Raw genomic sequence first — 72,089 nt, forward strand, 5'->3', positions numbered from 1 at the left:
ATTCTTTGGTGATATTGCTGATGGCAGGCGTCAGGAAAATAAGACAGGCTGTGCTAAGATATAACCCAAGTTACTGTACAGAGTGTTCAGCTATTGGTCAGCATCACAAAATTGGTTAAAAATTTCTACCTTGGGCTCTGGAAACCCTAACTATTCTAGTTCTAGTATTTAATCTACAGAGTCTTACAGAAACAGCTCAATCCAGAACAGGTACCCACAGAAATCTTAAACTATACTTGCTATTCTGAAACATGTAGAAACATATGGGAAAAGAAGAAATGTTCTTGTCTCTGATCTTTAAGCACGACATAGATTAACTTCAGGGCATGTATGCCAGTGCAAAGTACTACTGCAATCAGAATCTAGATCAATGCAAACAGCTCTTCGCAACAGCACCTCACAAGATGAAAGATCAAAACACTAACAAAAGATGCCATAGCCAAAACTCAGGACAGCAGCAATGTGAACTTCAAGGGATAGTTTGGTCTACAGCAACTTGAACACAAGAGCTGGACACACCCTATGAGTGGAAAACATAACCAAGCTTTGTGTGTGATTATTTGTGCAGTACATTGATCAATCATGCCACTATGTATTAACATAAAAGACAGATATATGAAATTTACAACCAAATTGTTCTTATTGTTTTTAAACTCTTGAACAAAAAGGTTTGAGAATACTAATCAACTCTAAAGTATAGAATTTGTAAAGTCTCAGTTTGGAGAAATATTCTTATGTCTTGGTTTAATCACAATAGCCAAAAAAACCTCAATATTTTTAATATCCCTGTCATGTTATCCAACACTTCTCTGTCCAATGAGAGAAATAATTATGAATCTTCTACTTTTACGCATAGTGCAGTTTGGAAGTTTAATTTTCTAAATCAAAGTACTCGACTACTATTAAAGTTTTCACATTAGTCTTGTGCTTGTTAGCCTGGTAAAGAAAGAAACTATACAGTAGTTTCAATGTGATGCTCCGTCCCTTTTAAAAAGGATATTATATTGGGATTTTCAAAAGCTCAGAACTCCTGTCTGCCATGCAGAAGATGGGCAGACTGGGGAAAAATGTTTTATGCGTCTGTAACTATTAAGAAATTAATCATCACAGAACAAATCTTATGCAACACTGATTTAAGTCATGGTTAGGATCCCACATGAAGGAAATCCAAAACTTGGTATCCAAGATTTCTGCAAGAGCTACCTCACATGTGAAGCCCCAACAGGACCAAATCCTACTGAGTGACCCACTAGCTGTGAATTGTTGGAATATGCTCTTAGTCATTTTAAAATCATGAGGAATGTGAATGCCACAAAAGGTGCTATTTAAGGAACAAATAGAAACAAATATTTAAGAACAAATTCAGTATAACATGAAATCTTAAAATTTTGCCCCAAGCCGGAGAAAATTTTATTCATAATGGACTGAAAGAAAATGGCTGTATAACTAACACATGCCTACTCAGTCCATTGAAACAGTAACCAAATAAAAGGTATGTTATTGTACGGGGGAAGGAAAAACCAAAACCAAAACCAAAAACAAAAGCCATAGCACGAAAAAAAAAATCTTCTGTCAGGTACAGAGTGCCACCCCCAGCAGTTTTCAGAGAAGCTGTGGCTGTCAGCTCACTGACACAAACCCAAGTATGCAGCTGCCCCCCAGCACCAGCAGCTCCATAGCTGTGGTCCCTACGAGTGCCGCTGGCTGTGCAGGTCAGACAGGGTCCTACACAGCTTCTGCACTTCACACTGACCTTCAGGCTGAAAGACATACACACCTATCAAAATTCAAACCAAGGGCAGCATGAGTTGAGCTGTATGAGCTGCCCTTGTACCTACATACCATTGCAGAGAGGTCTTTGAAAGGTCTACCACATGCATTTACATTTCCAAACCTCCTCCAGTCTTTCTATTAATATCCACATCATCCTTTGTGTAAAAGCTACTCATGTTTAATCTTAAATTACAACAGGATAATTCATTCTGCACTTTGATTTCACTCTCACAGAATTAGGCCTGTTCAGTGAAATGTTATCACCTTATTAATACAAGAAACCAAGCTCAAGTGTAAGTATAAGCACTCTTCTCCTAGAACAAAGACATACCTGAAAAGTTTTTCTTCAGCAGACTCTTTTTTCCAAAAAGGACTTGGAACATCTCAGTGGGAGTAATAGACATCTGTAAATCTTGACATGTTCACTGTGCATTCACTCACTAACCAGCTTATTTGCACAGATGTCCTGTGCATTTGCAGAAATTTCAGTACTCTTCAGCATTACTTCAGATTTGCTTCAGACATGAAAACTATCAAAGCACCACATGGGCAATCAGTCCTGTCCACGTGCGGTATGGCGGCGACTACACATGTGATGGATGCTAAGGGCATACCCGCCATACTGCACAGACATACACACAAGCTCAACTCTCAAGCCTAAAGCACGCTTGGCTAATATTTTCAGCTCACTACCTGTGCTTAATAAGGAACACAGATTAGGAAACAACATATTCCTAGCTGAGAAATAAAATAGGCTCATGTACTTTGTTCACCATACTTTATTCTACATCGCATATTTTGAGATTTATAAAATTGATTAAAATTTACACTATTATTGATATTCTAGCAGAAATGTTCCACAACATTCTTCTGCTTCTATTCTAGAAGTAATGAAAGTTAAGATACAATTTAGTCTCACTCTTTGATAAATGTAAATTAGCATCAGGAGCTGAGTAAACATGTGATCAACCAATGTCTTAAACTATAAACTAACAAGATGTTTTCATTACTATCATCTGTATAATATGGCTTGAAGTCTTATATTTGTCTGGGCAATTGGTCAGTTAACTCTCTAGCTATTAGCACAATGAATGTGCATTTTTTAAAAACAATTTGGTTTAGAGGGTAAACCAAGATAAACAGTATGTATTAGATTATATCTAACAAGGTCCAAGAGCACTTTGCTTCAATTAGACATGCCTGATTTGTTATACTTATCTTGTAAAAAACACTTCACAGCTACAGCATGGAGAGTAGTAGATTTTAATAAATTCCAGTGAGTTACACCCAATGGAGGTCAGCATGATCTGTTTATCTTCTGAAACATGAATTAATAAAAACCAGTGTTTATAGTTAAATAGTACATATGTATCAAGAAGTTTATGCCTACACTACCATGTAATGCACTAGAGAAGACACAGTACGTTTTCTGATTAAATACAATTCAGGAGAGCTTTTGTGCTATCTGACAATTTTCCTTCAATTACACGTTATTAAAAATTAAAATGAGGGTGGAAAGGGGAGGAGGACAAGTATTCAGAAATTAACACACAATATTACTAATACTTATTAGTTCAGTGATGCTAGTACTACATTCAACAATTGCCCTTTTTTCCATTACTTTAACATCACTTTAACAAAGTCCATCACGTTAACAAAGTCAGCTCATGCTGAACTCTGCCACATTTTGAACTGATATGACAGCGTACAGTAAGCAAAAAAAAAACCCAAAAAACAAAAAAAACCCACAGCAATTTAAAAAGAAAAAAATACAACCAAAAAACCTGCTGCCTCTTCTCTCCTATAGTGGACTGTTGTCTAATGATAACTTTTGCTCCAGATCTTCAAAGTCAAGCAGGAGCTTTTCTGGGACAGCATGCCCTAATTAAATTCATTTGCAGTGGCCCATTTTTAAAGATTCAAATTAAACATTTTTTTGGTAGTTCAATGACAGTTTCTAAATTCATTTATTATGCAAGAATAATTCTCCATAGACAGTAACTGGAATTTCTGTAAAACTGTATTGACAAACACTAAAATATAATTTACACTTCCCAATTTCAGCTATATATGAGGTCTGCAAAATCATGTTGCTCCTGAGTGATAATAGAGTAAAATGCCCGAATTTCAAATGAGGACTCATAGGACAGGATCCTTCCTTGAAAAGTTTCCCTATCTGAATTCCACCCACAGTCAGGAGAGAGCATATACCATAGGAAACTAAGTACTCTGTTGTAGAATATCATAATCTGGAAAAGCTTAAAACACCTTTTTTTTCTCTTTGTGACCTTCAAGGAAACCGTAGTATGGTTTACTGGCTGACAGTGATAGAGCAGGGTTTAGTAAAATCTCTCTTTGGAAGCCTTTGAAATAAATTAGTCTGGATGAGGTCATGTATAAAAAAATATTTTTTTTAAAAAAAGTCCCATTTGGAAAGAGTTAAGGTATTGAAAACAGGCTACAGTGTAAATTCTTCCTTTCAGCTTTTTGGCAATCACGGGAAACTTAAAACTCAGTGATATTAATTATGAAAATTCCTGTAAGATTTCATATCAATCCAGATTTTTAGACCTTTTATTAAAGCAACAAAAGGGGAGAAATCAAACATATTAAAAAAATTAATAATAAAATCTAAACTAAACTAAAATTGAAAGGCTTTCAGTCACTAAAAAAGTATCATTTTATATTGTTAATTACTTAGGAGACAACCTGAGAGTCAAGGCAAGCAGAATTTGGGTCTAAGAACAGAGTATTATAGTCTTAAAAGTGATACCAGTAAGATGGTAAAATGAATTTTATACTCCAATTTGTATTTCAGGAAGAAACACGCACATCTTAAATTGCTTATGGTTTATGAATTATTTATACTGCATTAAACTTGGTGCTGGAGATAATGAAAACAACTGTGAAAGTGAGACTAAAAAAATACCTTTGAATGACAAGGATTTATCATAACACACTCTCTCTTGCATATTGTCACTCAAACATAATATCTACAACTGCTCATGATTTCTGATACAACTTTCAACTTACTACTTTTATGATAAAATTATAATACTTGTCTTAAAACTCTCTGTGGTAGCAAACTCTCCAAATCAAGCCCACGTTTCCTGGCACTCATTTGTTGTAACAGAGTGCTAAAAGACTCTTACATACCTTCATTTTCAGGTTCCTTCCCGATAAACAGATAAAATTTCTTTTTGTAACTTGCAGAACCATATTGAAGTCAACTCAACATACAACTGAGTGTTAAAAGGGCTCCCCAAGACTTTCAAAGGTGTTTATCAAACACCACCTAAGGGCTTTGACCTCTTTTGTTGCCATTTGTTAAGGGAAGAAGCTTCACACATTCTGACAGCTGATCAACAAAACAGCTTCTGAAGGCTCTGTCTCAACACCAGCTTGTCACTTATACCTAGGAGAGAAAGGGTTTTTCTTTTTGAAGTACAAAGCCACCAGGGATTTGGAGTCATCTCAACAGGAAATAACCTGAAAACCAACTTGTGCAAGAGACTTCACTTCTGGAGCAACTGCTTCCTGCATAGCTCCCATCAGTGGTACCACACAGGCACAGAGGACCACACACCCCAGCCCACACTGACCCCAACACCTCCTCTTGCTGGCACCTCCCAGGGTCTGCTCTGGAAGAACTTACCATAAGACACAGAGTGCCACATCTCAGACTTGTTAAGTTCTGGGTGAAAAAATCTGATAGGCACTGCTGTGCGAAGAGCTCACTGTTCTCATGATTTCACGAGAAAACACATTTTCCCTCCATCTAAGCACCTAGTAGCAACCTTGAAGAAAAAACCCACAGAAATTAGTCACAGCAGGGATGCAAGGTAACAATATATTTATTGCTAAACTGATGTTAACTACAAGTTAGCTACTACAAAGACAACAGATTTTCCAGTATGCAGCTGGGAGGTTGTCCACACCTCAGTGCAAAATGGCCCACAGATACATTTTAACATCTCTGCTCCCAATACCCACACGAAAGTTCTGAAGATCAACAGTGTTGGATACTCCTTAACCAAATTCTGGCTACTGGCACTTAGCTTTTATTTTGTCTCATCAGATTTCCTTTATTTACAAAGCTTCTTACTTCTTTACCACTTGCTACCATTAATTACTTTGCAACGAACCAACCAACCAAGAATGAGCTGTTTGCTCATTCTCCCAACTCTGCCAGGGAACAAAGCCGCAGACTGTCCAATTTTACTGTGGTACACACAATTGCTTTATAAAATGTAAATTGTCCTCTAGCTGTGCTGGAGAACATGATGATTATTAATGATTCTTAGTAAAGGTTACACAGCAGTTTCATATCAATCCAGAGATACAAATATTATCCCCGTGGTAAGAGCTCCCACAGTGGCATGAATGAACCCTTGCCAGCTGGTTGTCTTCCGGGTGCTTCCAGAGCACTCCATGTGTGACAACTGGCATCTTTACCCTGGGACATCAACACACGGATGAAAAACTAGGTTCAACGATATCCTGGAAGCACAGGCTAATGCGGAGCTGAAGAGTTTAGGCTAGATAAAGCTGCCCAGGTGCAAACAGATCCTTTAATAACAGAGAGTTATGAGCAGGGTACAATTTACAACAGATAAATGACAAAAGCATGCCAAAAAACAGAGGACAAGTGACTGACATCCAGAAGGGGACAGCATCTTCTGATGAGTCCAGAGACAAAAGAATATACAACACATTGGCTTCCTTGTAAATTAAAACCTGTTATGGACCAATATGACCAACTCAAATCTGTTTTACTTATACCAATGTCTTCATACCACTCCATAATCCAACAGGTAATCTCCAACTGATGCAATGCCTACATATTTAAATATTTAGCAACTTCTTACATTAAAGTTTTGAAAGTTGTTGATATTACTTGCTGTAAATAAGAAACTTCATAAGATTTCCTCTTGATAAGATATGTTGGTTTTCACCAAGTGATTGGATTTATTTCACAGCTGTTTTTTCTTACTATGATTTGGTTCAGGAAAGAAAACCCTAAAAAATATGCTTTCTCTAAAATTAGACTGGGCTTGCACTAATTGTATCAATGTTCAGTTGTAGTATCCAAGTTCAGTTTTCCTAATAAACAGATACTACCATCCTACCTGAGAAAGACAGATGGAGATTAAGAATATCTAATATAATAGTGAAACACAAGCAGTAAAACTTCCTTACAAGTTCATAATAGAGTACTTCAAATCATGAAACATGTAATTTAATCAAGAAGTTAAAATATTGTAATGTTTATTTATAAGCATTTTAAAAAAGTAAGAAATTAAAGCGAGACATAAAAAGAAAGCAATAAAATAATCCTAAATAGTCTCATTAATCTTAAGTATTCCCAAGTGTCTCAATAACATAATGAAAATATCCACAGAATTTTAACTAGAGTATATAGAAGCTACAACAGATCACCCCTTTTCAAATAAAAAGTATGTTTTAAAGAAATTCACCTCTTAACTAAGATGAGCAAATCTATTTTCTAAATGAAACATTTGTATTACAGTGACATTTCTTAGCAACCAAATTCGTGTTGATTCCAGGGCCAGGAGCTGTCTGCTCTAATCAACTCAAAGGGAATTTGCAGAGCCGATCCTAAAACACTTCAATGTTACAGTCTTTCCATATTCCACTTTCTACCAGAACCCAATTTACTAACACAGTTATACTTGAGAAAAGGATAAATTAAATCATAGCTCAATTTACACTTAATATAATAAACAAACAAAAAAATCGATTAGGAACAAGTTTCATTAGACAAAAAAAACCAAACCAACCAAACAAAAAAACCCACCACAGGAATTTTTAAGCCTTTCATTGAAACTATCCTGGCTAGTAGTCTGGTCATGAAAGCACCTTTCAGAAATCCACATGCTCCATTAATGCTCTTGTAGTTATACAGAAAGGAATGCCTAAGTTACCAAGCAATGAGTTCAGAGTTAAAAACCTTTTGATGTTCTTTTCAAGACAGAAGGCAGAAGTGTTCAAAAACTATTTCTCCTGTATATTAAGGAAGCACAATGATGTATAGTGTTTTACAATGATAATGATGTTCTATTTATTAAAAAAATAGGTTATTAAAGATCTACTATTTGAAATAATATTTTTAAGTCTTCAGAAGCAGCAGACTGCATTCCAAAGTATTAAAAATGCCAGCAGATCTCCCTGAGCCTTGTATGTTGCCTTAACAAAGGAAAGGTCCAAACGGTTACAAAGTAACACAACGCAGAAGGAGAAAGCTAATTGTGCTCTTAAAACCAAACCAACCAACCAACAACCATGACCCATAGATTTATACTGTGTGACACTGATTCTGTGAATCTTACAGAAAGGTCAACAATACATGCAATTATATAAAAAAAGACAATATCCCTAACACCAATAACTGTTTTTAAGACTGTCTGATTATTTTAATAAGATCTGAGATTGCTTAATGAAAAAAATGTGTTAACAAATACATTTGTTTTTCTTTGAAGAAAGTCATGCATAACATTTACTAAAATAGATTAAGAACTGATTGAACGATAAATCAAAGAGAACTTCAGACATGGAATTGCTAAACAATACTGCTGGACTGTTTTTTTGGTGGTGGTGATTGTTTTCTTTAGCTTTAAGAGGGAGCAACACACCCTTTTGGTCCTGGCCTTTTAATATTCTTAACCTTCCAGAATGCAGAAGCAAACAAAGTAATTGTTACTAATCATTTATAATATTTACCAATGATGAAGAAGTTGCTTAACTGCAAACAGTGATAGGGATTGATAAGGTGGCAGCTTAACCTGCTCTGCCTAAGCTGTGTGGCATCAATTTTATCATTACTCTGAAAAGGAAAACAAAAAATAAATCCCAAACCTTACAAATCCACTCTTTCCTAGTTCCTCCTATTAAACACAAATAACTGGTTATTTATGCTAATCTTTTGGTGTGAAGATCTGTTCAAACAAAATAATTTTTGTTATTAAATCTTCATTGAGTATTAAATATTAGAGGAAAAATCCTCAAGAAGAGACATGTTCAAACCTACGTATCTAACCTTTAGAACTAATACACAATCTCTTTGTTATGAATATGAGGTAGTGTTCTTCCCCCAGATACACAAAGAACTGATTCAAGAACAACTACCTTCAGAGATTCCAGAGGAAACCTAAGGATTGCTTGGCTGTTGTCACCACTTAGGATATTTTGAGACCACGAAGAAAATAAGTGTCTCTAGAGAGTTCAAGTATGCAAACTTTTTCGCATGACAGATCTAGCCAAAAGCATTAGATACAGTAGATCTAGATCTTGCAAACATGCTTTTTTTTAATCCTTACATTTGCATAACCACCACCAAGTATTAAGACTGATTGTATCATTAAAGATGACTTCAAGGGCTCGGCAGCATCTGTATCTCTATTAGGGTCAGTGAGTTCATCCTGGTGTATTAAATCCATCTACTTTGTGGTTTCCCACTTTGTGGGAAAGGCTCTCCAAATGCTAAAAGTTCATTTGCTCCTTCTCTCCATCAAAATTCATAATTTCATGCAACATCAAAACTATCTACAGCAGAGGCAAAAGTGTCAGACACCCAAGATGTCGGGATTTAAAGCACTGACCAGAGCAGCCCGGTTCCTAAAAGATCCTGTCTTCTTAAATAGCACACGTAGCATACAGAATAAGGGAGTGAAATTTTAAGAGAGATAAACTGTTTTCAAGCTATTTTAGTTTCACTTGCTCTTTTTCTTAGCAGCACAGCGTGACAGTGTGCAGCTAATGCTCTGTGACAGATTTTGCCTGGTGGAAATTCCTTCCAGGAAGAGAGACCTCATGGCCTATTTCTTCTTAAGGCAAATTTTAAGCAAATTAAACTGATAACCATATCCTAAAAAACAATCCTGTGGACAGCATTGCTGACAGGACCCCCAGAGGGACCCAGTCCATGCTAGCAGACCAACATGACAAGTCACAGGCACGGTGGTATTGCGGAGGGATGTGCTGCGGATTGCAGGAACCGAGGGATGAGGCGATGAGGGAGCTGGCCACAGCCCCTGGGGGATACGGGATGCCAATTAAATGGCAGAGAGATCTCTGCCAGCTGGAGGGGTGCAAGCAGCCCTGAAGGGTCCTCCCCCCCCACCCCAACCCTCAGGCAGCTGAAGGGAGGACAGCATGGCCAGACCATGCTCCACTGCTTTTCACCTTTGGGTGCACAACCAGTGGATTTCTCTCCTGGGTTTCCTCAAGTGCCTGTGAATGTCAACTGGTGCAAAAGCTGTCAGAGATGTGTCTGCACTGCTCAGGTGACCCCAAGCTCTAACAGACCTGCAGCTTTGGTCACTGCTTGGCCTCTTGAAGCCGTGGCAAGGGTCTCTGTCCCAGCTCCCAGCTCTGCCCTGAAGCAACAGGGGAACCAATGCTGGAGCACATCAGGCTTTCTGACACGCAGTAATGTGCTGCCCCCAGAACCTTCCAGTAGTGTCACAAGCAACAGGGCGGGGGGCAGAAATGCTAAAATCAAGAGGTTACCATCATGAGCACAAAGTGAAACATTCTTCCTAGCAAGAGGCTGAAGAGGGAACAGTGGTGCAATGCTGGCCTCTGTGAGATACTGGGCATGGACCAATTTGGAAAATTTACCACAAAACATTTCACCTGAAGTCAGCTATTCATAGGAGATAACAAAACTCTAGAACAGGATTAAAATTCAGCAGTTTTTAATCCTATTTTGTATTAAAGAAAGAGGGAAACCTGTAGCAAGAACAATCTACTAATGGAAAGTAGTTCAGGTCTCATCTAGAATTTAACAAGTGCTCAGCACTTTCTGGACAACTTCTGGTTGGCTTAAAGTGAAGGCAGATGTTAATCTTATCTGCAAAGGGCCTCAAGGGACCTGTAAGGTCCTGAGGATATGCCACATTATATCTTCAAGTAACATGTTCATATTTGTAAGTATAAAAGAAGCAGGAGTACACAGAAAAGCAAGCCTGTTTCAGTGGATATAGCATATAATGCAGGAAAACAATCACCTCTTGCAGAAAAGTGCCCATCCATAAAACTCTTCCTTTTTTATCTTGGAAACTAAAATGCTAGATCCTTCCTTTTCTCACAGACCCAGTTTAATGTAATTTAATAAATACTAAATTACTAATCATGACTTTAGTTTTTAATTATCTCTTACATGATAAACACTCAAAGACTCTTTCATTTCTCCATGTTAATTATTTTAATTATTTCTAACCCCAACAAGCAAAAAATATCCTCACATAAACCAGATTCCAGGACAAGCAGAGCAACAAAAGCTCACATGAATTTCTCTACTTTTCCTAGCAGTTTTGCACTCAGATAAAGAACTATGGAGAAAATGGCATCCATGAGGAAGACAGTCAACATTTCTGCCTTAGCCCTGGCTCCCTCTGAGTCCAGTGGTAAGAAATGGCACTAGCATCAGCCCCCTCAGGCTTTTGACTTTGCCTGCAGGAGAAGTTTTTCATCTTTTTCACCAAGAAGCACAAGTCTTCGCAGCTGACAGGTGAGATTAAATCAAGATAACACTGACTTTTATTCCTACTGTTATTAAAAATCTCCAGACTAAGTCTTGCCAAGACTGTTTGAACTGGAACTCACATAAAAGCACTCACATCCAGTAAACAGGACTATTTCAGGAAATATGCAAACATTTGGTTCTTCTCCTAACAAGAAGCAACTTTTCTCAGTATGAAAACAAAGCACAATTACTTAACAAGCCTAAGCATTTCCAGCTCATTCTTTTAAAAATTAAATGCAGATGTACCCTAGTTCAACATTAATTATAATCAATATCACACAGGAGGTCACAGCAAATAAATACTGGGTATTTAAGAAGCATTTCTTAAGAAAAAACCAAACAAAACCACAACAAAAACACAAAACAAAACACAACAATAAAAGACCACAAGAAAAACCCAGCCAAACCCTGCTTCTCATCTACAACAGCTTCCTTGCTGGAAGCGCTACAGTGCAGAGCTGACTGGGTGACATTGGCTCAGTCTCACGTGCATCTCTTCAGCTATAATTACATTATAAAAGTGACATCCAGATTTCAAACACATTTTTAAAACTCTTCTAGCTTACTTAAATAAGGAGGTCATTGTTCTCCGATTTTATTTATTCTGTTAACATAGCCTCTCAGGTGGAAAAAAATGGTTCAATCCTTTCCGGTTTGTTTGGAGTCCAATATTCCTTAATACTGTTGTTCAGATGCAGCTGAACTCTTTACTGAAGTATACTCAGCAAACAGAGGCCCTTTGTTGTACTCAACTGTGAGGAAAACACCAAACAAGAATCTCCTTACCCACCACAGACTAAGAGCCATATTTTAAATGTGCTTATGAATTCATAATGTGGAAGGACATCCAAACACATAACTACAAGGAGTAACTACACAAAACACCAGTACACCACTCTATCTAAAAGGCTCTATGTGGGACATAAAGCAGTATTAGTACAGACAATAAGCCAGCTCTCTCAAGCAAAATACTTAAAATCATAACACTCCATAGCACATGAACAATTCTGACCTGGGTCTAATCTTCACCTTCACTGCAAGCCCATGAACAGCACTCTTGTCAGCAAGTCCCTGCTGCCTTGCTATGTAAAAACAGGGCACAGAGGGCAGACAAACCTCCCTCTACCTCCAGGTGAGGCTTCAGGAAGGGCACGTACAGCATCCTGCAGAACACACCCATGACTTCACCGAACCCCCACGCTTATGAACACCCTTCGATGGCAGCGCTTGCACCTGTGATGAATGCACACATACAGGTACTGCTTCTCCATATCCAATTCCTGCACCACAGGGAACTGCTTCAAAAAGGTATGAACACATTTGGTATTTCTTTGAATAAATCTTCTCAAGATGTAATAGCAATTGCAGAGAAAGCAATTACAGCCAGATGCAATGGAGAAGGCATGAACTTTACTGAGTTGTGCAGACTGGGTTTCAATTACATTTTACAGTTGTGGAACTTCTCTAGCACACAAGTATTTCCAAAAACTTGCAAAATTACAGCGAACTGTTCATAAACAACAATTGCTCCACCCACTGAAGCAGAGGTTAAAACCACAGAGCCAGAGCCTTACAAAGTTTAAACTTTATAAAAATAAATATATTCTAGGGTCCCCAAAAAATCCCTGTCTCCAGGTGAAGTTGCACTGCAGATTTTGTTCAGGTGTATATGGGACTACTAAAAACTACTTTTGATGCCAGCTGCTATTTTTAAACATCTCTGTATAAATCTCAGATTTGGTGACCCCAGAATGAACTCTCATACAATGCTGCTATAATTTTAACAGGAGGAAGAATGGCTACGAAATTAGATCAGAAAGTCTCTGACAGTTTTACAAAACTGGCAGTATAAGGATTAAACAGAATATATGAAAATTAGTAATAAGACTAATATTAAATTATGTGTGTGTTTTTATATTGATACTAAAATCAAAAATGGGAGTATGTGAATTCATATATGCGTGTGTACGTGTGTATAAACTTGTGAGTAAAATGGTATTTTATTCATGTAACATAAATAGACTATTAATAGATATCTATTGCATATAAGTAACACTAGTAGAAGATAATAGAAGGTACAAATGATATAGGAATGAGAGGACAGGTTACATCTATAAAGGAATTCTATTCATTCACTAAAACATATATAAGTATAAATATATCTGTAAATATATAATATGGACATGTAATAAACAAAATATGTAATTTGTCTGTAAATCAATATATGTATATATATGCTTTTACTCATAAGTGAAGAAAAGTAACTGTTTAAAAAGTGATAGTGAAGGGGAAACACCTGCTAATAATTCAGAATGGTCAAAGTTGCATAACGATCTCACAACCACAAGTGTGGAAAGTTGAATTACAGGTGAAACTCACTGCCTATAAATGTAAAGTAACATTTTAAAAAAATACACATACACAATCCCAATCACATATAAACAGAGATGGGCTCTATACCAGTTTATAAGGATGACATTTTAGAGTCATTGAGGACAGCTGTCTGAAAATGACACCTTGATGTTCAGCAGCAGATAAAAATCTATTAGGTTTGGCAAGTGGGAGGAGGCTTAATTGGAAAGATTTCGATAGCAAACCAAGAATCATCATAATGTGACTTTATTCCTGGTAGCTCAAATTCTGGTTGCTGTTCTCTTTACTCCATCACAAAGAGATACAGAAGAACTAGAAAAGATGTAGGGCTTAGCAACACAGATGCTCAGAGACTAGACAGTGACTTTTACAAGAAAAGTATTTTTCGTCATTGAAGAGAGATGCATACAGAGTGGCTAGAACAGAGGTCCATAAATCAAAGGGCATGAAAGAGAAATTGAGGCTCACAAACTAGAGGCCATTTAATAAAATTATTGGCGATTTTCAAATGCAAGGAAGAGTTATTTTACAAATGTGGAATTCATTGTCACAACATACTCTGAAGGTCAAATGCTAAAAAGGAGGATTATAAAGGTAGCAAAGCATAAATCATTAAACATGATGATCACATAGAGATCTAGACTGGAATACACCAAACTGCTTTGAAATACACCAAAGTGCTGACCAGCAGAAGCTGACTGTCTCTTCCAAGCAAAAGATCACTTTATGCTACCTCTGTTTCTTACACTCTTTCTTAAGAATCAATTATTTTCTAGTGTTGAAAATTTTCAATTTTACTCTGATCCAGTAGAGATACTATTATAATTTCCTTTCTATTCCCCAACATTTCTAGGTGCAAAAAATTTTTAGATTTTACATTTTAGTAACTTTAGTATAGCATTTATTTTTCAGTTAACATCTTTACATATATTTATTGTTAATAATCTAACAAATGAACATCAGTAAACAGCAAACATATTAAAATCTCCTCTATATTGACCAAAAAAAAATTTAATTATTTTTATCAAGGTATCAAGAACTGAAGGAATTTTCTTTGTAACATACCAAGAACTGAAAGAAACAAAAAAGAAAGTGTGTCCAAGAAGCTATTTAGAAGTTACTAAAATAGTTCTTGAATGTATCAAAGTTTAAAAAAATAGTGTCCCCATGTTATGACTGGTGCTATATTATTTTTTCATGTTTAAATATATACAGTATACTGAATTCACCAATGCAATTAACTGCATTTGTACATAATTGAGGACGTAGCTGAGCCTAAGATGACACTACTAAAGATTTTGTTTCCATTGACTCAGAATTGCATTTCTGGTGAATAAGAAATTGCAAACAGAAAAATAAGACCATAATAGGCCATATAGGTTTCTACAGCAGATATGGAAATATATATCTAGAGCTAGGCCTAGGTCACGCCACAGAAAAATACAAAATGTCTGCATACACCAAAGAAACTCTGAAGTCTCCAAATGTCATCACATGAATCCTTGCAGAAGCATCAGCACTAACCAAAGTTCACAGCTCAGCTCCTTTTAAAGTATGTGATGAACTTCTTTATTTTCTAAATGACTTTAAGGAGGAAAGTTTTCTAATTGTAATGAAGATATCAAACAAAAAACTTACCTTAAATTGTTACCCAGATGATTACTTATTAGGAACTTGTCACACTGGACATTGTGTAACTTAAACTGCAGCCTAGTCCCTTCTACTATTTACATCCTTCAGTGTCCAAGCTTGTGACCACGCACAATCTTAAAATGCAAGTAGAAGAATGTGTTTCACATATTGAAGACTGTCAACTTATTCTCTTATTGTACTCTTGCCACACATTATTTTCTATTGAAGAACTGTTCTTCAGAAATATTACATAGGTAACTAATAACTATTAGCTTAAAAATGGTTATTTCAGTTATTTACTAACAGATGTCTTTTTTAATTACTCATTTATTTTGGAAGTCTTTAAAGTTTTATAACAAGACTAGTTAAATAAATGTTTTAGCTGTGACCTCAGGCAGAATTTGTTCCAAAGAGCATTCTTTGGCTGATGAAGCCTGACATCAGAACCTCAATTCTTCTTGGTACTGTAACACTCTTTTAGAGTATGTGAAGGAATTTTCTACTCATTAGCATACTTTTCCATTTATATTTCTGAGAGAAAAAGTCTCCTTTGTTCATGAGAAACAAGCAAAGAAAAGTTATGAAAGTTAATTTTTAAAATGCTTCACAAAGTGATTTAACCCAAAGCCATTCTTCCTGCACTGCATGCACTGAATGGCAATTGCCTGCCAGGCTTAAGCTGTGGTTCAGTCCATATAATGACATTGCATTAGGAAACTGCTTATAGGGCTAACCACAAGAGTATACAGAACAAACTTTAAAAAAATTAAAAAAAAAAGAAATCACAGAAGTCAAGCAACAAAAAGATTCTAATTACTTCAGTTGAATAGCTTGATTTTACTTTTACATGATTACAGTAAGTGTTGTTAGTCCACATTGTCTGTGCTTTTTATTTAGTAAGTAGGACAAAAAGTAATAGAAAAGGGCCTTTGTTTTATCGGTAGCACTTTTATGACAAGTTATGCCTTGAGCATACACAGAGAGCCACGGCACTCAAATGGGAAGCATATAATGCCACTACTTCCCCGGAGTAAAATTTCTCTGGTACAACAAATTCATAGTAGAAAGTTGATTGTAGCAGAACTCTGTAAAATACTTGCTCTTTTCCCCAAATAAGTTTGCTTTTAACGACTTTGAAAGTTGACTAAGCAGCTAGGCCACCAAAACTGCTACCATCATGACAAAGAGCTAAGAAGCTCTCTTCACGTCTTGACAGGTTTCTTTCTGAAATCAGAAGAAAAAAAACGATAACGCCAAGTGTTCCTAAAAACTTTCATGGAACAGGCAAAATTGTATCTGAAAACCACTAAACTTTTGTAACACAAAACAAAGTTACTTGGAAGATGTCTGCCTAGAAAGCACCGCGATCTAATGCATTAGAATCAATCAAAGAATATCAGGTGGGAAGAGACCTCAAGGATCATCTGGTCCACCCTTTCTTGGCAAAGAAATGGTCTAAAGACTAAGGTCCAAGAGGACCCCATCTAAGGAAAATCTTTTCATTGTCTTTGGTATCAGTTGATCAGCTCATGTCATCATTTTCTGTGTCCTGAGTAATTCCTACATCTACTTTCCTCATTTTTAAAGTGGACCTTGTACATGCTCACAGGAAACTTGTTAAGCCTGACTAAATCAGCGTGTAAAATACCGAATTACAACAAAATACTAGTGTCAGTCAGTGCCAAAATTCACAAGTATGAGTCTCCTTTTTGATCACTACAGGTTCTCATATACAGTAAAAACAGAGGATAGTCCATCCTTTTATGCAGAGAGCTTAGCAAAATAAGAGCTGTTGGGACTTATTAGAAGACTGTGAAAGGGCTGGAGAAATTCAAAGAGGAGAGACCAATCTAGACCAGCAAAACAAAAACTGCAGTAACTAAGGGCAAATAGCTCTTATGTCACAAACTTTTTCTGTATTCTTGTAGCTGCCTTTCCGTTTTAGAAAAGTAGGTTATGATAGCAGTTAAAAAAGCAACACACCAAACTACACTACTAACAGGCATCCCCAATGTCATGCTTTTACTAATGCTATTCACATTTTTTTTCTAAGTAAGAACAGACTGAAATATCTGTAAAATTTTCAGACTCAAAGTCAGACAATTTGAACATTCTGTGATGAATAGTTAATACCATCAGAAGCAGAAGATCTGGATTGTGATCTGTTTTCTGAGAAACTGTAGCATATTAACATAGTTCGAGGCAGAGTTCAAGCAAACACTACTGGAGAATTGTGATACCAAACAAAGCAGCACCTCTTTGCAACACAGTACCAGTGCTACAATAATCCAGTTTTTTAAAAACAAAATAGTGTTTTACCTCAAAAGTACTCAATCTGATTCCTGAAAAGCAACAAAGTATTAAAAATTATAAGGAACTGCTTTTCAGACATACAATACAATCTTTTTAGACATATGCCTGACTATGCAATTTGAGCCTCCTCTGCTCTTACACAGATACAAATTATAATTAACTTCACTTAGTGACTAAGACTCCCTGATGAAGAAATAAAACAGTTCCTAACTCAGATGCACATTTAATAGATGAATTGTTAGAATGGAATTAAATCAGGGTTCAAACATCAACATTTCTATGCATAGAAAAAAAGCTTATAAAGCTTGATTTTTTTCTCCAGCCCAGTTTCTGAAGTCCCAGTTCAAAAATATAGGCCAAGTTTCATACCGTCTTCAAACTTTCTCAAAGTCAGCTTGCACAGTGCAAGTCTGACCCATTTTGAGTGGGCTCTTCAAAAATAACTAAATAAACGAATCAGGTGGCTGCATCACTTCTCATAATACATTTTTTCTGCATTAAAGGTTTCGCACATGAAATATATTAGCATTTGAATTCCATACTCTGAAGAAGAGATTGCTGTAAAGAACTCACAGGCATCTTGAGGCTGATTAGTTAGCTCAAGGTAGATTAGTTCTTTCTGTGCAATATTATTACTATACTGCTTCCTTCTTTTGGGATGCTAAAGAATGACAACTCTTTAACTCAATTCTAGTATCTTCTTTTGTGAGCATCTGAAATAGAGGAATGGGAAGCATTAGGACATGGTTGTGGACAAACTTCTTCTAATTAGCAAAACTGACCTAAATACTATCCCATGTGGGCCTGTCAATTGGAAAATAATCTTGAAATTTCATCCAAAACATTTCAGTAAGAAGAAAAATATTTCTACCCTAAAAATCATATTTTCTGAGGCATTTTTAAAAATAGGTTCATTCTGATTATTAAACAATTTTATTCTGAAAAACAGTTATCAGATTTTTTTATAGTTTTTTTTTGGCTGAGCCTACCTTAAATCCACAGCAACTGTATTACTTTCAGTGCAGCAAAAGGTGGTATATATTAGTTCTCTCTAAAAATTCCTGCTAATATATTTCAAAGTGTTATTTCAGATACGAATAAGATGGATTTCTTAATATACACACAGCAGATTTTCTCTGAGGATAACTATTATGAGAAATTCAGGAGAAGTCCATTGATAAGGTAAAAGGACCTTCATAGCCTGAGAACTGCTATCTATAATCTTGGCACTTTGATCTCTCAGAATATGAACTAACGCTATATCTGGGATGTAGCTCATTATTAACAGTTAAGTATCTTAAGATGGAGCAGCTTTGAAGATCACTTCCAATATCAATAGCTTGCATTTATATAAGGCTTTCATTTCAAGGACAATGCTACAGGGTGCCTGAATCTGATATACATGTGCATGTATATATAAACTTCTATTTGCATTCAAACACCTCATTAAGGTTATAAATATTGTAAATATAAATGCACAATCTATCATCTTAACTATAGTTTTTGAGACTTTAATATATAAGGCTAGATGATAGGCCAAAGTATAATCACAGACATCAATGGAATTATACTAATTAATTGTGGAGAACATCATCCAGTGCTCTCTGCAGAAAAAGTTATATCAGAAGACTTTTGCATGGAAGATAAGTAGAATAACCTTCATTTATTTTAATAGGTTCTGACAATATGAGGGGAAAGCAAGACATCTTTTACAGAGTAATCTTGGATAAAATACCGTTTGCGCTATTTCGCTTTATAAAGAATAGGCATTTCAGTCAAAGTCAGATTTTCAGAAAAATTTACTTCTGGTGAAAATTCTCAGCCAAGATCTTCAAAATTTCCACCAGGCTATTTTTAAATGAGGTACCCAGGCCAGAGACTTTTCATCGGGGGAAAAAAAAAAAAAAAAACCAACCCCAAACTATTAAAAAAAGTGTTCTGTTCAAGTATTTCTTATTTAGCAAGCAGCACTAGTTCACCTTCACTGAAACCGATCATGCTTGCTATGCAATATTTGAAGGGTACATTGTATTATAATTTACCTCTTTCACTTCTCTACGCATGTCCTCCTCCAACTGTGCAGATTGAATTTGACCAAAACATCTAAGGAAGGGAGTCAACACAGAAAACAATTTACCATTTAAAAAAATATATTTCTAAACAAACATAGGTTAACCTTTTCCTCAACACCAGCTCATGACTTCAAACAGGGAGGACAAATTCCCTCCACCACTGAAGCAAAAGAGAACTTTAATACCGACTTCAGAAAGGTTGGATGTCATCTGTCAAAACTAAGGAAAGATGTAAGGAGTTTAACTTATTACTTATTTAAATAACTAATCTTTTACCAGGCTGTCCATTTTTTTAGATACTACAACTAAGTAAAAGATTAGTTTTCCATAACTACTGTAAAAGCCTTCCACAATGAAACATTTGCAGTATCTTCTGTATTGCATCCTATTTCCAAGTGTAATGACCCTCAAAATCCAAGATTGATTTTGGCTTTACTCTGATCAATACTAATCTCCAAGATATATTAGACTTTACATTGACCTAAACAAAAAGGTCATTATATGTATATTAGTCAATCTCCAAAACATTTATTAAATTAATTTGAGGGACCACAAAGGGTGTTTTGTTATAACCGTTTCTATCTGGGACTTCTATCCATCATCCTTAGTGAGATTTAAATGCAACTGATAATTCACATAATCACCTAGTCACTGTAGTGGAATTCTCAAAATGTCTTGACCTGTCCTCTATTATTTTAAAATTAATCTTTTTGTATGTATCTAATTGGAGGAACACCACGATATTACACAGTTACTAGACTATTAGAATCCAATCTTACACATATTAAAGTCAATGGGAGAACACATCTCCAGATGTCCAGAACTGAACTCTTAAAGACTTGGGGGAATCTAAAATCCTACATTTTGACTGTAAGTCCCCCAGAAAGCAAAGCAGGAGAAGCTTTCTCAATCAAAGGACTTTGACCAGTACATTCTTAAAAGAAGCAGAGCGCCCAGAAGCTTATTTATATAAAGCTCATTCTTGAAAAATACAGATTTCTGATTAGCTTTTTTAGGATATTGGCTGATTTCAAATTAGGACTATAAAACCTACACATGCATTAAGTGAGTGATAATTTTATGGCAAAATTGTTACTGACTGATCTGGGGTAGGCTCCTCATCACTTTTGCTCTTTTTCCTCAAACAAACAAAACCAAGACTCAAGCTTAGTAAAAACACAAAAAAAAAGAGAAAGATCAATAAATACATGATATTATTCATAATTTTTAATATTAAAATTAGTAAATTCATTTAATGCCTTTTTTGTTCTTGTTACACAATGTAATTTTGCCTCCCTATGACATTATAGATTTCAATAGAACTATTTGCATTTTGGACAGATAACACAATTTACTCTTTGCATAGTAAAGACCCCATATTGTAAATTATTTGAGGCAATAATCATGTGTTTATTGTCTCCCTCAGGCAATTTATCCTAAATTAAATAATTTTACAACCTAGCTGAAATTTTGTTAAGCGAAAGTAATACTAAATATTCCATGACATTTCTGTCCGGAAGTCTGAACATAATAAAAAAAATTATATAATACCATTCATAATATACTTTTTTTGTAAGTTATTCACAGGCACTTAAATACAATACTAATAGACCTTATATACTTACAAGTTTGACACGTCAGCAGCATTTGCTTAAAAATTCAACTTTAAACTTTCTATTGCTTTAGCTCTGGGGATGCAAATACTAAAAGACACAGGACTAGGCAGACTAATGTGATTAGTAACCAGGAGGAGAAATTGCTTAAAAAAAAATAAAAAGTTAACAAAAAAAGTGGATAGTAATCAAGAGCGAGGACATAAAAAGCTAAAAAGGAAGCAAATAATTTCATGAACATAGTGAAATATTTCCAAACAATCATCCAAGTTTCCTAACAATGGCTTAAACATCTTTCCAAGCTGGCCAGAGCGAAGATGTCCACACTTCAAACTCAACTATCCGATGCCTTTTGGATTTCCACTTCCATAACACTACCGCCACTGTTGCTCTTCTAATGCACCAGGGGAGAGAGAGGGGCTACTATCACTTATCCTGCTCCATTTGGAATCCATGACATTTTAAATCACCCATGTAAAGTATCTTTCTACTAAATAAAATTGTATTAGAAGTAAACTAATTTCTACCCAAATGGACAAACAAGTAGTCCCAAAGTATATGGGTTACCTAAGTATCCACCAAGCAACAGAGGAGCATTTCCCAAACTTCGTCATCTTGATTTTAACCAGAAAGAGCATAGCACATCTTCTACAATAGTTGCTAATGAATTGATCCAAAAGACATCTCTAAGGAACAACTGAGAGCCAAACAGAAGCCTGTGCTGTTATCTGAAATGTCAGTAGTTCTGCTGAAGATGATGGCATGCCACAGAAAAGTAAAATGACATTTTCTTATGCACTGCACAAAAAGAGAGGGAAAAAGAACAAGATTCCCCAGACTAAAGCTCTTCTAAACTTGCCTTTCATTTTCTTTTAAAATTTTCTGTCATAGTTAGCAGAGTTTCAGCTCCACAAACTACTGAGGACACTTTCCGTGCTGGCTTTGGTATTTTAGGGTGAAAGAAGAATGTCTGAAAACATCTCCATTGCCTAATTTTTCATATCACTTTTACAAAAGGGCTAGGATTGGAAACCATTTTGAATATTATGAGTTTTCAGGTGGAATTTCTGGGAGTGTGGTCATATAGCAGGGGAGCCAGTCCTAAGCACAGACTGAGGAATGAGAGAGCAGGAAAGATTAATCTCTGTCTTCAGGCAGCCTAGAAGGCTGCTAAAGGAAAGGCAAAAGAAACACGCATAGAGAGACAGGATGCACACAATGCAGTTTTAGCCTGCTAAGGCACAGACAAGCAGCTTAAACTTGACATAGAAGAGAAGTCACTCGAGAGGAATTAAACATTGGCAAGTGCCAAAAAAAGAATAAAGGGTTTCTGAAGCTGTGTTTTAAACAGACTGGAGAACTGGATTGGCATGTTGCGTGGCATGACATTTAAAGCTTTGACAGAAGCTAAATGCAACCATTTCCCTGGGCCCATACCACTGCTAAGCATATAATCCCTTCTGGAAAACAGACAAGCTCCATCTTAAAACTTCTGCAGTATTTCCCCACCTCTCTCTACTGCCACTGGGCATTTCAGAATCCACATGCTCTAACAAGGGGATGTTCTCCGAATTTCTGCAAGAAAATTTTATCAGGGGTAGTAGATACTAAGTTGCTTTTGTACAGTGTCCTTTATCACAAGGTTCTGCTTCCCTTCCGTTAATCCCCTCCTGACTTTGCAGATGGAGTCCATGTCCTACATAGCTTTCATTTCACTTGGTCAAACAAACCAGGATCTCCCTTACCTCTTTACGACAAGGCAGACTCACTACATATTCAGACTATCCTTTTAGCTCTTCTCAGCACCTGGTCCAATTTCAGTTATTTCTTCTTGAAGATGAGTGATCAGAACATTTCATCTCATTGTAAGTGTGCTGGGTCTGTGTGTACGGTGGGGTTTTTTGGTAGTAACAGAAGGGGGCTACAGCGGTGGCCCCCTGTGAGAAGCTTCTCAAAAGCTTCCCTGGCCCTAAGTTGGACACACCTCTGGCCAAGGCCAAGCCAATTAACGACAGTGGCCGTGCATCTGTGATAACATATTTAAGAAGAGGAATCTGGGAAGAGGAGTTGGAGTTGTGAGGAGAACATCTGTGCAAACACTGAGGCCAGTGAAAGAACGGAGGAGGAAGGGGGATAGGTGTACCAGAGCAGATGCTGACCTGCAGCCCATGGGGGACCCCAGGCCATAGCATGTGGCTGTGCCCGAAGAAGGCCGGGACTCTGTGGAAAGCCCATGCTGTTGTAGTTCGGCACTGAGAGGACTACAACACCTGGGAGGGACCCATGTTGGAGCAGCTTGGGAAGAGTTTTCAGCCTGTGCAAAGGACTCATGCCAGAGTAAGTTTGTGGATGACTGTCTCCTGTGAGAGGGACCCCACGCTGAAGCAGGGAAGGAGCGCAAGGAGTCCTCCCCCTGAGGAGGAAAGAGCAGTGGAACTGACTGTACCCCCCCATTCCCTGCCCTGCTACACTGCTGGGGGAAAAGAGGTAGAGATATTGGGAGCAAAGCTGAGCCCAGGAAGAAGGGAGGGGTGGGCGAAGGTGTTTTCAAGATACGGTAATGCTTCTCACTGTCCTACTCTTTGTAAGTGTTGTTGTTGTTAGTGTCTGAATTAAATTTATGTTCTTTTTTTTCTTCCCTAACAAGCCTGTCTTTTGCCCATGACCATAACTGTGAGTCATCCTTCCCCATCCTTGTTTCAACTCCCGAACCTTTTGTTGTATTTTCTCCTTCCTATTCCTGAGGGCAAAGGAGTGAGCAAGAGGCTGCGTGGTGCTCAGTTGCCCTCTAGGCTCAAACCACGACAGTAAGTTATTGTGAGATGACACTAATATTTGTATTAGATCTTTCAGAAGCCTCTCTACTCAGGCATCATAAGGTTAGATTTTGCTTTTTCCATTGCTACATTACATTGGCAGTCCAGGTGAATATTTACTTTATCTCTCCCATAAGTTTCTATCACAGAACAAATCTTATATACCCATATATGAGGACTAATTAATTAATTACAACATCATTCCAAGGCCTCAATTTCATCAACTTGTAATATCAACATTTTTGCCAAATATGCAACAGAGGAGAAAAAGACAAGTGTAGAAAGAGACTTGGTTTTCATTCATAAATTTCAAGAAAGCTGCTATGCATCCACACACCACCAGTTAACCATCTGAAAGTTTAAGTGGATTCTCAAATTTTACAAGTCATTTTCAACCTGTAGTACGCAAATGACTTCCAAGAGGTCTAATATATGAAATTAAGAAAAATGGGCCTACTGACAGCAAGTTTTAAATGGAAAATTGATTCCACTGGAAAATTACTAGTGGTCTGCAAATTGCAATAAATCTGAGAACCACTTCTTGTATTATCTGGGTATCTTCCTTGCATGTGGTAGTTTGAGGACAGGTCACAGTTCTGACAGGCATTCCATGCTTATGATAAGTAAAACTAACAGCTCAAAGATATTGAACATATTTAGCTCATTAATAGTTCTGCTTCTGGAAGAAAAAGTAACTTTTACATCAGAAAAATCCAGAATAGCAGACTGAAACCTGTCATGTATGTGCACATCAGCATTCTAGCTCATCTTTTCCTGCATCTCCTTCACCACCCATTTATTTAATCCTGGTTTCAAACCCTGTCAGGTAAAAGTCACAAGCACATAAGAAAATAAATGAATAAGCAAGATTTCTTTTCATATTATTAAAGAAGCAAAACCCAGGATATCCCTTATATTATCGACACATTGTCTTTTCACTCTAATGAAATAGAGCTGGAGAAGGTAGACTATGCTATGGATAAGAATTAATTTAATACAGTTTTGCAGCTGTTAAGACAAAAATTAAAATGCTTTGTCTTCCTGATTACATTCTGAATACATTTTGGATACATTGATCAACTATTGATCAAGTGCGACAAAGCGGTGACTTGCACCTTTAGAATTTAGAGAGGTCAGGGAGAGATCAGTGACAAGGCATTTCACCCCACTCACATTGACCGAGTAGTTACCATAGAAAACAGTAGTTACTAAGAATGGAAACCTTGGGATTTGGCTACTTCAGCTGAATTCATTAATTCAATAAGATTTTTAGTATCCAGTACAAACTAACCATTAAAATTATCCCTTTCTCCTCTGACCACATTAATGTTTCAATAGGATCCAAATAAAAACTTTGTTGTTCTCATGTGGATTCGAAGGAGGGCCTAACTGAGGCAATCCTAGTTTCCTTCCCCCTCTCTAATGGCCAGCTGTAACAAATACACTATGTACGACTGCTGTAATATATGGTACACTGACATGTTATATAGCCTACAGAATTACCATGTCAGAATATTATCACTTTGTCAGCTTCCCACTACTCCCTCTTGTCATAAAATGCACAATGTGGGAAGATAAATGTGGATCCAAGTGCCTAATCACGTCTGGAATTTCTGGTATGTTGTACTGCCCAGTGAAACAAATTATAAAACACCAGGAATAAAGTGGTAGTTGCTAAAGATTCCCTAAGTTTACAAAGACAAGTCATCAACAATATTAAGCCTCAATCCCTTCCAAGGACAAAAAATCCCCGCGAAGCAGAGCAAGTGCCATCTCACCAGAAAACTGGCATTACTCTACCGTAGTGTCATAAAACCAATGAAACTTCTGGTAACTTCAGGTAAGAAGAAGAAACATCTCCACAGTTCTGCTGAATCTCAAGTCAGTACAATCTAACAAAATTAACCAGTCACATAAATCTCGATTTTAAAAAAGTCCTCAATTATTATCTAATATTATTCTGATGGCCTTAACAGAAACCAAGCCATTCCAAAATAAATCCAATAGTATGGCCAAAACAGCAACACATCACAGATGTGTATGTAAAAAAACCACCTCTTCCCAAAGCACAGCATGCTGTTCTCCAGCAACTTTGGTAACATGCATCCCCCACTGCCTTCCAGATGCCCTCTAAGAGACCTCTCAGAAGAAAAAGCTTACTCAGCAGGATCTTTGGAAAGGGGGACTAAAGTTAGGAAAGGGCAGGATAGGTCCTGTGACCTATACGTAAGTAGCAAAGAATTTTAGTATGTTATCCTGCAAACATTAAAACTAAAGGATGACCTGATCAGCATTTGAAAAGTGAACATTTTTAATGAAGTACAAGAGTCTGTTAAAACAACTTTCCTCAGAGCAGCTCCTTAGTGCTGATTTATAAATTAGTGCTGATTTATAAATTAGTGCTGATTTATAAATTGCTAAATGTAATCATGCCAGAATTTTAACTCAGAATTAAGCATCCCAACCTCAGTGCTACACTTTAAATAGCGCATACTACACACAAAACCGCATCCATAACCCAGATCTAATTTTTTTCAGTTTCCATAATACAACAGATTTATATTTCACTTAAGACGGGTTATTAAAAGAAAACACCATTAACTTGAACTTAACTTTATGCCAACAGCATTTACTATAAGAGTGATTTTTCTTAATTAGACGTTTTTCTCTGCTTTCCTTTTGGCTGTTTAAGAGTGCCCCAGAAGAACTGTCAATGTATGGGATACAAACCTGTCCCCATCCCCTCTGCTCTCCTTTCACATGCCTCTTGCAGCATCAGCTTCACCAGTCCTGTTACAAAACACCCTGTAACCACGTAAGTAACAGCACTGAACGCTTCCCGGCACAGAGTTGCACTTCTGCCAGGATATAAAGGGAGCAACTACAACTCAACTCCTGTAACATGCAGAAATTAACCTGACAAATGAGATTTTTTTCTCCCTAATGTCTTTCAGAGACAGCGATTATTTCCTTTCACAAAGCCACTTGACAATTTCACTCCTGAACCGAAGCCCTGGTCACGGAAAGCCTGGCAAACCCTCTCCTGACGGCTTCTTTGCGCCCAGCGTATTCTTTGCTTTTTCTAGCCACGGCTTCACGTCATGCTTTTTTGCTTTGCCCCCCGCCCCCCTTAGAGTAACCACAGCCAAACAGCCGCTTCCGAGATGAATGCTAAACCCTGCGTAACTGCTACAAACCCCCCGAGCAGTTTGCCCGGGACGCCCGGCCGCCTTTGCAACTCCGCGGCGGCAGCGCCGCGCCCCGACTCGCTCACAGCCGGCCCGGGGACCCGCGCTCCTGCCTGGCAACCGCCCGCCACCTCCCGCTAGTCCCGGACCGCGCGCCGGGGCGCGGACGAAGCGCGGGGCGCAGGTGAGCGCCCGCCCCAGCCCAGCGGGGCCGCTGCGCGGCTTCCCCGCACCCTCCTGCGGTGGCTCCGCGCCCCTCGCCGCTGCCCGGGCAGGGCGCACCCGCGGCAGAGGCTCCCCCAGAGCCAGCGGGCGGGCGGGCGCCCGGGGGGGGGCAGCGCCGCGCAGCGCCGCGCATCCCGCCCGCACTCACCGCGCCGCTCCGCGCCGCTCCGCTCCGCTCCCCGCGCCGGGACGCGGCGGCAGCGCCTCCCTCCTGCGGCGGGGTGGAGGCTCCGCGCCCCCTCCGCGGTGCCCCGCGCCGCCCAAGCTCCCTTCCGCGGGCGTTCACCCGCCCCCCCCCGGCATCACGTGGCCGCCCCTCCCCGGGAGCCAGCGGCTCCATCCGCAATGCAGCTGCGGCCGCCGCCGCCGCCCGGCCCGGCCCGAGCGGGCACCTGCCCGCCCCCCCCCATCCCCCCCCCGATCCGAGCTCACCCGCTGCGCAGCGCGGCCCCGGCCCCGCGGGCGGACGGGCTGCGCGGAGACAGCGCGCCTGAGCGCACGGCCGGAGCGGGCACAGGGAGCTCCTGGGGCTGGTGCGCCGTCAGGGGTGTGAAACAAGGAGGAGAGACGGGAGAGGGGGAAAAATGATAAAAAGAAAAAAAAAAAAAAAAAAGAGAAAAAAAACCAACAACAACAACAAAAAAAAGACGAAAAGGGTGTTATTTCCAAAAGGACTTTTGCGGGCTGCTTCTCCCCCCAAACCTATTACTGCGACGGACCCCTGGGACAGGGCGAGATTAATTGCTCTGTGTTATGAAGAAAATGATAGATGCCATTAATCAGCGAAGTTGTAAATCATCCACGTTTGTAGATGGAATTCAGAGATCAGCCGGGACAGATGGCAGGCAAACAGCACTCTCCAGGTCTGGTGTAAATCACCCAACTTCTGGAATTATTAAACAGCCAATGGCAGAATCTCATACATTTTCTTAAAGAGAAGTGTTCCTTAGGAAGATGAATATTCACTTCATGTTATGAGAGTGTTTCCAATCGCTGTTACACTTCCCTTTCTAAATAATGAAAGTATTGGGCTTTCCTTCCTGGATGTCAGAAACATGAAACTGAAAAAATAAACAAGACTTTTCACACAGATATCTTTCAAACATGGATAAGAAGCAAAGCCAGGCAAACTACACGAGTGCCCAAGTCATTGCTTTAATGCGCTTTCTGAAATAAACAGGCAAAGCTGTAAGTTAATAGGTTTGTCCTGATATCTCCAGTAGATTTGTCTTTCCTTGCAGTAACTACTGCAGCAAAACAATTTTTTTTTCTAGTTTTGTGTTCATACACTTTGAGGAAAGCAGTGAATCAATGCCACTTTTATTCACTACTTCTAAAACATTAGACATTCTGAGGAATCTAAATATTCCAAGTGGAGAGAATAGCTTTTTTTCATTAGCCTCCCCTAATTTTTCTTTTCACATAGCAAAAATGAGTTACGGTATGATCAACTTAAATCAATCTTTCATGGTATCACATTGATTGATATGTCAAATGCTTGTCCAAATATAAGCTTAGCACCAATATCTATGACTGAGTAATTGTGAGCTTGATTGCATGTCCTGTAATAATGTGATCAATCTACAGCAACATTCAGACTTTTGCAAAAACCTGCTCTATAAGTTCAATAATAGCATCTATTCTACCACATAAAAGGGACCACAGTCCAAAACACATATTTTATAATAGTTATTAAAAAAATATTCAAATGTTAACCTCATGATATGTAAAGTAAATATTTACCATGCTAACCAGTTTAATCTTCATTATTAAAAACTACTTTTAGGAAAATTAATGTTACTTTCATTAGATTTAAGAAAACCAATGTACAAAATATCAGAAGTGTGGTTTTATGTTTGTTTTGGGGGATTTTTTTTAGCTTACTCTCAGCATTTGGATTTACTGAGTACTGTACCCTGAGTCATCTTTAAATTGCTTCAGTACCTGATGCAGAAACAGTGTCACACACAGGTATCATCCTTCCTAATGTTGGTGCAAAATCCAGGGAAAAATGAGTTTAAATCATTTATTTTTTAAATCAAAAGGGCAAAACTAACACTTCAGGTGAAGAAACAGGTCACTTAGAAATATCACTATATACAATCAAAGTAATTTAGGTTGGGGAGGACCTTTAGAGATGAGGTAGTTCAACCCTCTGCTCAAGGCAGCGCAGCTTCAAAGCTAGAGCAGCTTCCTCAGCACCTTGTCCAGCCAAGTTTCAAAAATCCCCAAGAACAGAGATTCTGGCTTTTCTGGGGAAACTGTTCAATTTTGACTACTGCTTATTGTAGAGAATGCTTTGTTTTTTCCTAATAAGTATTTCCCTTGCTGCAACTTGTGTCTGTTGCCGCTCATCCTTTCTCTGGGCGCCTGAGAAGCGTGTCGTTCTGCCTTCCCTGTAAGCGCTCTCTCAGTAGTTGAAGATATCAATTAGATCCTCCACCTTAGCCTACTTTTCTCTAGACCTCTCAGAAATATCACTAGCTGTTCACAGATTCACTACTCTATTCCTTTTTAATAAATCTCACTGAATTTAATATTATAAAGTAAAACTGTTATGGGGGGTGGGAGGCATCCCATTTCTCATAGTATTAAAAATGGATGACTAAAAATGACTCATCCGTCTTCTAAGAGAGATATTTATGATGAAACCTACACAAAACAGCATGGTCAAAGTAAACTACCTCCTAAGTTCCTATTTGTATCAGAGGGAGCAAAGACTCAGGTCAAAGTCATGTATATCCCCTTTAGCCATACAAGTTGGTCATACAGTAACTTTAAGGGTATCAGCAGCACCTATAAAGCAGACAGTTTTCTCAGGCCTTATGTAAAAAAACATTTAATACTGAATGATAAGTTTTTCCACCAACAGCAATGACATTTGCCTGAGATGCAGTTTCTTGGGCATATTTGAGAGCTAGTACACATCTTTATGCGTGGCTAGTGCTGAGATAGGTCATGAAGTGAAGTTGTTAGGCACAGTAGCTCAGAGGGAGGTTGGGAAAGGGAAGAAATGCCAAAAAGGGTAGTCTAGGTTAAGACTGTTTTCCCTTTTATTCACACAAGCTCTGGATTGTCTGCCATCTCAGCAAAAGAGAAAACTAATTTCTAGCCATTGTATTAATCTTAAACTCTTTGAATTGTTTACCAGTATTCTCATTAATACTATTTGTATTTTAACTTATTTCTCCATTACATAAATCATGCACTCTTTCTCTCTGCATACATATATATATAACATCAAAAAAAAACCATATACTGATAAGGTATATAATCTTAAGCATCTCATGGATGCAGACGTCGTTTTAAAGAATCCCCATTTCACACCAGGAACAAGCAGGCAGGTATATCTAAAATGTAATATTCTGCTATAATGCAGAATCACCATCACATTCTAAACAACTCTAGCAGCCTTGCAAGGTGTGTTTGCAATTTTTGTGTGTTTTTTTCAGGCCCTTTAGAGCAAATCAAAGATGAGAACTGAAAAGAAATTGTCTCAAGTCTTCTGGGAGACAGTCTTTAAAGAAACAACCAAAAAATATCTTCTTAAATCTGTTAAGAACTTTTGAAACCTTTCAGAGGTTTTGTAATGATGCAAAAAATACAAGGGAAAAAAAATCTTCCCTAAGGGACTTGACAAGAGAAAATACATGTTCGTAGTCAAGGAGCTAAACAATTCAACAAATTGGAGTAGGATAAGGAAGCTTTCACCTCAGTTCAGCAAAGCTGCGATAAATTGACTGAGTTGATACTGTTTTACATATTCTATCCCTTACGTGACATTAATTAGTTATTTCAGTGAGTAGAAGACTACCCAAGAAATCACCAGCACAGCAGACCCTAACTGGCATTCCTGTTCACAGGCTATGTAGAAAGCATTCATTTTCTAGCACCATGTGGACACAGACCGCGCACACAACCATACCACAGATTGCATTGAAATGTTTAAGGCAAAAATGATGATGAAGTGCAGACAGACTTACATTGCCCATGCCTATGATGCAACTCAGCATATACCTGCTCTTTTCTGAACCATTGTCTTCTAGTCTTGTTTTAAAATGAGAAAGAACTTATCATTGAATAAATGTATTTTTCCTTCCTCCATTTGAAATGTTACTCAACACAAAGTCAAAAATCTGTTGCTTTTATTCGAGGACTATTCCTTACATGAATAAGCAATACAGCAGTTTGAAGACACTTCCTTGGTATTTCGGCCACACATCCTAAAGCAGAAAAAAACAAAAAAATACTTAATTTTCCATCTATTTAGGAATACCTCTGTTTTTGCCTCAGAAACATGCCAGTCTTGGACCAGTCAGGATCAGGGCGACACGCTGAATCATGACAAACTCAAGTTTGTTGAAGGGGGAGCATTGCCAAGAGCAAATGCCACTGCACTGTATGCAAGCTCCCAATTTATTACCACTTGTTTACATAGGTTCGTTTTTACTTTTACATCCTACTGACCTTCAGGTTTTGCCTGTTTACTGCTCACATGCTCACCACACTCTGCAGGTGGTGTTCTTTACTGCTGTTTTTCACACAACACGGTGTTCTGTTATGTTGCCTCAGTTACCCATAATCAGTCTTCTAACTTCAAGGTCAGTTTACATTTTGCTAACCACCAATTCGTAATTCCCACAGAAACAAAACTGCCTTGTGTCATATCCGAAACATCCAAACTGGAAGACCTGACAACTGTTAGTTTTCCTAACAGATTTACATCTTTGGAAAGGCTTCTGCTGAAGAATTTTCTTTTTCTAGAACATCAATTGAATTGTTAACAGTGCATTTGTTCTACTAGAAATAGATTATAAAAAATATATTTGAATGGAAGCAGATTTTGGACATTCTTGCTCAAATCCATTTTTCTGTGTATCCCCTAAAAACTGAACACTTGAAAGTACTGGAATATAAATTGCTCATTGAGGAAAGTTCTGCCATGCCATAAAGGCTTACCTTTGACGAACTGATATTTGAAACAGGTTTTAAGAGATATATCATGATATTTTATATCTACCACTAACTCCAGCAATACTATGAAGATCAGAGCAATAAATATTTCCAGCTGTCAAGAATAAGAAATCTGGAAAGCTTTGTAGGGACAGGAGGAAAGCCTGGAGAGCACCTGGAGGGGAAGGGGGAAAGAAGAGCCTGAAATCGTATTGCCCAGAACAAGGACGGGCACAAGGGCAGAACAGCGATGGGGTGCGCAAAGTGGCTGCTGGAAGCTGAGAATGACATTTATGTAACTAAAACAGGAAAATGTTTTCAGGGCAGAACCAGCTAATTTTTTATTTTTTTAATCCACATGGGGATTTAGCTTTTCAGGTAAATTTATTTTGCCTAAGGCCTGCAAGCTTTGCTGTTAAAAGCTCTGTGCAACAAGCAGTGAAAATTTTATTCAGATCAATGAGGTTAATGGGACCATTCCAACACTTCACACCTGAGAGCTCTTGTGTATATACATATTTTTAGGTGATGTACCTAGTTCTTTATGAAATATATCTGTCAGATTTTTAAAAACATTAGAGAAATTTTATTAATTTCATGAAATATTCAATGTATTTCTACAAAGGAATATCTAACCCTGATCATCTATATTCCATAGCGGGGAGAAAATAGACTGTGTCAACCCAAATTAATGTCAGTATTTTAATCCCTTGCTTTAAGCTGAAGGTACAAGGAGTGCAAGGAGAACATTCCAGTCCTGGATTCATGCTCCTGGAACATGGTCTGCACTGCACTTACTGCTTTTCTTTCACAAGTACTTACCTGGAAATTTGAAATTCTATCATTCACTGCATATCCAATATACACCAAAGCATGTCAGCTTTAACATTATAAAGGCTGATCTACAAAAACCTTTGTTGCACACCATTATTACACTTGTAATGTCTATATGAAACCCCAGTTGGATAGCACCTTTATTAATGATAATGAACCTTCTTAACATTAGTTAACTCTTAAACAGAGGAGTACTTTCTTGCCAGTTATGAAGTTAACAGTAGAATTAAACTGACAAAGGATAATTTACTGAAACATTCTTTGTTTTAAAATAGTTTGGAGACTAGAGAAACTCCAGGGAGTTGGCAATTCAAAATATAAAGGTCAGTTTCTGTTAACAAAAACAGAATATACATAGAGGGACAGAATTTTAATGAAAAGCTGTCCCACTGTGGAATAATTGCTTATTACTTTCATCATCCCTTAGGAAACATGTAGATAATCCTATTTCAAGACATATAGCATAACTGAAATTTAGGGAGAACGAACAAGGCTTGAATCTGTTACAAAGGACTATGTATCAAAGGTACAAAGGACCCAGTTCACAGCTACATCAGAAACTGTAAAAATCCAGTCTGGTTGAAGAAGATCGGGGAGACTTTCCTGGATGTGCCTGTAGAGAGCTAAAAATGTACCCCCAACAGCATCCTTAAGTGTGCTGCAAGAAATCACTAATTTACCAGTAAGAACAACTATAACATCCCTCATTTCAGCCTGCTAGTGTACAATTTTTCTCTCAAGGGAGCCCCCTTCCGTAGCTATATGGAATAAGATCATGCTCTTTGGTCCTGGAAGTAGAAGCAGTGTGATGAGAAAAGATCTCCTAGGCTTTCATTTGTTTCAATTTTTAGCCATAAAATTGTACAGAATTTTTTTCAAGTGGAACAAATGCATGTTTTCTATGTAGACACTATATAAGTAGTATATGTTTTAGAGAAAAGGTTTATAGGATCTGGTCTGACAACACAGAGGTTTACAGGGTCTTTTCATTTGCTAAAAGCAGATACCAGGTCACCCTATCACTAACACACACGAACTGAACATGACCACTAAAAGTGGTCATTTTTTAACACACTGCAATCTAAACAACATAATTTTCAATTTTAAACTTCATATGTCCTTTTCTGTGTTGGATTGCTCAGGTATGGCCAAATGCAGGCTGCACCTCACTGTGATTTTTGGCTCAGAAAAATGGAAACATCACCATTCCAAGGGACAGGATCAAGAGATGGTGTGCCTGTCAAAGATAGAAATTATTTTCCACAGTGAGTTTTACGTTTGCTCGTTATCATCAATTTTACTGTGATGATACCTTTTTCTTACAGACGATGACAATTTTCTACTAGACTGAAACACTGAATCACGTACGCAAATACTAATTTCATAATTTTTCAACAGAGCATTATTCAAATGCTTCAGGAAATATATTGTCTAAACTGACTTGATCAGTCATACAGCATGAACTCTGCATGGTATAGAATGGTCTATATAGGATTGTTTTGGAAATGTGAATATAGAATATTTAGCACATTTTTAGAGTATGTAGAATATGAAAATATTTTGTTGCGGTAGTCTTCACAGACATTTTACTGTCACACAGAGTACTGACACTCTTTAAACTGATATCACATAAGCATTACCAGAAGAAGATAGATCATAATAAAAACTGCCCAGCAGAAATGGTTGCAGAGCTGTTTGTATCTTCTAAAACCCCTTAGGGGGAAGTAACTGTTCATGTCTATTCATATGACTGGGTCTTCTGACACCTTAGGGAATTTTCCTTTCCTGGCTATAGAAACATTTGGTGGGGCTTTTTTTTGCAGATCAGAGTTGAATTTTTTTGTTTGTTTGTTTTTAAATGAAGCAATAAGGTCTCAGCATTTAATGAAAGGATAGGTGTAGCTAAGAGGAAAGACAAGAATAACTGATCTGGCTTGCTTACACAAAATTCTGCCCACAAGGGCTACAGCTGAAATCAGTAGCATTATCTAAACTTCAGTAAGTGTCATAATTGGGATTTATAAAACCAGATGAAGAATAGGCAGCCCAATGTTCATCCTTGAGGTTGAAAGCAAAGTTTCCTGTAGCTTTGAAGAGGATGTTATACTTTGCTGCCGTGTCTGATATTTCCATATTTAAAAGCCAGAAAAATACGCCAGACATGTTTATAACATAAATACAATTATATATATATAAGCTAAACTCTGCATTGAGAAACCTAAATATTTTTTCAGGAGAAGTCTCTAGACTTTAAGAGCTAGTGTTTGAGGTTTTTCTAGCTGATTTAAAAAAACAAACAAACCAACCCAAATTAAAAACAGAGTTAAGGCTTAAAGAGTTGGATACTCAGCTGCTTTTTAAACACTAAAGACCGAATTTTCTGGACTCAAAAGGCTGCCAGACCCCCAGGTTAGAGGGGGCCTGGGACAAATATTGCTTTTTCCATGGCTTCTAACCTTCCATGAACTGAACAGTAATCACCCACCCCCCAAAAAATGAGACCTGTTCGAAGGCTATATTGAATCAAAGCAGAAGATTGTTTCAGTAGCTGAGCTGCTGGGATTTTGGATTTCAATTACAGCCTTTTATTTTTCATCCACTGGACACACACCACCTACTGACAAGATTGACAAACATGATCAGAAGCATGTCTATAGGCTCTGAGGTACACAGAGAATTATGCAATGATTTTTTTTAAATATAAAATGAAAGCACTATTGGCAGTTACATATCCTAAATAAAATAGGTTAAAACTTTTATGCAACTTTGACATGGTGAATAAAGGAACTAGAGTTATGGCTTAAAAGTTATGAATATGATATTGGCTAGAAAGTAACAACAATTTTCAACTTTATATGTTGCTTTTTCTTAATTTTTTCCCCTTTTATAATTGCCTCAGAGATTAGGAAGTTCTGGATAAAACATGGATAGAGCAGACATCATCCCAACAAAGCAGACAAAATCCTTGTGCAAAAGGCAGAAATGAGAGATACCTGGAATCCTATCTTCTACTCCACAAAGGATAGTTCATTGTATTTTAGGTTTGACTGTATTTTAAAAAGCCTTCAGGGCTATGAGTTTGTCATTCTAGAGTAACTGTCCTAACACATTATGGAGACAAGGTAAAAGAAAGGCTCTGGAATCAAACTTAAGACCTATTTTTGAAAAGCACTTACAATGACTAACTGAAATCCGTTTGAAAAGCCATACTTAGACCCTTCTGAAGTTTAGAAAATTATTGTAATCTGTCTAGGCAATGGTTTGAATTTCCAGAGAACTATCTGGCCTAATCAAAAGCTGTTGTTCCCCACCCCCTTCCCTTTTCTATAGCTGTACAGTGAAGAGTATGCTTCACAAAGCCCCTAGTGGCACTAATGATGCTATCACTCCTTTTTGCTGAGCTGTCATTTCTCCTAATTATCATTTATATTGGGTTCTGCTACTTTCTGATATTAATATTGCCACATATATACTTTAATTGTTAGGCAACACTATGCAGTGCTTATTCAGAAGAGAATTTCAGCCCCCTCATCTTCCCTGAAGCTTGAAATGTTGATGGATGTCTTTAAGATGGTCCCTGCTTAATGCTCATTACCAGGGGAAGAGTTAGCTGCTCATAAAACCTTTAATTCTATACATGCAAATGTCCATTGTTTGAGCAAAATGGATAATTGAGCACCTAATTAGTGAACACCTACTTGCACAGACAATTAGCCAATTTGCAAGAACAGATGCTGGCTTATGAATGCATAGAAACTAGTTGCAATGGCATGCAGGTGCCTTTCACAGGTGACTCCCTTTGACCTCTTAAGTTTCAAGCTAGTTTCCTTTTCCAGAGAAGATGTGGAGAGGGAAGGAAATGACACTATGTCAAGTATTCCCTTTAGGATTTTATACTTGAAGATGATATACAAATAGTGTAAGAGGTCTTAACAAATCTCTGGAAATTCCCCCACCCTTAGATCAGACCCAAGCACTGGCTCCATTACCTTCATGGTTGCACTGTAACTGGACCAAGTGCAGTTGCTCACCTTTTCTCCTTCACACCAATCTTAGTTAAATGGAAGGCCAGTTGATTTAGCTACTAAGTAGTAAGTGCCAAGATCTACTCACACTAATTCTAGGCTCTGTAATATTACTTCAGTAAATTTGACTGTTAACTCTTGCGATATATTTTTTACAACTGCTCATTTAAATCAATAGGTGACCCTGTTATCATAGGTATAATTTAAGCGTTTCTTCCTCTGGAAGTGGGTTTAGTTTGCTTTGCTTTGACCAATTATTCTACCAAGGAAGTTTGCTGACTATGCTTTCACAGCTTAATCTGATCCATTTCATTATTTGCCTTCAAAAGAGATATCTCAGTTACTTCACAGAAGATCTCTCTATATATTCCGATATTAGAATATCTCTATGCAACAGATAAAAAGCTAATGTAAACAATGGAAGTTATCCAAAACATGAAAGCTAGGCCATCTGTTTGGGGAGCAGTCTCTATCTCACAGACAAGGGCCTGCCAATGGATAATTCTGGCACTTCAACCACCAGAGCCTGGTCCTAGAGCTTTCTACTGCTCTTTACATTACAGTCAGACTAATAGTTTACCAAAACACACAGACAAAGGTGCCTGTTCAGGTTGCTGCCTCCCCATCACCAGGAGTGTTGCACAGCCAGACTTACCCAGAAGGGTCACTGCTGCGGGGCAACCACCGATGTAGGCATCAGCAAAATCTTACGCTTAAAAAAAAAGATAAAAATGAAATCTGGTGCAATACAGGTGTTTTCCCTTTGTAATAGGAGGCAGAACTGTAATTAGAAAACATCCTAATCTTTGAAGAATTTCTGTGAGATCCTAGATCTCTCAAAAAATCTTTCCACTTCAGCTTATCTTAAGCCTTTCCAATAACTGGATTTCTTACCTCATTGTATTGGATTTATTACTTTCTCTCCCAGAAGAAGTGGGAAACATCTGTTGTATTTTGTCATTTTAAAAGTATAATAAACACAATATGCACATCTTTGGTACAAGTTGTCGTTGCTTAAAGTAAATTTTGTTTGTGAAGAGAGGTAAGGGGACAGATGCTCTGTTAATTAGTGTGAAACAGAAGTAGAGCTTCCCATAAATTTAGGCAGTACTATGACTCACTCATTTTGCTAATACAAACCTGATCAATTCTAATTCTGTTTTCTACAGAGATGAATTTGCTGATTACATTTGATTCACTTGAAGAAGACTTAAGAAAAATAAGTCAGTTCATAACATTACACATTGAGGAACCTTCCGAGTTTCTAGAACTAATTATTTTACAAAGCTTAATTCTAGCTTTACTTTCTGACTAAAAGTTAAAGCAGTTTCCCAAATAGCTAGCTTTCAATAATGCTGCTCAAAAGACCAGCTTGTAAAATAGAGATATTTGAAGACACATTTTGATTTTGTGCTATGTGGCATGTTTGCTTAAAAAAAAAAAAAAAAAAAACACCACCACCTACAAACAAAGGACTATGTTGCAAAAAGTAAAAAGGGGAAAATTAAGGGTTGGAGGCAGGAAATATGATGACATTTTCCAGTTCACTCAGAATAAAACAGGTAGAGAACACAGGCAAAGTGGGTGCCTTACAGCCAGAGTGACTTGGTGAATACTAGCCTCCCAGAATGTCATAAAGCAGCAATACAGATACTTGCAACTGGAGAAAGCTATTGACCAGTTAGGGGGGAGGAAGAGCACTTAGCAGCACCAGTTAGCAACTCTTAAAAAGTACTCTCAGCAGCCAGCACAACACTGAAGAAAACCTGTAAATTAGTCACCAAATGGAGCTGCTATCTCAGGAGGGATGAAATGGAGGTCTTCTAATGTTATCAATTGTCTTTCCCTTCTGAAGCAAAGGGACATACCTGTTTTGTGCTCAGGCACAGCAAGACCCTTCCCTCTCTATGGACCAACCAGGTAACCTGCATTAGAAGCAATTCATAAGGAGAGATGTCATCTGAAATGGCCATTTTTCCACTTTTATCCTTTATCTAATCTAGACAGTGTGTGGACCTATTTGTGAGGTATTAGTATTGATTTATTACTCAGATTTTAAGGTGTTCATTATAATCTGAGGTTTTGATATTAACATTTCATATTTTGGAAACAATACTCTTTCTTAAAATACCAGACTTTCATAAAAATTTGGAAACCTCTGGACATTAATCTTCAACTCAGATTAGCTTTCAAGCATAAAAGACTATTCTGTCCCTTAAATAAAGGGATTGTATTATACTTGAGAAACAGCCTTTTGTGGGATATAAAGAGCTGCAAGTGCCAATCATTTTCACTAGAAAGTTACCTTTAATCACAAGCAAATGTATTCTTTATAAAGACAACCTGCACTGCATCTGTTAAGCGCCAACAATGCAATTAGTAGACTTAGTATATCAAAGATGTTGCTATTTATGCACTCCCCTTATGCACACCTGTTAGCAAAAACCTTTTTATATAGCTTAGCAACCAGTTTCAGTCACTTCATCATCTGTTTTCATTGTCAGGCTTGGTCACTTAATATTTGCAAAGAATTTTAACAGTGTGCTTTTAATCCTGGGAGCAAAATGGTCACCACATAATAGCCAGTATGCCAGCACACAGCTAGGTTTCATCTGGCTTTCTATGCTTTCCCTCCAGCTGCTATTCAGTTCAACCATTTTATAGTTACATAAGACCATAGTTTATTTGGAAAATGGCAAGTAGAAAATTGTTGCTGGTGTAAAACTTTGGGGAGCTCATTAATTTACAAGAAAAAAAAACCCAAACTAGTTTTTCGATATAACATTTCAATGATCAAACTAATAAGCATGAAAATAAGGTAATTCACCAGGCTTGAGATTCCAGTTGGGTGTCCCTGAAGTTTACAGTCATTTCCTCTAATTACCCACAAGACAGTTACTTATTTCCATGTAGTAGTTCTGATAATTTCATCCCACTCTTCTGCTTTAACCAGAGATTTTCTGTTGATACATTTATGAATTTTCACTTAGTTTCCTTGTTAAAAAAAAAGGGGGGAAAGATCATGAAGAAATGCCATTAAAAGTCTATTCTCAAAAACCAGTCCAAAACTCCTGCATTAAAACACTGAAAGCTATACTTTAGTTATGCTGCAAAGGATGGTGCCTGACTCAACGTGTGAACTTGCTGGGAGATGGCTAACACATGGCTTAAGTTACTTTTTCAAGTAATCATATTCACTGCAGGAAGGTATTCATATTCACTTCTGCTGCAGGAAAAAGAATAGCAGTTTCCTGAATACTCCCCTCTCATTGTTTCCCACAACATAGGGAGAATATACCCTTATCTGCAGTTACGGGTGTTACATCATGCAATATATTGCACAGAAGACAGTCTATTTTGTAACTTTAACACCTGGAAGTCAGGAAAAGCCAGGATTATATGGTTTTCTTGGAATCCTAACCCTGCTGTGGGGCAACATTCAAATAATTTATGACCTCAGTCCCTCCACCCCGATTCCTCCTTTCCAAGTTTGTGTTAAAAACATTGTAGGCATGTGATACCTCCACAGGGACTCCCACATCGCTAATGCAGGTTCTCTTGAGACAGTATTGGTAAACCAGAAAAAAGTTCATATTTTTTTTCCTTTTGATTCCTCTAAAACTTTGCCTATGCTAGGTCACCTTTCCTTCTAGTATCAGCTATGGACTTCTAGACCTCAGAGTAACAGAACAGCAAAATTAAAATATAATTTAAATAAACCAGAGGAAACTTATCCTCTCATGGTAACACTGTGATTAAAGGATTTAATTTAATTATAGAGGCTTAGATAGCATGAAATGAAAGCAGAAATACATCAAGAATCACTGTTTCATGCAGAAAAATCATAAAAGCATGTAATGGTCCACAAGGTAATATTTATCTGGGAATAGATGACAGAGGACTGAGACAGAGCTACAAGGCATGAAGGATATGAAGTGCAATAAAAAAAAGGATAAACTCAGTAGGACTGATAAAGAATAAATATGCAAATATTAACCCAGAAATAACTGACACATCTGTCACTTGTTCTTTAAAAATAAAGGTTTTATCTTAAAAATTTTAAACTTCTATGATGATTAAAAAAATCTAACAGCTAGAATTATTACTTCTGAATATTAAAATTAAATGTCATTTCCTGTATCCAAAGCTGAAAATACTATCTGCACAATCTACTTCATCTTTCAATCCATCTTTTCAGAACACTAGTGGTTTTAATAAAGCTCCAAAGGAGACACATTACAATAGGTTTTACTTTGCATTTCTTTAAAGAAGCCTATCTACTGATAACTGTTTAAGACACTTTCCTCATTTAAATCTCAATCTATAAAGGTACGCATAATGACCAAACAATATCAAAAGAAAGCACCATCTCCATCTGTGGGCTATTGTATCTAACTGCATCTTAAACCCACTGAACTTTCTGCCAGTGTTCTGAAAGATGGGCTGCTGATGAATACAATAAGTGACAACATCTAAAACTGGGGTCAAGATAAAAGTAGGTGAAATCCTATTAACAGTTATGCTTACAAATGTGTTGGTTTTCCAAGGCTGACTAACTACAATGATGCTATTCCAATGTATAAAGTATGTTTGTAAGCATTTGCAGCATTGAAGTCTGAGGTCAGTCTGCGTACTCTTTTGTAAAATATTAAAAGTCCTTTTGATTTATGCCTAACAGCTTATTTTTAAATCCTCAAGACAGAAAGTTTCCTCCTAGTTACCACATGACTTTAATATCTTTAGGAGATGCATCATTTATTTTTTGTTCAGATATTCAACAATTATTTTTTCTTCTTCTTGTTTTTCATTTTGAACTACACTAAAAGATGACTCGGATGCACATTGTCTGTCCAAGACTAGTTCTAGTTTTCTTGAGTGATCTTTGTAAACTGAAGACTGGGCTTTAACTATAGCTTTTAAAGGAATTTAATTGGAAGGTAGGTCATTCCATACCATACATGACTACACATGAACATAGTACTTGTTTATCCTCAAATGAGTCAGGACCATTAGTTAGACTGCTATTTACTGTGCAGGCACGGAAAAAAGAATAATTGAGTCACACAGAAATAAACTTCCATCTTTGAGTCTCCAGTAACAAGAAGTAATGGGGTCTCATTAAATCAACAGCTCATTCTTGCACTTACCTATATTAAATTATATATTCAGTTGCATTCCCTACTCTGCAACAGTGTTGCCTTAAATTATCTCCATATTCATATTAAGCTGGATAATTTTATGTCTGTAATATCTGTACCTCTTAAAAGATGGGATAATCAAATCTCATGCTGCAGGCTGTAGAGAAATTGCCACAGGGAGTCCCTCCCAGCGCTGCAGTCAGCATTGCACAGTGTGGTAGGTGCATCCTTCTCTCTCTGCACCGTCTGCCATTAGCCACAGCAGGTGGCAAGATATATAATTTAGTAGGCATTTAAGCACTCAAGATGCAGCATAATGTCATATTAGGACATGCTTTTGGGATGACTCCTGGAGGAACTGAAAGCTGGGAGGGGGGGAGAGAAAGAAGGGGGGAAGAGAGAAAAAGAAAAAAGAATCAGTTTCCATTTGGCGTGCTACGGAAAGAGACATGCTGGATTCAATAAAACACATTCACTTTGTCTCTACTCTTGCACTACATACATATGAACTGCGATGAAAACAAAATGGACTTTCTGGCTATGTTCAGACCACGTTAGCACAAAAGGATGAGTTCACACTTCACATCATCTTTTCCAAATTAATTGGAGTTCTCATATGACTTCTTTCAGGATTTTCAGTAGGATTTTGTCTGTTTGCTTTGTCTTAAAGCACATTAGAGCTGACCTGTTCAAGTGTAGTACTTCCCCCTTTGATCAAATCTTGGTCACTGGTGCTACACCGGTGACCTGTTTCAACTTAGATCTTATCCTTTGTCTAGAGATACTGTTTAATAAAAAAGCCCTTCCACATTCTTGCCTATATATAGTTATTTCCAGAAAATGTTACTACTCTAAGGCAAGTCTGGAAGGAGCTAAGTTCAGAAAAAGCCACAATCACATTCAGATTTTAAGATTTTTTTATAAGATCCATACTACTGTTATTACAAGTTAAATTTAATCAGTTCCCTGATAGCATAGATATAAACCCAAGCCACCTGTGTGAATGCTGAGAGGTATGATTTTTTTTTTATTCATTACTGTTTTCTTGTCTCATACAAGGAGTAATATTTGTGACCAGCACACCATATAGCAGGCAAACTTGAAGCATGTACAACCATGTAACAATTTTTATGAGGGATGTGTTCTTTTCAGGATCTCCTGCTGCTAAAAAATAAAACTGGTATCATTAAGATTTTGCGCACTCAAAATCTCCTTGATGCAAACAGCACTCCTGTAAGAGGCAATCTGCATGCACACAGCTACAGAGGTGCTGTTGCCTTTTTGTGGTTAACCTGCAAAGCTTGGCCACTTGTTTCATTTTCTTTCTAGGGCTGGGTAGAAAACTACAAAGTGCTGCATCTCTCCAGCAGGTTTTCTATTTCTTCAAATGCTCCTCCCTAACCTAAGGCCAGATAAAAGTGGAAAAATAGGGTAAAAAATGGTTCAAGGGATGGAATAAGTGAAGAGAACAGTGCAATTTAAGGTAAAATGATTGAGATTAAATTAAACTTAATGAAATTACACTATCGCTTTCTTCAGTAATACAATATAAAGTTGGAACTCAACATTAATATACCATTATTCGGTATCTTACTCAGTAATATCATTTCATTACTGCTTTTATGCCCACACAGAAGTAATAAATGCTTACACTATACATGTAGGTGCAACATATTTCTCAAATATTTACAGATAAATCAGTGGTAGAATAGTCTGTGCACATTATTATATACCATTACACACATAGTGGACAGATGTTCTTAACGTTACTGAGAACCACCTAGCAGTGCTTCCACTTGTCATTAATTTTAGTTTAAAGCTTAAAATTAAGTATCTTTAGTATGTATTAAAATATAGGCTACACCTGAACATCAGGACGGTGTTTTTAGAAGAGCTATTCTGACTGCAAAACATGGAAAATATTAGTAATACTTTCAGTTAAGATAGGGATGCAACATACAACCGTAGTATATTCAACTTGCATGCTTAAATTTGATCTGAAAGAAGAAACCCTAGGTCTTCATTAGAAGAAAAACTAAAACAAAAAACCCCTTAATATGCAAAAAATGTTGCAAAGCAAAGTATGGTTTAGTGCTTCCTGAGGCTCCCAGATAGCACAGCCACCTTAAGACCTTTCTGCTCAGAGCCCTGATGAAGAGCAGAGCATTACATTATCAACACTGCATCTCTGTCCCTAAGCACAGGGATCTGCATGCTACTTATGTCCAAATTAATAATCTCATCAGGCATTAACATCATGACTTAATGAGTGAGTGGGTCTTACCTGTGAGAGCTCCTTGTCTTCCTCTCATATATACCTTAAAAATAGTTTCTCTGACTTTGGGATGGAGGTGTGACCAATGTAAGCAGGGGCTGATTTCACTTAAGAGCAAGCAATTAAAAGTACCCTCAGTCTCTCAGCTATCTAACTACAGCTAGTGATAAACTGAAGCTTCTTGTTTCTTTTTCTTACCATGCCATCTCCAGTGCCCCATGTTTTATTAAGTTTCTTTGGAGTTAGCAAGCTGAGATAGTGATTCGTGGGTTTGGTAGTTTTTTGCTGTTGTTATCCTTTTCTGCAAAGTTCTGTCCTGGAAAAGAAGCTGAAGAACATTAGTGTAGCAGGGAGAGAGGAAGGGAAGACTCAGGCTGAGGTTCTGCTCCTAAAAACTGTAGCCTGATTTGTCAGCATTGTCTACACCTAACTTAGTTGCTGTACACAGAGGGCAGCTCAAATATACCCCAGCTGTTTTGTTCTCCTCAGGTCCACGGTTCCTACAGTGTTACAAAATCCAAACATCACGTATGGGGTTAAATGTGTGGCAGATATGGGCCACAAGCCCAGGGTACTGGACAAAGAGTAGAGCCCAAGGTATGGATCTTTTGCAAAGCTGGCCCTTTGCAAGTTGGCCCATGTAACTGGGATCTTAGAATAACTGTTGCAGAAACTAAAGAGAGTCATAGAAAAAATGCAAGAAAAAAAAAGATAAAAACACCCATGTACATCTTAGCTAACCCTTAGTCTAGTGAGCCTTTGATACAACACAGGGTTTGCCTCAAAAATCTCTACTTCTGGAGGAAGGATTTAAATGAGCTTGGTAAACAGTGAAGTAGAGGTTGGAAAGAATAAACCCAATCCTATCGCTCTCTGACTTGTAGTCACTCCACAGTCATGTAGCCTTGTGGCTACTTGCCCTCTCAGCAGCCTCCTGACCACAATAACATGGTACTTTCTAATTCATCAGTTTTAGCTTTAGTGGTACAGGTTCTCACTGTCATCAGGAAGTACAGAACTGCTTACAATATATTCACATTTGGATTGCACTAAAACTTCCTTCAAGATACTTCTGTGTTTTCACACGTGTAAAGTATCAGCATGCTGCCTTGAGTTAATAAAGCATTATTTTCAATTTCTTCTCTTATCTGTTTGGATTCCAGCAGGCCTAGTCAGACACTGTAGCTCCTTTGTGGCAGTTGTGACTAAAATCTAAAGACGTGCAGGCACAGAGACAAGGATGTTCTCCCAAAGAAGCACTAGGTTGATTAGAAAAGGAACGAGTGTTTTCCAGAACTATGCAAACAGTTCATTAAGCAAAGCAGCTGGACGCCCAGAAAATTTCTGCGCTCCAGTTCTTGTAACAAAGGATTTCTTGTGTTCAAGAGGTGTCTGGAGAGGCAGAAAAGCTCAAATTGCCTCATTCTTAACTACCTACAAGCTGGAGAATTCCCCGTTAAGCTCTGTGAAGGTCTTAGTTAGTTAGCAAGGTTACGCAGCTGACACATAGCTTTGATTTATGGTGTCAGGAGTTAACCTGACATTACTCAGATAATTTGCATCACTTGAATTAGTTAGTTTGCTAAGACCAATACTCAAAATTCCCTTTGTTTTAAAGGCAGTTGGTGACCTTTTCTACAGACTGGCATCAAATACAACACTTTTGTACTGCACTTCTGAGTATGAGCCTATCATTTGCCTTACTTCAAACCTGATGCCCTAGAACTAGCCTAACAGTTTTGAAACTGAGGTGACTGACGACAGGAAATGACAGAGAGATGTGGCAATGACTGAAAGCATTTGACTTCTTATTGTGATAGAAACTCAGCTGTAGCCTTGGCAATGGTGCTGATTTGTAACATCTAAGAAAAACTTTAAATTTTCTAGTGGAAAGGCCTACAATTTGCTGCATGCTGGACCCAGTAATTCAATCTCACTAGACTCATCAATTCAGTTATTATTAGTTATGATGAAATAATGCACTAAAATGACTGTTCCCATCTAATTACCCTTTCCAAAACACTCTCCTGAAAAACAGGTTCTTACTCTAGCAGCCAGATCCAAACAGCAGCTCCTCCCACTTGATAAAAAACAGAACAGAGCAACTGCCCTGTAAACATACAGGAGTGGTATAACATTGTAAGCTTGTCTGCAGTATTTGCAGCAGCTCATTTGCAATGTATTCCCTTAGCTGGACTTCAATCTAGACCTTCTGATTGTAATTCCACTATCCTCTTGAATATAGCCACTGGAAAAAGCAAAGAAATTATCATAGATTACCCAGAAAATCCTCATAAAGGAAGCAGGGCAAAGTTCCCCAACAAAAGTACAATTGTTAATATATTTATCACCGAGGTCAGTTTAACCTTTTTACTAACCTATTTGCATTTTTGAGAATAAATTCATGTTTCTCTGCCTAGTGGCTGCTGTTGCTTATAGTGGTCATATGGCAGCCCAATGGGGAAAAGTATCCTCTGAAATTCATGTTCCTGTGGTAGGGGCTTCCCCTATGGAGAAGCCGAGGGGTGCTGCAGCCACAGCACTGAGGAAGGGAAGTCTGACAGCACTCAGCTGCTTCTGCTCCCGTACCCTTACCACTTCTGCATTAGGGGTGCCCCAAAAGCCACAAGCCAGGAGACCACCTCTTGTGCCCAGCTCCTCTGCTCCTGGCTTCCTACCTCCTTCCAGCTGAGGTTCGGAGGAGAAGTCCTGCGGCAGCTGACCACCTCTTGGCTTCCCCTCCCTCCTCAGGGAAGTCAGGCTGCCCCTGTGCCCCAGCCCGCTCCCCACTGTGGGTGTGGATGGAGGAAGTCCCTTTGAAAGGAGTTCCCAGGAACTCCCTTCCTGTTGTAAAGAGCTGGAGTCATAGCTATATTATTAAATTCAATGCCGTTACGTTAGCAGCTTAAAAATGCAATGAAATCATCTAGGCCATTGTCTTTTCCCAAAACCAATGAAAAAGGAAAGGAGTGGCATAAATAATGCCAAGAAATTAGCATGCTAATATTCTTTCTTATTAATAACCTAAAATTAATATAGGTAGATGGAATATTAAAAAAAAGCCATATTGGAATTCAGCAGCATCCTTTAAAATAGGGTATCATCACCCAGTCTTGCTATAGGCTCTTCTGCTGGCAAGCAGAACAGCAGGAACATTCCTTGGTGGAGAGTTGGTTTATGGACTTGAGACAGGTAATCCTAAAGCAGAAAGCTTGTTAGGGATCAAAAGGCCAGTTTAGAGGCTTTGATTATATCATTTTGGATTTTGTGATTTTTAGATGCTCATTTATAATATAAGGAAACCAAAGAGAATTTTTTTAAAAGGATAAGCAACCAGTAACAGGATTTAGTTTCCCACATGGCACTTCTGCAATACCATTTTCTTTCATAATTATTCCCTTTTCCTTTTGTTCAAATACAAGCCATTGCAGATGAAACTGTATGTCTGTCTTCTGCAGTTAAACCTTTGTTTGTGCACTAATGAATCTAACTAGGTGTCATAGCAGACTCTAATGAGCATCACTTGCTTTCATTTAACTCTACAGCTTGCCATTATACATTTTAGAAGATCTGTTGGTTTATTCACAGCAATCACTAGATATTCTTTTTCATTAGATAGATACTAGTTTTCCCTGTTGTGTCTTTCATTAAGGGAACTATGAAATGTTAATACTGGCCTCAAAACCCAGAGCAAAAATGCCCCCAATCGTATTTGAAATGCAATTGCTCGTATTGTAAATGATCTTAAAGATCTGAGCACAAACAGGTTGAAATTTTCTTAATTTATTTATGAAAGAATGAGAAGAAGAAATAAAAATCAAGAAGGCAGCTCTGTATAACTTACTTGTCCAATTTACCTTATTAATCAAATTTCTTGTAGTTAATTTAAGCAGCTGGACTGCAATTTTAAAAGCATCCATAAACAACTATTAAGAACTGCCATATTCCCACCCAGGTTCTTAGCTCAGATTTTAAACCCAGAAATGCTTAACGCTGCAGATCTTACCCCTGAATCAGTTTTGAGAGGGTTTTGCCTCACCAAGCTGTCTTTGTAAATTCCTGACTGATAACTGGAATATTGCAAAGCAGCCCACATGAACCATAATTTGAAGAATTTATTGCTACCATTGATAGTCAGCCCAGATATTATAAGGTTCAAAATACACTTCACAGGGATAAGTCCTGAAAAGAGACGAACTCCTTTTTGTGCTAATGATATCAGTCAGAAGTTTTTCTTAATTTTATATGATGTTTTGATATCTTCTAGGTTTAGAATTTTTAAAGAATGGATGAAATATTAAATTTAAATTAATTTAGGATTTTTAATTAAAAATGTTTCCATGCTAATAATTTCTTCACCTTTCTTCCCTAAAATTGTAAATTTGACAAATTTTTAAATTGCTTCTATTAGACTTGATATAATGTTATTTTTTTAAATTTTATATTCAACTGTGTGCTATCTACTCAACTCTAGGTTTAGTAGAAATGTTTAGCTCCTGTTCTGATCAAATACATAACTAATATTTAGATAAGTACTCCTTCAGACAAAAAAACCCCAACTTTGCAGTTTAGAGATCAACTATTTTTACAAACCAAGTGCCAGTTTTTGTACTGTTTTCTCTCATACCTGTGCCTGATTTAGGGTGACCAACCTCTAAATTAAGATAAATGTAGCCATTATTTGTATTTAAATGTCATTATATTGTCACACACACTGAAGATGATGCATTTAATTTACTTGACATTACACTCATGTCATCCTTGTACATAATCTGCCACAGATACTGTATCCTAGAACATGTCCTAGAGCATTAATCCACCGCAACTAATTAATGTTACTTTCTAGATTCCCCGCAATAAATGTTTGGCTAAACACTGTGTGTACGAGTACAGTGCTGTAGTTCTACTACATAGCCATGCTCCAAGTACAAAAAAGACTCTGAAAAGCACAAAAAACATTTTTTTTTCTATAACAGTAGAGAATCTAAAGAGTAATAATGGAGATTATCTTCAATTCTGTTTTAAATTATTTATTTTATTTTTTCAGCTTTTTTTCTGTTTTAGGTAAATTCTAAGACTTACATGCCTTATTAGGTCATTATCTATAAATATTTGGTCAAATCCTTAACAAATAAATCAAAATACAACATGGTCAATTTATCTTATACACATCCTCCAAGTGCTATGACAGTAAGACCAGTCTCTGCTTCTGGCAAATTTCATCCTCATTTCTATGTTAACATCTAATGACATAGCAGCATCAGCAAGATGTTTGGATTATATGCATTTAATGTGTGTATAAGAGCATGTAACAAGAATTCTAATGCAAAACCATCATTCTTATCTTAAGAATTTACCTTGGTGGGCAAAGGTTTTATATAAACCAGGATAAAAATCTTTCCTTTAAATGCAGTTGTGTTTCCTTAACTGGATTATTTTCATCAAAAAAGCTAAATTTCTAAGCAAATAATAAAAATGCATAGATAATTTGTCTTAAAAAATCCTGGGCTGATCATGCCATTATTCTTTATCAAACTTTTTTCCTTATGCAGTAAACATTCTGAAAAGGACCACGTCAAGAACACCTGTGTAGCTTTAAAAAAAAAATCTAAAACTTTAGGATTCAATATCAATTCTGTATTAATAATTAAAACATTTTTCCTCCCCAGTCAAACAGTATATTTGGATTTTAATTAAAATATTTGATACTTATGCGTATGTGTTAACATTCAGTCAAGTACATTTATTATATTATAGTATGAGAATTGAAAAACAGAAGCCATTATAACTCGGGCCCCTGGCCACTGTATTTGCTATATGGATAGGGCATAAGGAACAAATACTCTGACTTAAAGAATTTGCAGAGTTAAACACAACTCTTAAAGAATTAATAAATTCTTCCTGTCCCTGACTAATTAAGAGAGACAATCTCTCATTCCACTTCCAGCCATGTGTTCTTATTGGTATAGGCAACCATAATTATTCCTGAAGCTTTTTCCCCTCCTGTGCCTGCCTGGGTGAATATGAACATAAAAAATACTGAATATCAGTGCCCTATAGATAATTACTTGGAATTAACAACCAATTTCTATCTGCTGATGGGAGCTACACCAAGATTAATGGCTCAAGAAGAGGTGTAATTCTTGAAGAACCCTATATATCTGATAAACTGTTGACATTCTAGATAGTCACAGCTGTAAAGTACGTTATCAGTTTCTCACAGTGGAAATGCACAACGGGGAAGGAAATGCTTGTTGGAGACATCAGTTCCTGATACTTTGGATACAAGAAATGGAAGACGTATCTATAAAACATTCACAGAAATACTTTTAAAAATTTACTCCTTCATCTGTGCATGCATGTGCAACAACAGATTGGTGGAACTTCGGATGAGGCATTGCCTGGACAATTCACTCTCCTTTCAGGGTTTAAAAATAGCTGGTTTCTCAGGTGTGCTAAAGAATTGAAGAGATCATTGGTGAAAGCCTCTCTCCCATTTGAGTTGCACATAAAATGTTCTTTTCTGTTTTGACATCAATATCTGATCTAAGATTACCTTTCATTCAGACCAGTGTTCAGTTCTTAAGAGTTCTTAAGATTTCTTATCTTGTATAAGTAAAAATCACTTTGGTGGAAAAAGCCTCATACCATAAGAGCACCTGTTAACATGAGGTTTGATCGGCCTTTTGCCAAAAGGCATCATGAATATCTCTGGAAAGCTTCCCTTTACAGCCTCCCTTCAAGTCTTCTCTTCCTCTTTTTAAGCCTGATTGCCATTCTATTCAAAATTTGTTAGCTCGTAAACCTCATATGTAATCAAAAAACTAATTTCAGTTCAGAGTAAACAAAAAAGACTAAATGTGTTACAGACTAGGGAGAAATCAGGAAGGAAAATACACTTGTCTGATGAAGCCTTGGTTATTTACATATTCTTTCACAGGTAGTCTGTGATACTCTGAATCAAGCTATGAGACATCCAAGCCTGAAGAAACTAAGAAGTCTCTTTCAGTGTTTTGATTTTTTTTTTCAACCTGAAGGAAGCTTCAGAATTAGAAGGCAACTTGGCAATTTCTATACTTCCATCTTGTCTACCACTGTACAGTAAGAACTTATTTCTTCCATACAATAGTTCTGAGAATCAGAAGAATCTATTTCTTTCACTGAGTTTTCTATTACCTCCTGTCATGGTTTAATCACAGCCAGCAGCTCAGCCCCACGCAGATGCTCACTTGCTCCCCCGCAGTGGGATGCGGGAGAGAATTGGAAGAGTAAAAGTGAAAACTCATGCACTGAGATAAAGACAGTTTAATAGGTAAAGCAAAAGCTGCACATGCAAGCCAAGTAAAACAAGGAATTCATTCACCACTCCCCATCAGCAGGCAGGTGTTCAACCATCTCCAGGAGAGCAGGGCTCCATCACATGTAACAGTTACTTGGGAAGACAAATGTCATCCCTCCAAATGTCCCTACCTTCTTTCTTTCCTCAGCTTTTATTACTGACCATGACATCATATGATATGGGATATTCCTTTGGTCAGTTGGTAACAGATGTCCTAGCTGTGTCCCCTCCCAATTTTGTGTGCACCCCCAGCCTGCTTGCTGGTGGGGTGGTGTGAGAAGCAGAAAAGGCCTCTACTCTGTAAGCACTGCTCAGCAGTCGCTAAACCATCCCTGTGTTACCAACACTGCTTTCAGCAAGAAACCAAAACATAGCCCCATACTAGGTACTTGAAGAAAATTAACTCTATCCCAGCCAAAACCAGTACACCTGCATATAACTTTCCCTGTATTTTCTTCCCCCCCACCCAATAGTATTTATGCTAACGATTTTTTTCTGATAGCTTGGTTAGAAGTTCAGAAATTTTTTCAATTATTAAAAAAAAAAATCCCCAGAACATTCCTTTCATATTGTCTATGTGCATATTTTGTTAGCAAAGCCATACGGCAAGAAAGTATTACGGAATTTTGTGAATTGTTCTCAGGGTAGTTTACCTTTTCAGGAAGTAGAGGGACTATCACATCTTTCCTGTGATCAATTACAAAGCAAAACTAAAAGAACTATAAAGAAAGCTGAAGAACAAATACCAAAAGCAATCCACATGGTATCACCTTGCTGAGAGCACAAGTGGTTTTGAAAAACTTCAGCAGCATAATTTCAAATATTGAACAAAGTTGTAAATGTTAAATCATCTTAATTATTCCAGAAATTTATTAATTTCTAATTTACATTAGCATGCAAATAAATCAAGACTTTTTTTCCCCCCAGCAATCCTTTTCACATGTTAATTGCTAGTTTGCCCTTGAGCTACTTTGCTTTAGGAGGGATTAGAGTCCTGAATTTTATTTTAAATCCAGAATACCAATATTAAAGTATCTTATCCATCTAATTGCAGTGGGTGCTTGAATTTACAGGCAGGAGAAATATACCATGTTCTATATAATAAATGTATCATCTTGTAAGAAAATATTTTTGAAGGGTTTTTTTTAAACAACAAAGAATTCTGAAAGTATTTTAAATAAATTTATGTATTCCCTATTTCCCACCACACGCTTCTCATCCATGTCCTCTTATGCTATTTCACAGAATCACAGAATCATCAAGGTTGGAAAAGACCTTGAATATCACCTAGTCCAACCATTAACCTAATACTGACCATTCTCAACTACACCATATCCCTAAGCGCTAAATCGATCCGACTCTTAAACACCTCCAGGGATGGGGACTCCACCACTGCCCTGAGCAGCCCATTCCAACGCCTAACAACCCCTTCTGGAAAGAAATGCTTCCTAGTATCCAGTCTAAACCTTCCCTGGCACAACTTGAGGCCATTATCTTACCCCTGTACTCGGCACTGGTGAGGCCGCACCTCGATTCCTGTGTTCAGTTTTGGGCCCCTCACTACAAAAAGGACATTGAATTACTCGAGTGTGTCCAGAGAAGGGCAACGAAGCTGGTGAAGGGTCTGGAGCACATGTCGTACGAGGAGCGGCTGAGGGAACTGGGGTTGTTTAGTCTGGAGAAGAGGAGGCTGAGGGGAGACCTCATCGCCCTCTACAACTACCTGAAAAGAGGTTGCAGAGAGCTGGGGATGAGTCTCTTTAACCAAGTAACAAGTGATAGGACAAGAGGTAATGGCCTCAAGTTGTGCCAGGGAAGGTTTAGACTAGATATTAGGAAGTATTTCTTTACAGAACAGGCTGTTAGGTGTTGGAACGGGCTGCCCAGGGCAGTGGTGGAGTCCCCATCCCTGGAGGTGTTCAGGAGGTGGGTTGACATAGCGCTTCGGGATATGGTGTAGTTGAGAACTGTCAGTGCTAGGTTAACGGTTGGACTAGATGATCTTCAAGGTCCTTTCCAACCTAGATGATTCTGTGAAATTACCTCTTGTCCTATCGCTTGTTACTGTCAGTCAAGCTGACAGGCCTGTAATTTCCCAAATCATCTTTCCAATCCTTCTTATATATGGGCATCACATTGGCCAATTTCCAATCTGTCGGGACCTCCCCGGTCAGCCAGGACTACTGGTAAATGATGGAAAGCGGCGTGGCGAGCACCCCAGCCAGCTCCTTCAGCACCCTCGGGTGTATCCCATCTGGTCCCATAGACCTGTGTATGTCTATGTGATGCAGTAGGTCACTGACTGTCTCCTCCTAGATTGCTGAAGGATCGTTCTCCCAGTGTCTGTCTTGTGGCTGAGGAGGCTGGATTCCCTCAGTACAACTAGTCTTGTTATTAAAGACTGAGGCAAAGAAGGCATTAAGCACCTCAGCCTTTTCCTCATCACTTGTTACCATGTTTTTCTCCTACATAAAGAGGGAAAAAGATTAGTAGATCTACACAAAATAGCAGAAAAGTGCTCTTAGTGAGTTAAGACAGTTGTGCTATAACCACTCTTACTTTAAAATGAAGCTGGGATTTTGAATGTGATAGCTTGGCTACTCCTCCCTAAATATGTTGGATAGGTCTAATAGAACTGCAAAACTGCCGCCATTAAAAGAAAGCACCCCTACAGACAGCACTGTGCAAGCGCCAACAAACCAGTCTTTGTCCTCATACATCTGCTTTACTGTCACCCACCTTAACAGGCAGAATCCATCACAGCTCAGGAGCTAGAAATCCAGCAGCATTTAAAGGTAAAATAACCAGTCTGGTAAGGGGAGGAGTGGGAGAGGAGAGATAAATCACCAGGCTTACACCTGTGATCTAAGCTCTCTTCTGCAGAGAGTGTTGTACCTGAGAGGGTTAACAACTAATTGGGCTCTCTGCTTATTTAGTGAGGGGGTTCTAGTGAAACAAGATTTGCTAATTTAGCTAAACTACACTTTTAAAATATTAGGTCTTCTCAATGGAATAAATTAGAGACTAAAAGGTCACTTATTAGACCTTCAGAAAGGAAAAGCCACACACGTGAAAAATGGCCCTTTAGTTCTGACATCTGTTATACTTCACATGTGAAGAAGATTGGTCTAACATAAGAGAACCTGAAAACCTCCTTCAGAACTGTGAGGAAACTATGACATTAAAAAAGACACACTAACTCAGTGAATAAGACTGTGAAAATATTCAAATATTCACTTAGTTCAATTATCTTTACTATATGTTTCATGATAATGTATAATAAAGGAATAGTAGCTATAGCATGACTTCCAATTGAATTTTTAAAAAAATTTATAAAAAATATAGATATTAGTATATCAAATATTTTCAAAGAGAAATGGGCCCATTAGGAAGCCAAATCTCATTTCATCATTTCCATTTCAGTTCAGACTAGGGTAAACTATAGTTAACATGAAATGTTACTCACTGACCAATGTAAAATGAGTTGTTGGTCTCAGGCCAGGTCCTAACAGACAGATATGTACCACACAAAACCATCTGTAGTAATTGCTCCCCTGAGCCTTGATCTTGCAGATGTCTGCACAGTTTTATGCACATAAGCAGCATCACTGACTCAAAGACTTTCTGGTTTTGGCCTTGTATTCAAAGGAACATCTCAAATTCATGCAGATCAGTACATGTGTAAGCATTTGCAGTGTCAGAATACAGACTGACAGCTGTGGCAGAATTGTCAGAAATTGAAGGAAGTTGAACTATCCATTTGCCTATTTGTGTGGGACATCTAATTCTTAATGGAGAAGCACTGATGAGTCTGTGTCTGGCTGCGTGTCAGCAGCCTGTCAGTGCAGTGTCCCAGTTCTGTGGATGAAATCTGGATGTCATGGATGTCAATTCTTATTTTTATAAAAAAGAGAATTCTTATTTTTATAAAAAAGAAAAATGTAAGAACTATAAATAATTTTATTAGAAAGGCTACATTTTAAAAAGTGAATTGTTCAATGTAAGTTTCAATCGTTCATCTCACCATACTTTGTTGTTTTCCTTTCCAAGACATGTGACAGAAGTATTTACCATTTCATTAAGTCACGGAGACTGTAATAATGATGCCTCTTATCAAAGTCAGGCTGACCAATAAACAAAAACTCTACACATATGTATGAATAATGATTAATGTCCATTATAGCAATAAACAGATTGCATTGCTCTGTGCAAGCCGCAGGAGCAAAAGGACCATTTTGTCACCATATCTGTGTGTACATGAACAGATAAAATGATCCTCAGGAGACTACAGCATATTCTACTACAACCGCTCTGTTTTTGTAGTTAAAGAAGTCAGCTAGATCATACCTATTAAAACTTATGGGCAAACCAGAGATGATTGTCCCTTGCTAGTGCTAAAGCAACGCTGTTACTGCCAGATTTTATTTTTTGTTCTTTCCTTCTGCATACGGACATCTCTTAGACAAATTACAATAATGTACTCAAAAAATGAAAGAATTATTTTAAAAAAGAACCTCACCTCTTACACAGCCCTCAATAAGGTGTAAAGCCGTAAATTTTTCATGGATACATTTCTTACAAGTCATACGCATTTACATTAAAAGTTTGTTATATTGCTTGTTAGATTCTCATCTCCTACTACAGAGACAAACCCATCTTTTTGAAGACTATCCAGCAGAGAATAAAAACTTTATTTTCTTAAAATTTTAGCTTTAAGAAAGAAGAATTTGCATCTAAAAATCTATAGCAATGATTTTCTCAGAGTAATTTCTACTCTGTGATGAAATACCTTTCTATTTGTTTTGAGTTTGTCACTTGATAATTTCATTTCCTAGTTATATTGAATAATCATTACTTCCCTATTTATCATTACCATGTTACTCCTAATTTATATACCTCTATTACCCAGCTGTCTTCTCTTTCTGAGGCTGAGTCCTATCCTGCTTAGTTGTTTCTCATATATCTTTCAACACCCTCATTGCTCTTCTCTTCACCCTTTCTAGTTAATATATTAACGTGTTAAATGTGGTTTTTAGTTGGTGGCACATTAGTGATTTTAATTATTGATTAATCTTATCTACGATTTTGTCCTTTGAATTTTCTTTACTTCTTAGATAGAGAAGCAATATTACATTTAATGTTTATATATTCAGAGTAGGATGAGTAAAAAACTCAAGAATTTGTAACATCGGGAGCAAAAAAGCAAAACTCGCAGAGGTGAACTCAGATGAACTGTGTAGCATGAGTCATGCTACAATGAAAAAAGATCAGATGATGCATGTGTTTCTTTCCTAAATGCAAAAATAAGTCTCACGTCTTAATCATATGATAATTTATGATTCAGTTTTGAGTGGAAGCCTGTGGTTTTCTTCTTCCATGCTTTGTACATTTTCACAGCATTTTGCTGATTGTATCAGAAAATACTGTTATCCCTTGTGAGGCAGACGCATTACACAAACCATCAACTGAAGAACCACATCATTTGGTTTAGCTTCCCTTTTGATTGAATTTAGAGAAATAATTTGTTATTTTGAGGACTCAGCTGTCTGACTGATCTTCATCATTACTGACTCTTAAATGTGCTGTGCCTTGGAACCTGGCCAGCAGGGTCCAGCGTCGCAGTAACAAAGCACGAAATAGCACAATACAGTAATGCATTAACAGAAGTACAGAACATAGCATTTGCATGGCACATTCGCAGACACAATGTTTCAAGTTTTCTGATATATCAAGTATCTAACATGTCTGGTAAAACAAGTGTTTTTTGCCCCTGTGATGGCAATATATTTAAAGAAAAATCATAAACCCATGAATATTACAAGTAATAAAAATAGCAATAAGAATAATGATATCACTAATTATGAACATCTTTATTGGAAGAAGTAATTTAAGAAAAGCAAGGCATGGGGAAGGACAATGTTAACAAGAGAAAAAATAGAACATTTGAATTTACTGAAAAAAAGTCACCAGAAACTGGTGAATCTCTGTCTATTGGAGATTGGCCATTGGCTTGCACATGGCCAGGAATTCATCCAGTGAAACTTAGAAAAACTTGAGAAATGCATAAATCATCCATTCCATTGCATGAGAGCTTTGGAATTTCAGAGTTTATCCTCCTTCAAGCTGTTCCAGTTTTATGCCCTCAGGGACAGACGGGTTACAGTGATCTAAGATGGCGTTTGCAATATCAAAGTCATTTATTCTAGTAAGAAACCTTTAGAAGTACATTAGTACAAAATTTCATAGCCTTTAGTTTGAGTTACAGCTTCATCTAAATAAAATATCAAATAAAATCCACAGAAACAGGATAAAACCGAACCTGAAACTAACCATTTTCTGTTTACTGAATATAAAAAAGGCACACATGTTTAGCAGGAGGTTCACACAAAGTGCAACCACTGTTCATGTGCTTTCAATATATTACTTTCTTATAATGCCCCTTTAGCAATGCAAACACACACTTGTAAATGTCTTTTTTTGACAAGGGCTCTTTCATGTGAGCAGCCTCTCATTATTTGCAAAGTTACTATCAGCAAACTTGAACTGTATTTTACCAACACCTTTATTGCTTGCCATAATTAGGCTTGGCAGTGTGATATCTTGTTGTCTCATCCCCTACCAACCAAAATTAAAAAGATCTCTGGTGGCAATTGCCTCGTGGAGCTTGTTTAATCTCTCTGTTCTCTGTCTCTCATCTCCTAAAGTATTTTCTTCAGCAGAAGACTGATTTGCCAGCTAGTAGCATAATCACAGTACAAATGAATATTTGATGCCAAGCATTAATTTGGGACATCATTAGTAGAAACTGCAAATAGTAGTGAAACCAAGCAACTGGATGTCCTGGGAAATTACAAGTAATATTAGACAGAAACAGAACTTAAATAGTTAAGATACAATTTCTTCCACATATGGGAAAAATTGTCAAGGGTTACACTTGGAAACTATATTTTCATCAAAAGCTTTGGACATGTTCTTACCATCTGTAACTACAATATACGTATTACTAGGAGAAACCAAATAGAAAAAAAATGACAGTATTTTCTCTTTTTCATGTTTATCTGTTTTGTACCCTTTGCAATACAGTGTGCAATACAGTGTGAAAGAGTTGGCAGATGTGCTTGCCAAGACGCTTTCCATGATTTACCTGAAATCATGGATGACTGGGGAGGTCCCATTGGACTGGAGGGTGGCAAATGTGACACCCATCTACAAGAAAGGCAGAAAGGACAATCCAGGAAACTATAGATCTCTCAGTCTAACCTCGGTGCCAGGGAAGGTCACAGAGCAGGTCATCTTGAGTGCCATTAAAAGTCATATAATGGACAATCAGGGGATCAGGCCTAGTCAGCATGGGTTTATGAAAGGCAGGTCCTGCCTGACACACCCGATCTCCTTCTAATGACAAGATGACCCGACTATTGGACGAGGGAAAAGCTGTGGATATTATCTACCTGGATTTTCGAAAAGCATTTAACACAGTTCCCCATAAGATTCTCATAGAAAAACTGGCTGCCTATGGCCTGGATGAGCGAACGGTCTGCTGGGTCAAGCACTGGCTGGATGGAGGGTCCCAGAGAGTGGTGGTCAGTGGAGCTAAATCCAGCTGGAGGCCAGTCACAAGTGGTGTTCCTCAGGGCTTGGTGTTGGGACCATTTCTGTTCAATATCTTTATTGATGATCTTGATAAGGACATAGAGTGCATTATCAGTAAATTCGCAGATGACACCAAGTTAAGCGGGAGATAGGGAGGCACTGCAGAGAGACTTGGATAGGTTGGATCGGTGGGCCAACGTTAACAGGATGAGCTTCAACAAGGCCAAGTGCCAGGTCCTGCACTTGGGCCACAATGACCCCATGCATTGCTACAGTCTTGGGGAGGTGTGGCTGGAGAGCTGTCTGGAAGAGAAGGGTCTGGGGGTTCTCACTGACAAGCAACTGAACACGAGCCAGCAGTGTGCCCAGGTGGCCAAGAAAGCCAACGGCATCCTGGCTTGTATTAGAAATAGTGTGACCAGCAGAAGTAGGGAGGTGATAGTCCCCCTGTACTCTGCACTGGGGAGGCCACACCTTGAGTATTGTGTCCAGTTTTGGGCACCTCAATACAAGAGAGATATTGAGGTGCTGGAGTGAGTGCAGAGGAGGGCAATGAAGCTGGTGAAGGGCCTGGAGAACAAATCCTATGAGGAGTGATTGAAGGAGCTGGGACTGTTTAGTTTAGAGAAGAGAAGGCTGAGGGGAGACCTCATCACTCTCTACAGCTACCTGAAAGGACATTGTAGAGAGGTTGGTGCTGGTCTCTTCTCACAGGTGATTAGTGACAGAACAAGGGGGAACGGCTTTAAACTCCAACAGGGCAGGTTTAGACTGGACATTAGGAAAAAAATTTTCACAGAAAGAGTGGTCAGACAGTGGAATAGGCTGCCCAGGGAGGTGGTGGAGTCACCATCCCTGGATGTGTTTAAGGGTTGTTTAGATGAGATGCTGGGGGATATGGTGTAGGGGAGAACTTTGTAGAGTAGGGCTGATGGTTGGACTCAATGATCCCAAGGGTCTTTTCCAACCTGAATGATTCTGTGATTCTATAAACTACCTCTGTACAGTTTTGCTGATGGCTAACCATATTTTCTGTATAAACATTTGACTAACAGCATCAGTTCATTAGGAACTAAATAATTTACTATTTTATTTAGGATAGAGCCTAAAAATCCTCATTGAGGCTTGGTCCCCTCTGTTCTAATCATTGTATCTTAACTCATACAGAGCTCAAAAAATGTATGTACACGATCTTTCCCAGGTTCTGAATGAGACCATTTATAAGTAATGGAAACTGATGTGTTACATAGCATTTTATCTCTATTTTACCTTTCATTATAATAAGGCCTTTGTAACAAATTGTAAACAACATTTCCATAATCCCATGCATTTATGCTCAGGCTCAGCTTTGTTATATCTGATCTAGTGAACTGTTCAAGAATTGCTGAGCAAGGGCTTTAATATCAGATCATGATTTGTGTGTTTTCTGCATTCATGGTACATGGCCATAAGTAAAAGGTAACCTATGTGCCTGAGGCTTTTATACTCTCAGTCTGGAGATAAACTGATGCAGATTAAGTCACTTTATAGGGCTTTAAATTATAAACAAATATAGAGTAAGATATGGCACTAATCTAGCAGGAAAGCAAAATGAGGAGGCAAAAAAATTTAGCAGGAGGACCTTCCCCTAAAAGACTGAATGTTGATTGCTGCTGTATCTCTTTTATTCCTCTTTTATTGCACTTAGGTAAAGTAAGAGCACTGAGTAATACATGGGTTAGTATGAGTTGGAATCATAGAGTTAAGCAACAGGGAGATACACAGTGTAACACAGGGGAGCAGTGTGTGAGCGAGTGCTAACTGTGCACCCCGACCTGGAATACAGAATAGCTTCCTTTCTGTAGCAATATAGTTGGGTTGCAATTAACTAGTCCAAAGACAGGAGTAAAGCCATCCTACTGATGATCCCGATGCATTCCAGCAGAATTTACTAGATGTGAGAGACAAGAAACCAGGTCTGTGAGAAACTAAGAACAGCCTGAGAAAGCGAAAGTTGAGGCTGATCGAAGAAATGCCTCAAACACTCGCAAGACAAAACTATGAGTCACAGAGTGGATAGTGTGGAGGTCGAAGCTGATAAGGCTGCCCGAATAACACAAGATGCAGCTGGAGGGGGGAGCCCTGTGGAGACAGGACGGCTCTGCTCTGGGGCACCTGGACAAATTTCAAGGGCCATCTGTCCAGTGAATGACCTTTGCTTCATTATCCATGAAATGCATATTAAAGTTAACACCCCTCAATATGCTAACAAAGGCTAACATGATCATGCTAATTAACATCATCCCATGAAACACCTTACCCCTCCCCGTACATGGGATACGTAGGTATGTGGGTCGACCTAGGGGACGGACCCAAGGAAAGTGGGTATAAATCAAGAGGAGGAAAGAAAGAGGGGGGAGCGGGGGCTGGGGAGTGCAGTGAGGCAAAGAAGACGGATGCCTCCTGGAACCCTTGCTGGTGGGATTGACGCAGAAACCCAGACTGGTGATCTGTATTTCCCCATTCCCTCTATCTCCCTCTTTTCCTTTTCCCATTAAGAAATGTAAGGCATATTGTATTGTTTGCCACAACTTGCTATATACTTAGCCAACTATCGTGTGTTCAATTAGTACATTGTGGGTAGTTAATAAATGTTTGGACTTGGAGACTTGTCTCACCGTTGTCCCACCGTTGGGGATTTGCGAATCTGAGTCACTTGTCTCCCTCATCTGAGCGGGACGTGACACTAGATCAGGCACAGTACGATACGAACCTGGCTATGTGATCCACTGAGGATCACTTATAGATGTGCTGGGACTCCCTGGGAGCCCCCTTTCTAAGGGAATACATGAGTTCAGCAGCAAAGCAGGCCAGAGCTGGTTTTACACCCGGTCAATAAACCTACTGGAACCAAACACATTGGGAAGAGCACTGCAGAACTCCCTGACAATGCCTCACCAGAACTGATGAACCCTGATAAACTGGGTCTTAGGCTTACCTGGAGTGCAAGCATTAAACCCAACAGCCCATCTAAGTTTCTGCATACTCTGGGACATCATATACTTTTATTTCTTCAGCTAATGAAAGCTGACTGCTAGCCATACCTGTCTGGAGGTAAAAACATTATCCCTAAGCATGCAGAGTTATGCTATGTGCTCTCTGCATCACTGATTAGTTATGCTCTTTGTAGTCCTAATCAATAACGTAATTTGATCTGTGATGAAACTTATCTGTGTTAAATTGATCTTTTTATATTGAAATTGAATATCAACAACAGAAAAGGTATTTGTTAATGAAGAGGCAGAAAGCAAGAGGAAAGAGCTATTTGTTTCAAGAGCTATCCACTCTTGTCCAGGAATTAAGAGAGTTTTTGAAGAATGTATGTTAAAAATATTGCCCATCCTGATATATTTGGGCATATTAAGCTTAGGCAAAGCTACTAAATAAAGGAAAGAGCAGTAGTGGTGAGATTACAAAACCTGATGATACACCTTACAGTGCTTCATGAATCAGAGGCACTGTGTCTTGGGACTGTGATCACTGCCTAAGCACCTGGTTACGCACAGTGCAATTCCCATTTGTTAAGGATAACTTTGAGGACATTTCCCCACGGTACAGAGCAACCTGTATGACAAATGCACTTTGTAGAATTGTCTGAGGAAGTAAAACTTATCAATTACAGGAATCAAAACTACAGTGGTTAAACACGAGCAAGACACTGTTTCTGTTTTGTCACTTTTCAGTCTATTCTTTCTCTAGGCACATTCCAACAGCTGAAACCAAACACAGCAGCTATGTATCCAACACCCAGCAAAAATAAACCCTCAAGCCCCCAAAATAACCTCTTCCTCCACATACAGACAATCTGAATTTTACCATTCTTCTCCTCTAAAAAATCTCATCTCAAGGTGGCAGGTCTCTGAGCATATCCCTTACCCTGGGGCTTGGCTGCCCAGACTCAGGACCAACTTAGAAACAGTGCTGCTGGTAGCCATGAAGAGAGCCCTTCCAGACAGGCTGTGGGGACGTCTCCAACCTACCAGCTGGCATGCCAGCCTGGCCTTGGCCCATCTGTATCCCCATAGCACTGCCTGGCCATCCTGAGGCTGTGGCTGACCTTGTTTACTGTCTCCAGACCTCCTTCTGGCTTTAAATATTTTTTGCTCTGAAAGGACTATTATTGCAAGCACGATGGAATTACTTCATTTGAACAAATGAACAGAACCAGAGTTTGTAAAAGTGGGGAAAAACAGAGGGTGAATATTAAAAGATTAGGGCAATTGTGTCTAGTGATGGAGGATAGTGGAGCCAAAGCTGTTGTCCTAGCACAGGGGCAGAGGAAGGGTGAGGACCCTAACCAATTCAGTGCTAGATGTCAGTCTGGGGCACCAGAACTGGCAGTCACCTACTAAGCTTGGAAGACTTACAAGTCTACAATAAAAATACATTTAACAGCATAGAAGATGGTTGAGTGATTCAGGTTTTAAGCAATTAAGTGACTGGACCTTTTTTCCCATCAGGAAAATGAGATTTCAGGTGCACTGGCCATTGGATGAACAAGGAAAATCTGCTTCAAACATCTTAAAAGCATAAGTGGAAAGAGTGCTTCTAGTGTATGAGCCAAAGTTCCCATCACACATTTTAACTTAACCATGAAAACATCACAGAGATGGTACCTTCCTGTAAGTATGCAATCATCTAGAGAATTGTTTGAAATAAAGCAAAATCTTGAAATGATCACATTATTGTAGATAAATGGGTGCTGAGTTAGTCACTTACTAGGAATAACAATTTATACAGGCAATACAGATGCACCAGCAGATAATGAGTTCAGGCAGTATTGATTCCCCATTTGCTCCTAAGGGGAAATAGTGCTGGTCTTGACAGCTCTGTACATTCATTGCCTTCTTGGAGTGTAGGATCACAGGTAGAGCTGAAATCAAGCCAGAGGAAACCTAGCCATGCAACTGGTAAGGGTTAAGAAAGAAGGGGCTATATCTTCTGTAAGGCTGAGGAAAACCATAGCTGTAAACTATTTTCAGTATTTTGAAGTGAGACCCCTTGTTTTTTCATTCACTGGTGTTTCTGAACTGTTCTGAGCTGTGGAGGCCCCTATAATGCCCCTTAATGTTCCCTGAAGCATAGCTTTGGTACAACTTCTGACAAGAAACTACTATTATCCAGATATCCTCAGGAGGCAAATACCATTATGTCCAGTCTGTGAGAGTTTCAGTTGATATTTAGCTCATCTAAGTCCATTACCTAAGTAGCTTCTGTTCCAGTAGGTGCTTTCAATCTCTCTCAAGGAATGAATCTCTAGTTCAATCAATAGGATCATTACATTTGCATCATTCTTCATTGTTAGGTTCATGATGCTTGTAGTTGTTAAAAGGTGAAATAACTGGTAGCAGCCAAACCTGAGTAAATACATACAGAACAAATTCAAACTGGCAGCCACATGTACATTTAATTGACATGTATTGATTTACAATTACTAGTAGGCTTTAAAATGTTGTCCAAAGCTATAACCAGGCTGTGAAGAAAAGTATTATCTTTACACGTTACATAGTTTACTTTACTGGAGCTTTTTGTTACCTGAAAGCAAATGTAATCAAGTTTAAACAATTTATGCCTAGATTGTTGAAGAATACATTGTTTATTTATCCTTAAAAGCTTGAAGAAATGAAGAATAAATGAAAGATCAGTCATCCATGTAAGTTCAGTCTGAGGTATTAGTAACTAGAAGCCATCAAAACGCTGAGCTGGAAGAAAGATTCACAAGTGCAAACTGATACCACCGATGGGATACTCAGACACAACACTGCTTGAGGATTCTCCATCTGAAGTTGCCCTAACCCCAGGCAGCAAGTACTATTGCTTAGCCTGCACTTATAGAGGGCAGGTGGCAGAGTCAGTGAATGCAAAGGTGAAGGACCAGATTGTTTTAAAAATATAAGCCTATATACAAGCTTGAAAGATAAAAAAAGCTGACTCGGCCTTATATCCTGCATTAATATCTCTAAGTTTAAAAAACAAACTTCAAATTGTGATGTGAATCTCCCCCTGGTCGCTTAGCTTCTCTTCAGATCTTTAAAGCAAAGTTAAACTTTGAATTTAGAAAGTGCCTAAAATATCAGGAAGGTCCAAAAGAAGACTTAGTCTTCATAATGCACCTTATGTACAGAGCTATGAAGACCTCCTGAGCAACACCTGCTACAGCTCTGAGGGATGTCTCATGCTCACCAGACACCAGTCACTGTGGTTCTACATGAACTCCAAACTACCCTTCTTGGGAGTTCAGCATCCACCCTTCTTTGTAAGCCTTAGTGAAACCTAGAGGTTCAACAAAATAACTTAAACTTCAACCTAACAACAGGTGTACGCACAGCACAGCTGGCACTCAGCTGCAGAGCTGAATCTTTCAGAAAATACTGTAGTAGTTGCTTTATTTTTAAAACATGGTTGTAAAATAGTATTCTTCACGCTGCTAGGTACTAAGCTTCAGTGAGACAGATACCATTCCAATGGGATCATAAAACATCACAGTTTTCTGACCTAAACCCATGTGAGCCAAATAATACTGCTTCTCTTTGGTAGGTCAAAATGGAAAATAGTTGTCCTACTGAACTGAAGCAAGACTTTTCCTGACACTGTCGTTGGTTTTGATTCCTGTTTAAACACTCTTAAATGAAACAAACCATTTAGTGTATCTTAACATCTCTTTCTGTTGAAACTTGCTTATTGATCTGTTTTGGGGAGTAATGGCATATGGTCTCTTTCCTCTGATCCCTGACACATGGGGCAGCTAATTACCAGAAGTGGGGTTAATATCCAGATGGAGATCTGTGACGAGTGGTGTCCCTCAGGGGTCTGTACTGGGACAAGTACTGTATAATATTTTCATCAATGACATAGTGGGATCAAGTGCACCCTCAGCAAGTTTGCAGATGACACCAAACTGAGTGGTGCAGTTGACATGCTTGAGGGAAGGGATGTCATCCAGAGGGACCTGGACAAGCTTGAGAAGTGGGCCCATGTGAACCTCATGAGGTTCAACAAGACCAAGTGCAAGGTCCTGCACATGTGTTGGAGCAACCCCCAGTATCAATACAGACTGGGGATGAAGGGATAAAGAGCAGCCCCATGAAGAAGGACTTGAGGGTACTGGTGGATGAAAAGCTGGACATGAGCCAGCATTGTGTGCTCAGCCCAGAAAGCCAACTGTATCCTGGGCTGGATCAAGAGAAGTGTGACCAGCAGGGCAAGGGAGGTGATTCTGCCCCTCTACTCTGCTCTCGTGAGACCCCACCTGCAGTACTGTGTCCAGCTCTGGGGCCCCCAGTATAAGAAGGACATGGACCTGCTCGAGCAAGTCCAGAGGAGGCCACAAAAATAATCAGGGGGCTGGAGCACCTCTCCTGTGAGGACAGGCTGAGAGTTGGGGTTGTTCAGCCTGGAGAAGAGAAGGCTCCAGGGAGACCTTATCACAGTCTCTCAGTATTTAAAGGGAGCTTAGAAGAAAGATGGGGACAAACTTTTTAGTAGGGCCTGTTGCAATAGGACAAGGGGTAATGGCTTTAAACTAAAAGAGGGTAAATATAGACTAAGATATAAGGAAGACATTTTTTACAATGAGGGTGGTGAAACACTGGAACAGGTTGCCCAGAGAGATGGTTGATGCCCCACCCCTGGAAACATTCAAGGTCAGGCTGCATGAGCCTCTGAGCAACCTGACCTAGTGGAAGATGTCCCAGCTCACTGCTGGGGGTTGGACTGGATGACCTTTAAAGGTCCCTTCCAACCCAAACTGTTTTATGATTCTATGAAATTTGGCTTCTTTGGAAAGCAGGCTTGCTGACTTTCTGACGCGAAAAATCCTTTCAGTGTGTGGGAATCGTTTTCACACATTATGACAAATTTCCTACTTCAAGGAGGTTGAAATAGCCTTTCCCATACACTCAGATTTCACTCTCCAAACTGTGAATTTGGCTACTCTCAAAACACATTTAGCAGATCACATATTGATGCCTGAAATTCTGTTTTTTCTTTTAAGCCTCATACTCCTCTGTATGTTTTTACTGGCCATCAGTTACACATTATCTACAACCTCTGTTCCATCTTTTGTTTTATTAGAGGAAGGCAGCCCATTCTCATCCAAACTCCAGACTGACCACTACTAGAGCAGTTAAAACCATTATCACACATAGTAGTGGCATTATGCTTTTCCAAACCTTCAAAGTCACCTTCTGGATTTTTTAAGATACACAAAACATGTTTTTTTGTCACCAGGAAAGCTACAGACTTACAGCAAATTAATTTTAAACAGACATGTTTAGTATAGTAACTCAGGGTGTAGCGACTTCTGTTCTCCTCCTTCCTAAACAGACGGGTAAATTCTACTTTCATTTCAATTATCATTTTCAAAGTAAATACAGGAAACAAAGGCTATCTTTGTAGCTTAGTTGCCACTTCTTCTTGTGCAGTACTGAACAATCCAGAAGCCTGCTGGGAAAGACTTTGACTCTTTCCTCCTTGTGTCTTTCCCTTTCCCTTTTCTTTCCTTTCCTTGGCAATAGGGACACAGGAGTGGATATGAAATACAGGAATATAATTCTGGTTTCTTATCCTTGAAAAGAAAGGAAAGGAGACAAAAAATACATACCAGGTAGTTTAAAAGCTTAACTTCCTCTGAGTCAAAACTCAAGTAATTTTCCACTTCATTTTAGTACTTTTTTCTGTATAACACTGTACACATGCTGATGATTTTCACATTTGATGTCAGAGAGTATTGTATGTTTGAGAGATTATAGCTAGCTCATTCTGTCTGGCCTGTGCTGCTGAACTCTTGAGCTATATATCAGTGTTGATGTGTCAGCTATTACAAATCAAGTGTCAAAAGTGTACATTTGGGAATAAAAATGAAGATAGAAAAGCAACTTTTCAGCCTGATCATATTGATGGCAAAAGCTATGTCATTCCCAGAGATCCACGAGGTGGACTTGAAATAAGATATTAAATCAATGTGCTACTGTAATATATGAACAGGGCTCCTACAGACACACCTACATGTCAGATAGACATTTCTGAATTCTCTGCTGCTGCATTTGCACATTAGCTTCAGTTATTCTCTAGAAAGTTTTCAAATCCTGGGGCATATGAATGTTTACAAAATCATACCACCACCTCTGAGAATGTACTAAAAAGCAATGCCATAAATTACTGACATACAAACTTCTTCATATAGACAACTGCTTCCTGCGGTTGCCAACACCCAGCTCTTATGTTTGTACACAGCATAGACATGGTGAAGATACACCATGCTGTTAAGAAGCAGACTGTCATGGTTTAACCCCAGTCAGAAACTAAGTACCACGCAGCCGCTCCCTCACTCTTCCCTCCTTCCCAGTGGGATGGGGGGGAACTGAAAAAAAAAAAGTAAAATTCGTGGGTTGAGATAAGAATGGTTTAATAATTAAAATATCATAGTAATGATAATAAAAACAGAATAATAATGATAATTATAATGAAAAGGAATATAATAAAAAAGAGAGAGAGAAATAAAAACCAAGAAAAGCCAAGTGATGCACAGTGCAATTGCTCACCACTTGTTGACCAATGCCCGAGCAGCAATCCCCACCCAGCCAACTCCCCCCAGTTCCTATACTGATCATGACGTTCTATGGTACGGAATATCCCTTGGGCTAGTTTGGGTCAACTGTCCTGGCCATTCGCCCTCCCAGCTTCTTGTGCACCTGTTTGCTACAGAGCATGAGAAACTGAAAAGTTCCTAAATTAGGATAAGTGCTACTTAGCAACAAATAAAACGTCAGTGTGTTATCAACATTAATCTCAAACTAAATCCAAAACACAGCACTATACCAGCTACTAGGAAGAAAATTAACTCTTTCCCAGCTGAAACCAGAACACAGACATAAGGCAATGAAGCTGGCTGTTAAGGTAAGCTAAGTCTGGTGGGCTGTTAGGCCACAGAGCTTTTTCTTGTTGCGGCATATGCTGCTGTTGCCATTCCCAGGTCCAGCCAGCAGTCTGGCCAGGCAGGTGGCCCAAGGATGCTCACGCACACATCTGGCAGCACAGAGCGACCCAGGGAGAGGACAGTACCTTCACCAGCACCTGCACACCCACAGGTTTACACCAAAAGCACTCACATAAACATGAACAGTACTGGTGGCCTGATCATGCTCTTACTTGCCAACTAATCAGGCTTAAAGCTTGCTAGCATGCACACATATGGGGCTCTCTGGATGCTTGTCCAGATCTGTGGTCCCTCCAGTAGCAGATTGTCAGACCCCCTGCCCCTCCACTATCAAGCTCACAGTCCTCTTACCGAACTCACCAGCTACTCCAGCTGTGCTGCTGTCACACACACATACAAATGGGCCCCTCTGGCAGCTGAGCCATCTCTCCAGTCACTGGCCCCTAGACCTATGGGCCCCTTTGACCCGTGGCCTCTTGCATACAGGTGCTGGCACCCTGACCTCTCGTCCCAGCCACCAATCTGTTGTGAAGCTCACTGTTGCTCAGGCATATCCACATGGGAAAATAGTTGGGAAGAACAGGGTTTAATAGCAAGATGGGTTACACTGAGGCAATCAAGCCCAAGGCTTAGCCAAAGAAGCACAGCAGCTTGTTTCACACATGACCGACCCCTTTTTTCTCCTCTCCATTTTCCCACTCATTCCTCTCTGATCTATCTCCATCTCTTTCTTTGCCTGCATTTGGCCCCTTTTCTAAATGTGCCATAATAAATTTTGTTCATTCCCATGATCCCTCCAAAAAAGACCCCAATAAGTTTTATAGAACCTCCCAAGTCCCCTCAAATATCCCCTTAGAAGTTTGCACCTTCCCATGAGATCTATGATAATCTTGTTTCTCTCTTTCTTATCAGTGCCAAAGTTCTGGTTGAACCTCTTCAAGGCCATGCTTCAGAGGTTTCTTCAGTGGTCCATCAATCAGCATCCTAAGTATACCCATATTTGTTACTGTCTTGTTATCTCCTGTTCCTTAGTGTTTGCAGTGTGTTTGTTACTTCTCTTGCCTCTTGTCCTCGTTTTTTAAGGTGACTAGCTGTTTGCCAGATATCCTCTCAAACCAGATATCCTTACATTCCACCCACCCTCATGTTGGCAGCATGTCCTCCCTGGAGAACAACACTCTTCTCACAGAACATGAAATTAAATGAAATTAAATCTAATTGTCACTCTGGGAAGATGTAACCCAGGCTTTTCCATATGTTTAATTCCAATTGAGACATAAAATATTCTTGCTTTTCACACCTGCTCACAGAAATGTCCAAATACTCTACATTGCACATAAACATTCCCAGAAACACAGACTTCAAAGACTGTGTTTCATCAGTGAAATGTTCATGCTTTCAAAACAAGCTGTGTCTCCTCAATTAAAAAAATCTGTCCTTCGAGCATTTCTTTTTCCCCATTATTCAAGCAGCCTAAGCAGTAATTTTATATGGTTTTGAACGTGTTGATCTCTAAATTTTATTTTCTCAAGATCTAACTTTGGGCAACTGATATCATCCACTCCACTGTTTGCCTTGTGCATGAGCATAAATGTGGTTGTCCATTTTCTTTGAATGTTCAGGCTACCTGCAAGATAAAATGGGAATCCTGTAAAGTAATCTATTTAGCAATAAGTGCATATTATTTCTGGTATCCACCATTCAAAGAAGGGAAGGAAAATCTAGAGGTTAATTTTGAAATCTAAAGCCATAGCAGCAGAGAAGCAATCTATTATGAATGAATAACAGACTCTATTAGGAATCAGAGACCTGTGAGCACTATGTATCTTTTGAAATAAGCATGGTTCATTGAAAAAAAAGTTCTTCAAGGAGCTAAGTCTGCATTTTAAAATCTCTACAGTGCCATTCAACAACAGAAGTTCTCTCCTGTATTATAGAACAAAGAATACAAGGATAATTTTATATGATATCATCCTGTTTAAAGATGTTGCAATCGAATTCTCTACTTCCTTTAAAAAGAATAAAATTATGTTGTATATTACAGGAATGAAGGCATTGTCATTGTGTACTGACTAGAAACACTATTCTGTAGGAACACTATTCTGTAGGACTTCTAAAAAGTCTATCCAGGCCAAACTACTTTTGCAATAAGAAACTAGACAATAATAGGTTGATTGAATTTTCAATAAAATATTTTGATGCAGTTGTCATGACAATAATGAAAAACATTTTAATAGGATCTTATTTCAAAGAAGTGCAAAAGTAGACAAAAAATCAGACATAACAGATTATACTCATTAAGATAATTGCAATGCAATTATATGATAATCTTTTCCATGACAAATTATTTTTCTGATGGTGGTAAGTTAAAATATTAATTTCTAATTCCATATCTTCTATACAT

General features: G+C 38.4%; 1 long non-coding RNA gene across 1 annotated transcript; it reads right to left on the reverse strand.

The window, feature by feature from the left end:
- Window positions 1–28,196: 28,196 nt before the first annotated feature.
- LOC141928406 (uncharacterized) lies at window positions 28,197–31,762 on the reverse strand. Its single transcript, XR_012624750.1, has 2 exons — window positions 31,570–31,762; window positions 28,197–28,613 (listed from the first exon to the last, which is right to left on the reverse strand). It is a non-coding gene; the product is annotated as an uncharacterized LOC141928406 (long non-coding RNA).
- Between the last annotated feature and the right edge of the window lie 40,327 nt (window positions 31,763–72,089).

This window comes from Strix aluco, chromosome 1 (genome assembly GCF_031877795.1).
Source record: "Strix aluco isolate bStrAlu1 chromosome 1, bStrAlu1.hap1, whole genome shotgun sequence".
Taxonomy (NCBI): Eukaryota; Metazoa; Chordata; class Aves; order Strigiformes; family Strigidae; genus Strix; species Strix aluco.